Genomic DNA, 71,673 nt, shown 5'->3' on the forward strand with positions numbered 1-71,673 from the left:
TTTGGATTAAAAGCCGATTCAACTTTTTAAAAATGTGTGTGTGTGGGGAGGGGGGCGGGTGGCTAAGTCCAGCCCATGTTTGGTTTTTGGTTGGTGGTTCGGTCCAGATTAGTTGACTCTGTTGGTCTTCTTGTGAAGTCTCTATCCCCTTTGGGTCCTTCAATTCTTCCCCCAACTCTGGCCTCAGTGGGAGAGGATGTGCCTAGTCCTGCAGTGACTTGATGTGCCAGGGTAGGGTGATACCCAGTGGGGCTCCCCCTTCTCCTCTGAGAAGGGAAGGGAGCTAAAGGAAGGGCTGTATGAGGCAGGGACGGGGGGGGGGAGGAGGTTTTAATCATGTAAAATGAATGAACACATTAATGAAGAAAAAAAGTGTGTGTATGTGTGTGCGTGTGCGCGCGTAAGTGCACACACAAGCATGTGAAGGCCATAAGACAACTTATCACGCTATGCTTAGGAATACTATCCACCTGGCTTGAGGCAGGGTCTCTCATTGGCCTGCACTCACCTATTGTCTAAATTGTTTCTGCCTCCCCGGCCCTGGGATAGGAAGCATGTGTCATGGGACGGGAGATTGGGAGGGGTCAGAGTCCCTACACAAGGCAAGTGTGTGGCTGGCCATGCCATCCCTCAAGCCCCACCTCCTTTTGTTTGTTTGTTTGTTTGTTTGAAAACAGTATTTCTTATAGCCCAAGCTCCTGTCCCGCTCCCTGTGTTGCTGCAGAATGCGTCTAACTCCTGATCTCCCCAAGGGCTGGATGGCAGACATGTGCCATTGCATCTAATGTATATGCTACTATGTGTTTGAGTCTTTGGGCTGGAGAGATGCCCAGGAGGTAGGAGTACTTGCTTCTCTTAGGGGACCTGGAGTTGGGGTCCCAGCATCCATATTTGCTTACAGTCTCCTGTTATGTCAGCTCCAGGAGGTCTGACACCCTCTTCTGGCCTCCCCCTCTACAACTAATTAAAAACAAGACAAAACAAAACCCAACTAGGTGGGGTGGCCTATGCCTTTAATCGCAGCACAGAGGCGGCAGAGGCAAGTGGATCTCTGTGAGTTCACGGCCAGCCTGGTCTACAGAGTGAGTTCCAGGTCAGCCAGGACACAAAGAAACCCTGTCTTGAGAAAGAAAGAAAGAAAAAAAGAAAGAAAGAAAGAAAGAAAGGAAGGAAGGAAGGAAGGAAGGAAGGAAGGAACAAACAAACATACAAACACACAAAAGAAAGCAACCAGGGCTTTGTGTGCTACCCAAGCATCCTACCAAGTGGGTTACATACTCAGCTCTCCACAGGTTTTGTATTCTTTGGCTCTGTGCTGTGAATGTCCACTTCCTGTTACTTGGAAGGTGGCAACAGTTGCACCATGTTGTTGCATCCATACCTGTTTGGATAACAGTCCCAATCACCTTTTTACAACTTATGGAGGAACATGTATCTTCACTGTCTACCGGCTTCCCAGAGTGTACAGGAGTACGTGTGTGTCTAGAGGGAGAGGAACATGGTCAGTCTGACAAGAACCACTGCTGAGAAGGTGTGTCCGTTTGTAGGCTGTTGCATCACACTTGGAGTTTAAACATAGGTTCTAGTCTGTCAAAATAGGGTGAAAGCCTGGAGATGGCTCATCACCAACTGCTCTTCCAGAGGACCTGGGTTCAAATCCCAGCACTGACATGGTAGTCCACAAACATCTGTAACTGGTATCTTCTAGTCCCTAGGGGTGCCAAGCACGCACACGGTGTACAGACATACACATAGGCAAAACATTCACACATATAAAGATTAAAAACATCAGTGTAAAGAAGAATGACTCCGTGAAACTCAGGGGTCGGTTCTACTGCTGGGAGTGAGGAAGCTGGAAATCAAAAAGCCATTCGTCTATTGCACAACACTTCCCATCATGTGGGACGCTGGTCGCTCGCTCATGAGACTCTGAGTCAAAAGGCATCAGGAATCAAAAGCCTCTGCTGGTTCATGCCAGGCCCTCAGGCAAGTCATTTGCCCTGGTTTCTAAATTGCTGGCACAGAAAAAAAGGATTTTAAAGCCAGGTGTAGTGACACAAGTCTGTGGTCCCAGCACTTGTGACACAGGATGGGGAAGGTCTGCAAGTTCAGAGCCATTCTCAGCTACCTAGCATTGGAGGCTCACTTGGGATAGGCAAGATGCTGTCTCAAAAAGCCAAAAAAAAAAAAAAAAGAAAAGAAAAAAAGGGTGGGGGTGGGGGATGGGGTTGCTAGAGAGAGGCTCAGTCATTAAGAGCACTGGCTGTCTTCCAGAGGACTTGTTCCATCCCACAGCACCCCCATGGAGAAGCATAGCTATAGGTAACTCCAGCCCCAGGGGATCTGATACCTTCTTCTGGCCTCCTTGGGTACCAGGCATGCAAGAGATCCACAGACATACATGCAGATAAAACACCCACATAAACAAAGTTAAAAAACACAGAGAGATGAATTCTTCCCTCTCTCTCTCAGTCAAGCCAGTTGTATTTGCGTTTAGAGGAATTCTTTCCTTGACCAGCAGGCAGGCAGGTGAAGCTGTTTGAGCCTCACCTGAGAGCCAAGAGGAGGGGCTGGTTTTGTGTATCTATGGTACCGCAAGTCCCCCATCTGGCCCTGAAGTCTCCAGACTTCAAGCTGAAACAAGGCAGCTTTATCTGGAGCATTTGACTTTATTTCCTTTTTAAAAGATTTGTTTATTTGTTTATTTATTTAATGTATGTGAGTACACTGCCACTCTCTTCAGACACACCAGAAGAGGGCATCGGATCCCATTACAGACGGTTGTGAGCCACCATGTGTTTGCTGGGAATTGAACTCAGGACCTCTGGAAGAGCAGTCAGTGCTCTTAACTGCTGAGTCATCTCTCCGGCCCTAACTTTATGATAAAGGTTCTTTTCCTCCTTCCAGCTGGTTCAGTCAGTAAAATAGGTAGGTACAAACCAGGCTATTCCCCAACCTCCTAGCTTAAAAAGCCTTCAGCAACTTCCTGTCATAGTGGGCGGGTTATGCTTTTTTTTTTTAACGCTTTCTCTTTTTATACATTTTTATTTCATTTTGCCCCGATGTATGTCTGTGCGCCACGTGTAATCTTTGTGTCAGCGGAAGCTGGATCCCTGGAAGAGTTACAACTATTGTGAGCTGCCGCCTGGGAACTGCATGGAACCTGGGTCCTCTGGAACAGCGGCCAGTGTGCTTAGCCGCTAAACCAGCTCTCCAATGAGTACTCCCGCAGCGCCCCCAAGGCCCTCCTGGCCCGGTTTTAGTTTTAATTTTTTATTTTGATCTCTCTTTTTTTTTTTAAACACAGGTGTAATGGTTTGTATATCCTTGGCCCAGGGACTAGAACTCTTAGACGAGGTCTTGTTGGAGTGGGTGTGGCTTGTTAGAGTGGGTGTGGCTTGTTAGAGTGGGTGTGGCCTTATTGGAGTATGTGTGTCACTGTGGGCGTGGGCTTTAAGACCCTCACGCTAGCTGCCTGGAAGTCAGTCTTCTCCTAGCTGCCTTCAGATGAAGATGTAGAACTCTCAGCTCCTCCTGCACCATGCCTGCCTGGATGCTGCCATGGTCTCGCCTTGATAATGGACTGAACTTCTGAACCTGTAAACTCGCCTCAATTAAATGTTGTCATTATAACAGTTGCCTTGGTCATGGTGTCTCTTCACACCAGTAAAATCCTAATTAAGACAGAAGTTGGTACCAGGGACTAGGGTATTGCTGTGATAGGCCTGATGCTTTCATTTGGAAGAATGTGGATTTTGGGACTTTGGATTTGGAAAGCCATGGAATGCTTTAAATGGGGCAAGATCCCACCTAGCTAAATGTAGGTCCAGGCATGGTAGTACAAGCCTTTAATCCCAGGAGGCAAAGACAAACAGATCTCTGAGCTCAAGGCTAGCCTAGAACAGAGCAAGTTCTAGGTGAAGAAAAACTTAAGCCGGGCGGTGGTGGTGCACGCCTTTAACCCCAGCACTTGGGAGGCAGAGGCAGGTGGATTTCTGAGTTCGAGGCCAGCCTGGTCTACAGAGTGAGTTCCAGGACAGCCTGGGCTACACAGAGAAACCCTGTCTCGAAAAACCAAAAAAAAAAAAAAAACCAACAACAACAAAAAACTTAAATCCAGGCTTGGTGGAACATACCTTTTTTTGTTTGTTTGTTTGGTTGGTTGGTTGGTTTTTCGAGACCGGGTTTCTCTCTGTAGCCCTGGCTGTCCTGGAACTCACTCTGTAGACCAGGCTAGCCTTGAACTCTCGAACTCAGAAATCTGCCTGCCTCTGCCTCCCAAGTGCTGGGATTAAAGGTGTGTGCCACCACCACCTGGCGGATTGAAATTTTAGTATGTAAGAGTTTGTAAAGACTGTGGGACTTTTAAAGTTAGATTTTGGGGATGAATAAGAAAGTAAGGGTTGAGGCTGAATAGTGACGTGTTTATGTGTCAAGTTGACAAGGAGTCAGTTGTACTGGCTGGTTTTGTGTGTCAACTTGACCCAAGCTGGAGTTATCACAGAGAAAGGAGCCTCCCTTGAGGAAATGCTTCCATGAGATCCAGCTGTAAGGCATTTTCTCGATCAGTGATCAAGGGTGGGTGGGACCATTGTGGGTGGTGCCATCCTGGGCTGGTAGTCTTGGGCTCCATAAGAAAGCAAGCTGAGGAAGCCACTAAGTAACATCTCTCCATGGCTTCTGCATTAGCTCCTGCTTCCTGACCTGCTTGAGTTCCAGTCCTGACTTCCTTTGGTGATGAACAGCAATGTGGAAGTGTAAGCCAAATAAATAAACCCTTTCCTCCCCAACTTGCTTCTTGGTCATGATGTTTTGTGTAGGAACAGAAACCCTGACTGATACACACACACACACACACACACACACACACACTTTTCTCTTTTTTTCTTCTTTTTTCCCCAGTCGGGGTCTCTCCGTGTAGCCCTGGCTGTCCTGGAACTCCCCCTGTAGGCCAGACTGGCCTCAGTCTCAGAGATCTGCCTGCCTCTGCTTCCTGAGGCATGTGCCATCACTGCCTGGCTCACAATCTTTTATTTTAGCTTATCAGGGAAGTAGAGAGAAAATCAGAAAGAGCAGAGAACAGCTGAGCCTGAATCGTCACACCTGACTGACTGGGCATTTCCTTCTATGAGACAACAGACACAGAGCTACTGTTGAAGTCTACGTAACTACCAAACAGAGCGGTGCCATTCACCTGTCTTCTGACCATGCCATCTGTCTCAAATCTGCTGAGTTCCGAGTCAGCAGCTCTCCCAGGCCTCATCTCTAGACCTGAACACCAAGCCCCGGGGCTGGCAGGGTCTCAAACAGGTGCCTTTTTGTGAATGACTTTGTCATCCTACTTTTGGCATGAGCCATGGAGCCTCTGAGAGGAGGAAACTGAGGCAGCACACTCGTGCTCATGAATGTATTCACTGGAGCACAGGTCAGGGGCTGAGCATGTAGCTTAGCTGGTCAGAGTGCTTGTCTATCGTGCACAAAGCCCTGGGTTGGATTCCCCAGTCCCCTCTATAATGGAGTGTGCTGGTACACACCTGTAATTCCAGTACTTGGGGGGTGGGTAGAGGCAGAAGGACATGGTTTAAGGTCATCCTTTGCTACATAGTAGGTTTGAGGTTCTCTTGGCTTCTCTCAGAAACCAAAGTTAAAACTGGAGTGGCACATTTGTGGGCCACGGGGTTGTGGTGAGGAGGGTGTCTGCAGACGTCCCCTTCTCAGAGCTTATGAGTAGAAGGTCAAGAGCAATGTGGCCAGGCCCAGTGGCCTTCAGTCCCAGCACTCGGAAGGCAGAGGCAGGAGGATCTCTGTTAGTTTGAGGTCAACCTGATCTACAAGGCGAGCTCTAGGACAGTCAGGATTACACAGAGAGACCCTGTCTTGAAAAAAAAAAAAAACAACAATAAAACATCCTAAGCAAGATCCAGGAGTGGATTGTAGGATGTGTGACAAGTGGTCAGGCCTGAGGACAGGAAAAGGAAATGGCACAGGAAGAGGAGGCAGCTAGGAATTTGATATAGTCACAGAAGGCTAGGGTTACATTTGTATAAAGATCTGAAGGAAATTACAAAAAGCCAGGAAGGTGAGCTAAGCAGTGGGGGGCGCATGCTGGCCTTTAATCCCAGGATTTAGAGGCAGTGGCAGGGAAATCTTACCCTGGAATGCACACACACCACACAGAATAAATGTAATGAAAGAATTAAAGAGACCGTACCCCATACAAACCAAGCAAACAAGTAGATTATACTTCGTAACCCCTCTTACAGTTTGGTGTGGCCATAGGACCCAGTTCCAGAAGCTTCTAAACATGAGTCTGAAAGAAGTCACCAGCTTCTGGCAAAGCCTGCACTGACCTGGCTAGCCATGCTCACCTTGACTCATTTTCTGTATATGTGTGCATATGAACACGCATGTGTAGGACAGAGATCCACACTTCCTCCATGGATCTCCACCTAATCTTTTACACTGAGACAGGTTCTCATTGGAGGCAGCACTCACTGGTTAGTCTGGTAAGCCAGTGAGCTTTGGGGACTGGCCTGTCTCCCCCCTGCTGCATGCCATGCATCCGAATAGATGGGTCCTGGGGACCTGTTCCAGTCTCATGCTTGTGAGGCTGGCACTTTACCAATGGAGCCATCTCCTCAGCCCTGGGATCTTCCTCACTTTACACAGGAAGAAACTTGACAAGTCTATTCCGTGGCAAAGCTGGGCTGTACCCAGCAGCCTGGCTCCAGAGCAGTGGCTCTCAGCCTCCCTCATGCTGTGTGACCTTTGACTACAGTTCACGTGGTGACCCCAACCTATAGCATTATGTTACTTCATAACTGCTATTTTGCTACTGCTATGAACCGTAATGTAAGTATGTGTTTGCTGGTGACTTTAGGCAACCCCTGTGGAAGGGTGGGTCGTTTGGCCCTAAAGGGGTTGAGACTCACAAGCGTCTATTCAGGAACTCACTTTGTTGACAAGGCTGGCCTTGGATTCAGAGATCTGTTTGGCTCTAGAGGCCAGCTTTAACCACTGTACCCCACTGCCGGGGTCGTCCCTCTTACAGCTGCAGAGACATCTCCAGCAACCTGGAAGTCAAGTTTCACAGCTGTGTTCATCCCTTCTGGGTTCAGGTTCATAGGCGATGCTGCTCTAATACAGGGGCAGAAGTAACTTAAAGGCCAGGGAGTCGGAAACAAAGACTGAAGGAAGTAGCCATCTTAAGTTAGAAGAAGCAGACCAAATGAAAGTCTTATGATAAAAACTTTATTATCTTAAATATCAAAGGTTTTACACATCACGTTTTCTTCAGAAAGTTCCTATTAAAGAAGAAAAATAAAAATAAAATAAAGTGTTTGGATTATTCAGGGCTGACTTACATTTCAAAATATGACAAGGAACAAAACAAAAAATCAAACTCAAAGGCATCTAGTGCGTTCAGCTGCAGACAGTCCTAACCAGCACACAAAGCAATGGACTTTGGGATTCCTGAGTGCAGCTTCTCAGTTCTCAGTTTCCCCAACTCTCAAAGCATCTGGGCATGCCTGGGCGGGCCACTGGCAAGCAGATGTTGCTAACTAGACTGGATACCAAAAGATGAAGTAGTGTCAAAGCTTAAAGAGAAGCCAGAAACCCTCATGACTCGGGCAACTGCAGAGGGAGGGCTTCCTAGTTACGATCTGCCATCTGCGGCTAGAAAGCCAGGGGACCTTTACTTGGGGATGAAGCCATTGGGCCCAGCTTGCCATGAAGAAATCTGGATACAAATGTACTATTCGTTTCCCATGGAAGGTACACATAGAGACTCCCTCCGAAGTCTCGCCAGAACGAATGGACGCCCAGGGGAGCCAGGGGCGAGAACACAAGCCTCGGTACTCGGGTGAGAGAGTGAGGCCACATGTCTTCCGGGCTGTAAGGACTGCGTGAGGAGCCTCTCAACACACATCTGGCTGGCTCCTGTAGGAACACAGGTCTATTCTGCAGGTCACAGACACACTCATTCAGGTTTGCAGGATTCCACCAACCAAACTTGTAAGTACAATCACTGCCCATCACCTTGACAGGGAGAAGGGGGAAACGTCCCTTATCCAAGTTAGCCAATCAAAACCTTCTTCAGTTGCTTACTCAGACACAGCTTTGTAAGAAGCAATCTGATCTCATGTTCCTCGCCTTCTCCTGATTTGGGGTTCAAACTTTGCAGGTAAACAGACTTCCGTGCTGAACCTTTTTTTTTTTTCTTGGTAAATTGGTCCTAGATGGTGTCCTAAAACTTAGCAGCCCTCTCCCCCGTTTCACAAGCCCCTGACCCCGAATCTAATTACTGATCAACTTTTAAGCGTATTTCCTAACTGAAATCACTAAGAACCTATTTTCTTTCTATGCTTCAGGAATGCACACACCTGGCTATCTTAAACGGAGGACTGAAGAAGGTCTTGCGGAGCTGGCAGAGTTCTGCAGAGCAGTCCTGTCTGCCCGCCCCAACATCGATCACTTCTGCTCCGGATTGTCTTGTCCACATACTGCACATCCTGCAGAGGCCTCGGCTGAGTTCTGCTCTCCGGAGGGTGGCGGGGACACACCTATCTTAGCGCTACATGCGGCGATCCTGCATGCTGAAGGGAAACACCCCTCCTCTCCTCACCAGGGTGATTCCATTCTGCCTGTCCCTTTCCGCTCCATAGCTTTACACCTCAACTCACCAGCGTCTTTTCAGTTATTTCTACTAAATCTTTTTATTTAAAATTCTTTTTTTTCTGCGCAGTGTTGGGGGTCAAACCCAGGGCCTTGTACATGTCAGGGAAGTGTTCTGCTACCACTGAGCTATGCCAGTAATCCTCCACCCACTCTTCTGGAGGCAGGGTTGCATATAACCCCAGCTGACCTGAAACTCACTATGTAGTCAAGAATGACCTGAACTTCTGATCCTCTCCCGTCTACAGCGCTGGGCTCACATGCTTGCCACACCTGGCTTACGCAGGGCTGGGGGCTGGACTGAGGGCTTCCGGCAGCTAGTCAAGCCATCGGCCTACCACTGTGCTATTTCCTTACACCCTCAACTGTTTTCATTTTTATTTAAGACAGTTCCTCTCTGTAGCCCTGACTGGCCTTGCACTTATAGTTTAAAAGTGTGTGCCAACACACCAGCCCCCAATTGTTTAAATTAAACTAAACTAAAACTAAACACTTTAAAGTAAAACTCTAGGTTTATGGTGTTGAATTCCATCATGGGCCTGATTTTTCCCCCTAGTCAGTTCTAAACTGCAACAAATGAAAGCATGCCACTCAGACATTATAGAGTGTGCCTATAACTTCATAAACCCAGCACTTAAGGATTGCTAGTTCAAGGCCAGCTTGGGCTGTAAGAGATCTCCTCAAAAACAAAAGCATGCTGGGGTAGGGGTGGAGTAGCATGGTAATAGGTAAAAACAGATCTCAGTTAAAACTTGCCCCATATCTCCCCCGGACTGAAGGCTTCTAAGGCCAGGCTCCTGTCTGGTTTAGCTGCTGCTGACCTCCTGGGCTTCAGGGGTACCCCAAGTCTGATGAACAAACCAACGACTTCTTGCTCCCACTGCATTGCTCTGAAGCTAGCTCCTCCCATCACAGCACAAAAGATGCAACAGGAAACTGAAGAAACTTCTAGAAACCATTTTTGGTATACAGGATGCAGAAAGTCCTATCCCAGGAAACCTAATGTTTGAAGCAGTAAGAGTGAATCAAAGAGGTAAGGAGCCAAGGACCACACCAGGTGGCAGTCCTCTCCAGGAGGGCTGCCCGCTAACCTTTTCCCCAAGATGTGATGCTTCTGCTATTCAAAAAAATTAAGGCACGAAAGAAAAGCAAGTACATCAAAGGCTCACCCCAAAGTCCTTACTGTGACTCTACCAACACTTGGGGAGTCAGGTAATTTATGGGGGCTCAGTGCCAGCCCTGAGGGGATGCAGGAAACACCAAACTCGGTTCTAGTCAGCCACAGATTGGCTTTTACTTTTATTTTTTGGTGGTAAGGATCAAACCTAGGACCTCGAATGCTATGCAGGCGTTCCACCAAACCATGCCCCTCAGCCCCTTGGCACTGCTAGTGACACACCAGCCACGTCAGCCACATTGTCTATTCTCACCAGAGGCAGCAACTGGAACTCGCTGGGTGAACTGGGCATAGGTGTGTGCGCCTGCAATCCTAGGATTCTAAAGGCTGAGGCTGGAAAATTGCCATGAGTTTGAGGCCATCCTGGGCTATGGCGAGATCCTGTCTCAAAAAAAAAAAGTAAACAAAAAACAAAAAAGAAAAGTTGCCTTGACACTCTTGTACTGCTATTTGCAAGGCAGTTTATTATATACACAATAGGAAGAAAAGCCACCGGACGTGCAGGTCTCTGTAGACATAAAAGCTGCTTTTCAACCTATGTAAAATACTTATCAATAACCTTAAACTTGAGATAGCTTAGTATTTATTTATAGACATGAGCTGAAAAGTTGAAACAAATTCTTATGGCTTTTGCTAGAGATAGAAAGCTGTAGAGAGGGACAAACAGGCAGATGCCATACAAGCTAGACATAAAATCCACACCAGGGCCCCTACCTCATTCCTAGGGACCCTCTTGTTAAAGAAATGTTTTGGGTAGACACCTTGGGCTGTGTCCCCCCTCTCCTACATCTAGAGATGATCAGAAGGCGTAGGCTTCAAGGCAGAAGTTCTCACACACCACTGACCACTTACTAAAGCGTCCTTTGCCAAGTACCTACTTTCATCTTCACCTGTCAACATCTGAGGCTCAGCTCGCCAGACAAAGGCTTTTACTGCTGCAAAGGGCTGAACTAACACATCTGGAAACAGCCTTTCACAGAATCAAAGGGCTGTATCTCCAGCCCTTCAGCTTGAGCGTGGGGTTTGTAAGAAAATCCTTCGGTGCATAAATGGAGAGCACTGCTGGAGGTAAGCGGCCACCACAGAATCCCGAAAACAGTCTGGCCAAGGAGCTACCCCTTGCTGTTACCGTTGTGACCTGACAGGCTTACCACTAGGTCTTACAACAATGTGACTAAGTGGAAACTGACTGATGTACCACTGGGTTGTTCCTCAAGGTCCTCTGTTCTAGAATTGTCCAGTTTAAGCCAATCAATTCCTAACATCATCTAAACTTCAGACAAAAGATTTTTCTTTTTAATTTACTGTTTAAAAGACAGGGTCTCACTAATGTAGCTCTGGCAGGCCTTGAACTCAGACATCCACCTGCCTTCTAGAATGAAAGGTATGTCAGCTTGCCTGGCCTTTGATTTTATTTATTTTTGACAGATCTTAAAAATCAAAAGCAACTATTGTTGCAAAGAAAATAACAACCAAAGGAACAAAGTATTTGGCAAGTGAGTCAAGCTCCAAGAGTTCCTAAGAACACCTATCAGGCTGCCTCTAAGAATAAACATAGAAGTACATACATTAAACGCTACTGTAGTGAAATCTTTTCCAGACTGGTATTCCACACTCCAGCTAGGGCCACCTTGCACACACCCACAGCATAGACACTGTGGACATGCCAGAGTTGGCATGCCGAGTTCTGCTCACACAGGCTTTCTGGGAGGAGTCTGTCAGCAGTACTTTCTTCTATCCACCCCACCCTGTGGCCCCAAAGATTTGTGACCCCAAAATTCACCCCCACCTCGCCACCTCTCAAGCCAATACCTGGCTTCCCTGCACTGCCTGCTCGTGCCCCAGGCACTGCTCTAAGCTGGGTGGCAGAGTGCTGTGGAGCAGTCGCCTGGTGAATCACACATACATCTTTGGTGTAGGACAGGCAAAAGATGGACAGGCCATGCTCATCGGAAACAAAGAATTTCTCAAAGACAGCTCAGCTAGTCTGGTGTTCTGAGGACCCGAAGGAGAGCAGGAAACCACACGGCCATCCAGCAACCATTTCCTAACTCCAGAAAGGATCATGACAGCGGTGTGACCTGCCACAACATCACTGAAGTCAGTCTCTGCACACAAACAATGCGGCAAAAAGAACACAAACCCCTGTAAGTGCCCCGAAAGTTTAAAACACTCCTGAGATATGAACCCATCTGTGCTTGATGACTTTAATTTTGATGGATAAAACTAAGCTTTGAGAGACAGACACAGAGAGATAGAGATGGATAGTGATTTTTTTTAAACAAAATCAGTTAATGCTAAGTTCAGAATTCGATTTCAACACTTTCATTTTAATAAACTGCAAACTCTCAACCTGGAACCAGGAATTATCTTCAAAATCCTTTTCAAGAAAAGCAAGATTCCAAATTCCTGCCAGGCACCTAAGACAAGAGTTTATGTTCCAGGAAAGGATGCTTTCAAACCTATCTGGAGTGATTATTGCACAGTGGGGCCCGCAGGACAGCAACTTTCAAGGCGAGAGCTCACACTAAGAAGGCCACAGGAAACACAGCTACAGTCTGCCTGACTCCAGCTCAGCCTGATGAACACAAACATGGATCCTGCTTAGAAAAGAAACTCCTGAGGAAAGAAAGGGATGAAGACTGTACCAAGGCCACTGTTGTCAGAACTTCCATTGTATTCCCTCTGTCACGAGGGACTCTCACAGACCCATCAGTACATGCACTGAGAGGATGGGGACAGAAGCTCTCCGGTGCTGTCTCACTCGGCTCCGACTGAGCATGGGAAGAACTTCCTAACAGATTGGTTTGCAAAGCCAGCAGGCTCCTGGCGGTCAACCCATGATCATGCGAGGGTCGGGTTGTCAGTGAGACACCTCGACCCTGTCTCTAGTACACGCTAGTGTTTGTCTAAGCCATTATCTTGACATTTACAAATGGAATTATGATCGCATTTTTTCCCTTCTCCTTTTAAATACAAGTAGCACCATGTTTCACTCTGATGCGACTTTCCCCACAGCCTACCCATGGTCATGAAGGTATTTGGCAAATAGTCCATGCAGCAGCCTATGATGCACAAGACAGCCCGAGGTTTAAGCCCTCCTGCTCTACTTAAATGTCAACCCTGAGCACACAAATCAAAACATACAACTCTAGACGTTCTTATCTTCTCCAGCTTCCTGTTACAGCCATACCCTGCACACAGCACAGGCAGAGCCACAAAGGGCAGCTCATCTGTCCTAGCTCCACAGAGAGCAGGCTCCTCATGACCCCTGCTTTCAAAGCATTCACTCATTCTAAAATGGTATGCTATACACAAAACCATCCGCTTTATTCCGGAATACATCATCTTAATGAGAATAAAAAGCTTTGTATGCACACACTGCCAATACATTTAAAAGGCCCAAATTTTAACAAGTAGAATAGACAAATTCATCAGACAAAAGAGCATAAATTACTTTGGCTGGAAAAAAAAATCTGGCTCAACATTTTGCTTGCAGATTTTCTACAGACATTTTGTGTGTGTGTGTGTTGAGTATATTTGTGTGAAAAGGGCTTTTCCAAAAGGAATGAAGTGTGGCCAAGCCCACTTTCCCACAATTAGGTAGGGACCACAATGTTCTTTGCTAACAAGACAAGAAGCGCAAGGTCTGCATTCCCACCAACTCGATGCAGAGCCCCGAGGGCTTCCTGCAGAGTGAAGCCAGCACCCAGAATCCTGTCAACATCTGCCGCAGGGAAGATAATCGGTGGAAGAGTGGCGGGGGTGGACAAGGACTGTGTGGTAGGTTGGTCCAATCCACTGCAGGGCAACTCGGCTCCAGGGCAGACATTGCTGGTCTCCAGCCTCTCTGGGACTGGATTCTGCACATGCTCAGAAGGCTTACTGTTGACATCCCCCTCACCTGATGCAAGTTCAGGTGAAATTTCTACACTTGAGGTGCAGGACAACTGCTCAGACAGTTTAGCTGAGGTTATGGTGACAGAACAGCTCTTCCTGACTGATTCTGTTGGTCTGGGGACACCTCGGCCAGGTGACAAGCCATCACTCAGACCTCCAAAGCTAGTGGATGTTTCATTTTCTATTGTAGCACAAGGTGTGATTCCTATGATCTCTGTCTTTTCTGATTCAGAGATGGCCTGGTGACAGGAGACTTGTGGGTACTGGTCACTAGGGGTCAGATGCTCACTCTGGGCCCTCCTTCCTGTAAGGTCTGAATCACTTATTTGGATCTCAGCTCCTAATTCTGACTGACAGGTAATACCCTCAGGTGAATCTTCTGAAGCTGGCTTACAGCTAATGACCAAAAGCTCATGCAGCTCTTTCAAGGCTACTGTGACAGATGAACAAAATTCTTCTGCTGACTCCAGAGAGGGCTGACTATGGCCACTTAGAGGGGAAGAGGAACTGTCATCTTTGTTATCCATTGTAGACATTTCAACATTATCTTCTGGGAGCTGCAAATCCCGAGTCAAGATGGAATGTTCCACACGGTCACAGGAGGGGTTACACCGTGATGTCTCCATTTCCATAGAGGGATTATCTGAAGCAAGATGGGATATGCCAGGGCTTTTGATGATGGCATCCTTCCTGCCTGTTGAGCTGCACATAGCAACCAGAGACTGTTCAGCCGTATCTACTTCCATCAGGGCTTCTGAGCACGAGCAGCTGCAGGGTCCTGAAGCTGGAAGCCCTGTCTCTGCACTAGGAAGATGGGCACTTCTCTGTAGCTCATCGGCTTTCATTACAGCTTCCAAACTGACAACTTCTTCATGAAGCTCAAGGTCTTCTGTGTCACAGAGACACTCCTGGTCATGTGGAACACTCTGTGGTTCAGCCCCATGCTGCACCCTCTCTGTTTCTCTGTGCTGCTGCTGAAGGCCACTCACTTGACTTGGGGTCTGATATTCTGGATGCCAACTCTTTATCTGTGCCTCATGCATCCCAGTAGTTGTGAGGGAGAAACTAGCGTCCTGTCTTGTCTGAAGATGAACTCTGAGGCCCTGGGTTCTTTTTTCAGCAGATTTCTCCAGATTACCTGTAACAAATGCTTCTTCTGATGAATTATGCAAAGGCATAGCTAGACTCTGTTCTGCTGAGGAAACAAGATCAGGAAGAACCTGCAGAGGAGGAGGGTCTTTTTTCTTAGAGTTTGTCTGAAATTCAGCTGAAGCCTTCACAGCCTCCATAGCTAGAGATTCAATGCTATCAGGGTCACTGGGCTTGATGGCGCAGACGGAAGCAGAAACAGAGCGAGCGAGACTCGTAGGGCTACCAACCTCAGGACTTTGCCCTGAAGGAGCAGGATGGTTGAATCCATCAGAAGTCGGCAATGATGACATTCCCAGTGAGGTAGATTCTTTACCGCTTTTCTCTGTAATAAGAGGAAAAGAAAAAGATTAGTTAGCAGACCACTAAATTATCAGAGAGTTGAATTCTCAATAGAATAAAAACAGGCCTTTTAATTTAGGGTCTCTCCTGTAAACATGTTAAAAAAATACAAGGATCTTTCTCATTGTGGTAGACAAGGTAGCACCTGTCACTGAAGCTGAAATTGGTGTGTCCTTAATAAACATTAAAATTCTGTATGTAAAGAAAGTACTATTAACGTGCACTTCACAATGCCTGGGTCAGTGCTCACATTTAAAAGATCCTTATTGACGTATTTATACTCCAGAAAGGCTCTCACTACATAGCCAGAGCTGGCCTTAAAGTCGGGAGGCTCCTGCCTACTTCTGGAGTGCAGAACTGTGAGAGCACACTAGCACTCCCAGCAGCTACTTCAGCTCTGGTGAACGTCTGCATCTTCACTGGATGATTCTCACGACAAGGCTTTTTTTCCTCCCTCTTTAGAACAAAACAAAACAACCCAACAGGTTCTCACTCTGTAGCCTAGGCTGGCCAACCCCCTATAGCAAGGCCAGACAACCCTTTAATTATCAGCAGTCCTTGTACGTCAGCCTTGTAAGCACAAGGGTCACAGCACGGGCCGCCACCACTGGCTCCAGGACGCTTTTCACGTTTCAAGTATGAGCACAGAAGTCTCAGAGCAAGCATGCCGGGGACAGAGTGGGGCAACCAAGAGAGATGGGGTTTACATGCCTGGAGATCTCTAGAAGACAGACAAGTAAACAGTGGATTTTATATCTAGCCAAGCTTTTCAAAAACCACGACAAAACTAAGCACCCAATTCAAAGAACAAAACAAACCAAAAAATGAAGCAGACAGAATTTTATTTATCTGCTCAGCTGCTCTAACTATGTATTCATAACTGGGGCAAATCTCCTGTCCGCAGGCTGGCCTCTGACTTGATGTATAAGGGCAATGGGTGTGTATCACTCACTGTTGTCAGTTCTGTGCTTTGGACCAAACACACCTGGGCTTACCATACGCCAGGAAGCACTCTGCTAATCCAACTATATCGCTAGCTCTGTAAAGTAGTTCTGTTCAGCCTGAAACTTGAGTTTCCTGTTTTAGTCTGAGTGCTGAGATTACAACATGAAGAACCATACCCAGCTTTCCAATGTTGTAACTCTGATATAGTACAACAAACCTAACAAGACTTAAGTACTTCACTGAATACAACAGAGGGAGGGGAGAGGAATAGTGTAGTAGTTTTTTGATAGGCAACAATAACTTAGACTCACTCTAATCTGATTGCCCTTCAAACATGATGGGGGCATCAGTGCAGACGCCACAGTGGTCCAACTCCTCTGGCACTATTAAAACCCAGCCTGTAACCACCCATGTCTTTAATTAAAAGGCATATCAAGGCTGGAAGCATCAGCTCCCGGGTTATTAGATTCAATTCAGATGTTCTGTGCTGAAGACTAACATCAGTGTGAATGCTGGACTTCCATGGGCAAAGTCACTCGAAGTCATTAATCAGACCCTGCTAAGTTGCAGGAGGATGGGCCTGCTGGAAGTCATTGGCTTTTCCTTTTTTGGGTTGAGATGGGATCTCATATAGCCTAGGTTGTTCTTTCTGTTTGTTGTTTATTTGTTGTTTTTTTCAAGACAGGGTTTCTCTCTGTAGCCCTGGCTGTCCTGGAACTCACTCTGTAGATCAGGCTGGCCTTGAACTCAGAGATACGCCTGCCTGGATCAAAGGTCAGGGCCACAACCTCAAGGCAGTGACTGACTTCTTAAGAACTACCGTATGTTATAGTTGGTGGCAACCAGGATTATGCTTTGTCTCTGTTTAAATCTAGAAAATCCTTAGCTTTACCTATCAGCTGACTCTGACTCTGAAATAAGTTCAGTTTTGGACTAATGCTAACATAAAAAAAAACATACTGCAAAAGAATATCCGTGTCAGCACCACAGGGGAAAATGTACCACCTGGGGTTCAGTGTCGTCAAGGACCTGCGTACCCCGAAGAAGCCGGAGAGGTGCAGGTGCCCTGGTGAACTCTGTACTTACTATTAGAGTGCCAGCATGTCATCCTTCTGAAACTGAAATACTAGTACCACAGGGGCTAGGAAAAAAGCTAAGGGACATCGACTATGCCTAATATCCGTAAAATGAGACAGAGAGAGGGAGAGGGAGAGGGAGAGGGAGAGGGAGAGGGAGAGGGAGAGGGAGAGGGAGAGGGAGAGGGAGAGGGAGAGGGAGGAAGGAAGAGAGAGAGAGAGAGAGGGGGGGGGGGGGAAGAGAGAGAGAATATGAAAATGAATATGAATGACATGCTACAAGTTTAATTTTTGTTTTGTTTTGTTTTTCGAGACAGGGTTTCTCTGTGTAGCCCTGGCTGTCCTGGAACTCACTCTGTAGACCAGGCTGGCCTCGAACTCAGAAATCTGCCTGCCACCACTGCCCGGCTACAAGTTTAATTACAACCAGCCTCCAAACCCTTACTAAAGCCCTGTGTCAGATCATCAGATAAAATCAGCAATATTTATTTTAAAAACAGTTTCACTCTCCAGTCCAGCCTGGTCTCAAACCTTGGATCCTCGTATGTCATCATCTGAGTGGGCTGGCAAGAACACATGAGCACATCAGCCCACCTATTACTGATTCTAGGGAAGCCATCTGATTCAACTTTCCATTTCTGCTCAATAAAATGAAAATTTTATCCTTTTATAAACTTCAAACATATGAAGACTTCCAGCTTAAAAAAAACAAAAGCTTAAAAAATTCAGTTATCTACAATAAATTGCTGTGACACCAATGGTCTTGATCCATTCTTTTCTTCTTCAGTATTATTTTCAACTCTCAGAGGTAGTAGGTATAATGAATACTTTTTACTAAGACTTTTTCCTGGACCATTCCCATAACCAGTCAAATTTTTAACAAGAATTTATGCCTATGTGTGTATATGGCAACATACATATAAATGTACATACAGGCTAGTTATAACCAGATTGAACAGGGAGAAAGTCTCGAGTTTCCAGAATGATCGCAGACAGACTTTTCAGAGCACAGATGACAGGGGACGGAAGGTTAGTGTGGTGTCAATAAATACCTGGTCTGGGCCACTCCAGCTGCAGCACACACACACTACATGCATCATGGCTTCTGACGCTCTGTTTGGATTAGGAAACAGACAAGCAAACGTGGGTTAACAATGCCAAACCACACAGCATGCAGGGCTGCGGTCCTCGCTCCTTCCCATCCGTAAAACCACGAGTTTCCACAGCGTGGGCATGGGCATCCCAGAGACTTTCTGGTGCTTCGACTCTCTCCAGATATAACCAGCAAGGCTTCTGTCCTTGGAAAGCCAGTACTCCATAGCTCTGCACAGATACTGAAGGCAAGTGTGCCACAGGCACAGTCAATCCACCAGAGGAGCTGCTCCAGGAGCACTCTACACATGTTCGTTCGTTCTTTCTTTCTTTCTCTCTCTCTCTCTTTCTTTCTTTTTTTTTTTGGTTTTTCGAGACAGGGTTTCTCTGTGTAGCCCTGGCTGTCCTGGAACTCACTCTGTAGACCAGGCTGGCCTCGAACTCAGAAATCCACCTGCCTCTGCCTCCCAAGGGCTGGGATTAAAGGCGTGCGCCACCACTGCCCGGCTCTTTCTTTTTTTGAGACAAGGTCTTGCTATGGCCTAGACGACTTTCTGAGCATGTGGCTTATAGGCAGGCGCCACCACCCCAAGCTCAGGACTCATCGATTTCTTTTTTCTCTTTCTCTCTTTTCTCTTCCTTCCTTCCCTCCCCGCCATCCCCCTCTCTTCTCTTTCTTTCTTTCTGCAAGACAGGGTCTCTCTGTGCAGCCCTGGAACTCATTCTGTAGACCAGGCTGGCCTTGAACTAAGAGAGCTGTCTGCCCATCTCTGTCTCTTGAATGCTGGGATTTAAGGCATGCATCACTATTGACCATCTAAAGATTCACTAAGCTCCATCTGTTGCCTTCTTCACAGTTAGCCAGCCAACAGACATGTAAACAGTGTTATTATTGATTTTAGACAAATACAAAGGATGAAGATACCCTAATTAGCCAAAGGAAGAATTTTTTGAAAATATTTTCATATTATATCCAGAATTGTGTAATTTTCATGATCCTAAGCAGTCAGTTCTCAAATAATAAACACTACTGTTGCAGAATCATCACTGTTGAAACACTGAAAGGTCAGCACGGTCCCACATGTCACTAGCAGAAGCTCCACAGGAAAGCTGGCAGTCCACTTGCGGATCCTCCCATAGCCCCTGTGCACTGTTTACGCTGAGCAACAGGAGGGAAGCTGTTACTGGGTTAGTAACACTGCTGCCATCAGCCACGGCTATGGGAGGGGTGGTGGTGGTGGTGGGAGATATCTCAAAACATCAGCATCACTTCTTTTTTTTTTGTTTTTAGAGACAGGGTTTCTCTGTGTAGCCCTGGCTGTCCTGGAACTCACTCTGTAGACCAGGCTGGCCTGGAACTCAGAAATCCGCCTGCCTCTGCCTCCCAAGTGCTGGAATTAAAGGCGTGCGCCACCACCGCCCGGCTCAGCATCCCTTCTAAGCTGCCAAATCACCATCCACAGGCTAAGGAGGTGAATGAGTTTACTCAAGCTGACTTTTGAGAAGATTAATATGATTGCTAATTCAAAACTCTCCCTCTTTTTAAAAATTACCTCAGTTGCAACCAAAACTCTGGATTACACAAAATGCAACCTGACCAGCTGATGCAAGGATCCCCAAGCTAGGAGCTCACATCCCAGTGTTTCAGGGTACCACTCCTGCAGGTTCTCCAGGAAACGTAACAAAACCTTGTAGTTTGTTATTCAAATATATTATCTTTTGTCTTGAGGAGAAAGCTATCCCAAGAGCTCGTACTCTAAGACACTTTACCAGAAAGAGCAAAGTGTGAGACTGTCTCATTGATGAATAATCCTGGTGCAAAATTTCATGAGAACTCACTTAAAAGTCAGTGTTTTATCAGTTGGTAGAAAACGCACCCCTGAGTTACTGTTCTGTAACAGATGGGGGGGGAGGGTTGTCAGCCAAGCTGTTTTGATTTATTTCTCTCAGAAGACTGTGTTAAGGAGCCTGCTTACAGAGGTCCCTACCTCTGGGAACACAAACACTGTATTCAATTAATGTGAAGCTACCCTCACCACTGACTCTTTTCCGTAGCCCTTTCCCAAAATATTTTTACTATGGAGTCACAGGGGTAATGCCTTTCCTCAAATCAATATCCAGGCTGAGAAAACACATTTCCAGTGAAATACTGCTGGTCTTGAAAGTGTATGCTTACTATAGTTTTCTTTATGGACAATACAGGATGTTTTAGAAGCATCCAAGCAAGTAACAACCTACTCCTGAGTACAGCTCCGGGCTCTTGTTCTTCTTGTTCTGTTTGTTAGAAATAAGGTATCATTGTGTAGCCCCAGTGCCCTGGAATTACTATGCAGACCAGCCTGGCCTCAAGTCACAGAGGTCAACTGTGCCCCTTGAGCACTGGAATTACGATGTGTACGGCCATTCCAGGCTCCTTTTTTTTTTTTTTCCCTTTTTGGACAGGGTGTGTCTACACAGTCCCCACTAGCCTGGACCTTCATATTCAGCCTAGTCTGGGTCTGAGCTTGGGACCCTTCTGCCTTGTTCTCAGATGCTGCTTTACAGGTGTGTGTCGCTACACCTTTTTGCTTGATTTGTTCAAATACAAGTCCTTCAAAGTTTTTATTATGGTGGTATGTATGTGTGGGCACACCTAGGTCAGAAGATGACCGTGGAGTTGGTGCTGTCCTATTTTCACATGGGCTCTGGTTTCTAGGCTTCTGTGGCAAGTGCCTTTACCTGCTGAGCCACAGCAATGCAAAGCCCTGTCCGCTCTTTCTCCTCCTTTTTGAAACAGCGTCTCAAATATTACAAGCTAGCCTTGCAATTCTGATTATTTCCTCCTGAGTGCGGAAATTCCAGGTGTGCAGCACCACATCCAGTCTGTGGTACTGGGGACTGAGCCCAGTGCTTCCTTTGTGTGTGTTAACAAGCACTCTAGTATCAAGTAGCATTTCCTGTCCAGTGGTATTGAGAGATGGAGGAGGTAGGAATACAGCGAGCACACCTGCTGCTGACCAGTGAAGCTGTCTGTCATAAACTAGAAAGGCCTTTGCCTCACTAAGCACACAGCTCTACTCAAACAGTTTAATACCTGCATCCTCGGCTGATTTTTGAATGGCTTCTGCTAATTCTTGGTCTGCAATTTCCTCTGGCCGGATGTCCTCTCGCCCGGTTCCATATGCCAAGCGAGCACACTCTGGTAACTCCCCCTCAGGAAGGAAGGTGGTCTGTGAGCCTGTGGTGCCAATCACCAGAACATTCTTCTTCAAGTCAATAGAACACTTTAGAAGAGAAAAGCAAAGAACAGCAGCAGATGAAGCATCCTACAGAGAAATAAATTCTTGGTTCCACATTCAACCAGTAAAGAACACTACTAGAAAAAGAGATGGTTTAAAAATAAAAAGACATAACCTTAGCACACGCTGAAAGCATCAATTTTATACTTCTGGCTTTGGACACAAAGTTTTGCTATGTAATCCAGGATGGCTACCAACGCACCTCATAACCTAACACAGGCTTCAACTTGCCCTCCTCCCACCTGTCTCCAGGTGTGTGCTACTACATCTCCCTAGGCTTTTCTGATTTTAAACCTCGAACTCGTCTCTCTTGGTCTGCTGTTTCTGTTGTTGCATACTCCGAGTCAGCGGCCCATGACTTTCCAAACAACTTTGGCTCCATGTCCTACCTTTAGTGCTAAGACTACAGATGCCACCACATCCATCGAGGGCCCGGGAATCAAGCCTAGATCATCACACTTGCGCAGCCACTGCAGCTAGCTTCACCTGTCCAGTTACCTCCCAGGCCCTCTTCTGCTATGAGATAGTGTCTAGAGTCCAGTCCATCCCTGACCTCCTGATCCATTTGCCTGAGGCCCCAAAGTGGTGTGACTACAAGTGTGGGCTACAGGGCCACTTCATCTCTAACTCATAGTGCCCTTCCTGTGTGTTATCTCTACTTAAGATGTCACAGCTGCCGGTGCCTCGGACTTGTGTCTGTAAAGTTAGAAATACCAATGCATGCTAAACAACAGCAAGACACTGACAAACTAATAACGCAGGCTTCATTATACAAACATACTCATTCCTTCTAGTTATAACACTAAATCAATAGAACAGACATTGATCACCGACTGCTCTTCTGGAGGTCATGAGTTCAAATCCCAGCAACCACATGGTGGCTCACAACCATCCATAATGAGAACAGATGTCCTCTTATGGGGTGTCTGAAGACAGCTACAGTGTACTTACATATGAATGAAAGGCTAGGCTGGAGGGAGAAGGGAAGGGGAAAAAAGAGGGTGGGGGTGGGGAGAGTAGAATACACATGGCTTTTCAAGGCTTGTTGTTTTTAGGGACCTGCATCCAGCACCTTCCATACACCAGGCAAATGCTCCTCTGACTCACATCTGCAGCACAGTGGCAGGAAGGTCCTGACTTTACATAAACCTCACCCACCATGAGACTCAGGCTGGACTGGGGTATTTCATTACCCTGCAGACACTACCTAATGTTCTGCCACGAGCACGGCGGACTTAGAAGAGGAATACAAGTATCATCAGAAATTAATGCCCTGTCAGAAAATCCTCCCTGTGTGAACAAAGCATTTTTATTTTTCAGCCTTTTAACCTCAAGGATCCTTCTAACTACAGTCTAATCAACATCTAAGAAAAGAATGTAGTATAAAAACCTACAAAAAAAAAAAACAACCCCTCTGGATTTTAAATCAGAATCTTAAACTTGTACAGCTTGATACAAGTGCCGGGGGCTGAGAGCTGGCTGAGGGTTAGGCACTCGTGCTTAGCTCTGTAACAGGACCTTTCCATTCTTCCCTCAGGTCAGGGAACCCTGAGAAAGAGGAGACAAAAAGAGTGGAAGAGCCCGAGGGGATGAAGACACCAGGGAAACAAGGGCCCTTTGTCACCATGGTCACAGCTCATATGAACGCACAGACAAGCACAGGTCTGCACAGGTCTGTACCAGGGCCTTTGCATATATAGTATGGCTTTGAGTTTAGTGGTTTTATAGGATTCCTGAGTGTGCAAACCAGTGAGCTCTGTTCCTTGTGCCTCGTCTGTTTTTCCATTCTTGTTTTCTCTCATCATATCTTAATCCCCTGGAAGCCTGTCTGTTTTCTAAGGAGACACAAAGGTGGGTCTGTATGGGAGGGGTAGTGGGGAGGGACAGAGAGGAGTAGAGAAAGGGGAACCATAATCAGGTTATATATTATGCAAGAAAAAAAATTCATTTTCAGTAAAAGGAAAAAACAAATAGGAGCGCCTGTCCTTGCAGAGGACCTTCTATCTCCACCCGGTAGCTCCTATCCATCTGAACCTAAGGTCCAGGGCATTCAACGCTCTCTTGTTACCTTGAAGGGAACCAGGCATGCATGTGGTACTCAGACATTCTTACAAAGAAAATACATATAAAAATAAATCCAATTCTTTAAAGGTTAAAACAAATAATAAAATTGCTAATAATAATAATGTTAAACCAGACAAGATTTAACTTATTCCTTAGAGGTTTGTAAAAGAGATTTGTGCTGTTGGTTTTTTGTTTGTTTTCCAGAGAGGGATTCTCTGTGTAGCCCTGGCTGTCCTCAAACTCAAAGATCTGTCTGCCTCTCCCTCCCAACTGCTGGATTAACAAAGACCACCTGGTGTTGTTTTGAGGCTGAGTCTCACTATGTGACTCTGGCTGGCCTCAGAGATGCCTGACACCTCTCTGTCCAAGTGCTTGGATTAATAAATGCACCACCATACCCAACCAGCAGACTCTATTTGTAGTGACAAATTGTTTCAACTCTATGACAACAGAATCTACCAAGGACATTTCCATGGTTCTTGGTTTGTCAATACATGTAACCGACAAAACTGAGGTGAATCCTAGAGACACAGCAACAGTGGAGTGCTCAGGGATGGCGGTACATGCTTGTTAACCCAGGTGCAAGAGGCAGAGGGAAGAGTATCACTGCAAGTTCCAGGGACTCTGCTTTACACAGTGAGCTCTAGGCCAGCCAGGGCTACATAACTTAACAACAACCACTACAGGAAAACACAAAGCAAAAGCACAGACTGGGGAGTGCTCGGTACGGTCTTACTTGGTAGTCTTTGTTGTGCAGGCATGAGGACCTAAGTTTGGATTTCCCAACACTCATGTGGGAAGCCTGGTACAAGAGTGCCCATGTATAACCTCAGCACTGGGGGAATGGACATAGGAGGTTCCCTGGAGATGCTGCCCAGCCAGTGTAGCATAATTGGTAATTCAGGGTTCAGTGAAAGACACTCTCTCTGAAACAAGTAAGTGGAGACTGAGGAGGTCACCTGTTGTCAACCTCTAGCCTCCACACACGTGTGTCCATGTATGTACACACACACACACAAAAGCTCTTAATTACCTGATGCCGTTTAAGCATGTCCAGACCCAGAAGCATGTCCATAGGCTGTTCTTCCAGAATTGAGAAGGAACATGCCAGAAAATCGCCTTCAATCTGAACCTGAGCTAAAGCACAAAGAAAAGATATTACTGGTGTTGGCTTCACAAGCCCAGGGCAAGCTGTGCCTGGCCTTCTGGGAAGGCATAACAATTAGATAGGCGGAAAAGCAAATGAAGTGGACAGGACAAAGCTACTGCTACAAACAGGATCAGGACCCACGCTCAGCAGGTGAAAAGAGCAAACATTATGAGGATTAAGAAAATGGCCGCTCTGGGCGGTGGTGGTGGTGGTGGTGGTGGTGGTGGTGGCGCACGCCTTTAATCCCAGCCCTTGGGAGGCAGAGGCAGGTGGATTTCTGAGTTTGAGGCCAGCCTGGTCTACAGAGTGAGTTCCAGGACAGCCACGGCTATACAGAGAAATCCTGTCTCAAAAAACCAAAAAAAAAGAAAAAAGAAAAAAAAGAAAATGGTCATAGTGAAGTTAATTCTCTAATAGTTACCATTGGATTTTATATACTTCTAAGAGGTCTACAGGCTGGATAATGTGAAATACGTGCCCAATATAAAACATACTAAACAACCACGTGCTTAGTTTCCAAATGAAGAAATAGAAGAGTGATGAGGGACAGCTCAGTGGTTAAGAGCACTGACTGCTCTTCCAGAGGTCCTGAGTTCAGTTCCCAGCACCCACATGGTGGCTCACAGCCATCTGTGATTTGATGTCCTTCTGATGTACATAAAGACAAGATCATTCATAAATATAAAATAGATAAATAAATAAACCTTGGGGAAAAAAGAGCCCTTGCTTATTGCTCTTCCAAGGACCTGAGCTCAGTTCTCAGGACCCACGTCAGGTCGTTCACAACTGCCGGTTAGCCTCTAAGGGCGTGTTCATACACACGGTACAGACTTATAGACTTATACACATAAGGAACAACAAAATAAATCTATAAAAAGAAACCCACACTGTTAGGTTTCCCACAGTCATCTCATCTGTCTCTTCTCTCCCCAGTGATCCTAGGTTCTGCTTTCATCATTTTAGTATTATACATATTTCTAGCAAACATTACCGTCTATTTTGTTCTTTAAAGTACTATTTGTCTTTTCAAGCACTGGAACTATAGATGAACACAACCTCATGTGCTCAAGGCAAACATCTTTTTTCCAAAGACAGGGTTTCTCTGTGTAGCCCTGGCTGGCCTGAAACTTGCTCTGTAGGCTGGCCTCTAACACTGGGATTCCCCTGCCTCTGTTTCCCAACTGCTGAGATTAAAGGCGTGAGTCACCAGGCTCAGCTCTCTTAGGTATCATGTAGCTGAGTCCAAGGTTAGCCTGATTTATGTAAAAAGGTCCAGGGCTACTTTAAAAAATAAAAAAATCCTGTCTTGAAAAAAGAAAAAACAAGCCAGGCGGTGATGGCACACACCTTTAATCCCAGCACTTGGGAGGCAGAGGCAGGCGGATTTCTGAGTTCGAGGCCAGACTGGTCTACAGAGTGAGTTCCAGGACAGCCAGGGCTACACAGAGAAACCCTGTTTCAAAAAAACAAAACAAAACAAAACAACAACAACAACAAAACCAAAGAAGAAAAAAGAAAACAGAAGCAAGTTTCAATCTTTCCTTTTCTGGTCTTGATCGTCACCTCTTTGTTGGAATGATTTTTGAATAGATCTCACATAGTCCATTTAGGCTGGCTTTGTACTCCTAAGTGTCTAGCTTCCACCTGCCAAATGCCTGGCTTACAGGTGTTTGTGACACCACGTCCAGCTGAGAAGTTCTGCCTGAAGAGCAGTGCAGGTGCTGTGTGCATGTGCACGTGTAGACACGCCTGTGGAGGCCGGAGGTTGATGCTAAGTGTCCTTTCCTTTCTTGCTCTCTACTGTAGAGACAGGGTCTCACAGAACTGGGCTGGATGGCTGACTAGCCTCCCAGATCTCCCAGTCTAGTCTCACACTTGTACAGCAGCATTCTGCCAATTCAACTGCCCTCCGACCTACATGTGGGCTGTAACCTGGACAATTTACATATGTGTGCTGTGAAGCTGGTCTGACTTCCAATTCCTCTATGTACGTCTCTTGTTCTAAGATTTCCAAGAACACTAAGCATCCACACAGCTACAATGACAACAGGAAAATCAAAATGCAGTCCTAACACTTTGAGGGAAATGACCTTTGACCAAGCCAAGCCAGAGAGAAAGAAGCCACACTCTAGAGTCAGCAAGATGTCTCAGGAAGGAAAATTCTTGCCACAAAACCCTGGCAACTTGAAATCAAGTCCAGGGACTTGTGGAAGGGTGAGCACCAGTTGCCAACGTTGTCCTCTGTCTGACCTGCACAGGAGCAGGCGTACCCAAAGACACACTCACTTGCTCTCAGGTACGTGTCATGTCATGTCAATCAGAGGTACTGTGAAAAACCTTAAAAACTTATTACCCTATTAAATCCCTATTTAAAAAAGCAGTGACCTGCCCGCCTTCACTCACCTAGATGCACCCTTCCAATAATTTTCTGTGTGCCTACTCCTTTGGCAATGCCAGCCCAGCGACGATCCACCAGTCTCATTATGTTACACCTTTCTGCACAGGCCTGGCTCATAATCGTCATCTGGGCACCTGGAGGAAGAGAGAAATATCAGACTGTAAAGCATAAGGCACGTAACACCATCCTGCGCAGCTTCTCCTTTGTTTGTTTTGTAAAGCTCCAACTGTTCCTCCTGCATCCATCCTCATATTCGGGGACTACAGATGTGGATCGACACCCCTGATATTTAAATTCACCTTTCGTTTCCAAAACAGAATCTAACCAAGTACAGAAATATGACTGAAAGAAAAGAATATGTTGTTTATAGAGTAACTGAAGTATACTTAAAAACTTAACCAACAGAAAAGGAGCTTATCTGGAGGCAACCTTCTAAAATCCCAATGTTGCTACTGTGTCCACAGACAGAAATGTTATGTTACACAGCACCTTACACTCTGAAGATCTCATCTGTTTGTTTGTTGAGTGAGGAACTTACTGTACTGTCTGTGTAGTCCATAGTAATCTTGATCATGTGATCCTCTTGCTCCAGCCTTCTGGGATTGCAGGTGTGTATGTGTTGGACACTATAGCTCAGTGGGAGACCACTTACCTAACCTAACACAGACAGGGACCAGAACCACTTTAGAAAAAAAGCCAGGCGCGATGGCATATGCCGTTAATCCCAGCTCTCAGGAGACAGAGCCAGGAAGCCTTCTATGAGTTTGAGGCCAGCATATTCTATACAGCTAGCTAGCTCAAGACAATCTACATATGAGACCCTATCTCAAATAAACAAATAGCACACCCCACCCCTAAAAAAGAACATAAAACAATTCAATGTCCTTTATTTTTTCCCCCAAAAAGAAATGAACCTACAAATAAGTCCTCTTCCCTTGAAAGCTGAGAATGTAGAATAGCTTGTTTGTTTGGCACAAGGTTTCAGTGCAGCTCAAGCCTAAAATTTACCGTACAGCTCAGGATTCTCTTGTTTCTACTTCCTTAGGTGCTGGATTACAAACATGGTCCACTAGTAAGTTTTATGCAGTGCTGGGTATCAGACTCAGGGCTTTGTGCATGCTAGACAAGCATGCTACTATCTAGGCCACTCCTAGCCTCGAGAACACTTCTGTCTGGGGGGGATCCATCCTCAGCTGCATGCGGCTGACACTGTAATCTCTGTGGAGGCCCAGCCTCACTTCTCTCCACTCTAACTGTGGTGGGCACAGTTCAGTGTTGACTCCTGCTATCTTCACTCTTCCCTCACTGTCTCTGTAATGTCTGACCATCATTCTCACCACAACTGTGGGTCTGGCTTGCAACCCTCTCCCCTCCTAAGTGGATTCTTCTCTGGCTCGGAATCTGTGCCATGCGTGTGTAATTTAAAGCACTCGGAGTTACTGAATTCTTCCAGCTCTGCCTCTGCCTGAAGCAATCCCAAACTATCACCTTCAGATCATTCCCTGACCTGCTCTAGAACCCTCCAAGGCTCCCACTTTGTATAAGACTGTCAAGCCCCAGTGCCCCAGCGTCAGGCCCACTGCACCCTGTTCATCTTTAACCTTACATCCACATCTCTTTTTCAGACAGGGTCAGAGCCCAGGCTAGCTTCAAACTCACTGAAAGATGTGGATGACCTTAAATTTCTAATTCTCCTGCCTCTACCTCCGAAGTGCTGGGATTAAGGTCTGTGCCATCTCTTAATTTACAGAGTACTAAATCAAACTCAGCCCTCTCTACCAATACATCTACCCACACCCCATTCGACTCTTACAGTGTCATCACATCTACACAGCACTCCAGGCAGGAGGAAGCTCTACCTATTCCCTCTAGCCTCCTAGACAGCATCCCTTCCCTGCTCTCATTTTCTGAGTTTCAGCTGTGCTTAGGCCCGGCTGGAGACTAACCAACCAATCCTGCTGTCGGATTTCACTGCATGAAGCCCGCACCTTGTGGGCACTGGCAGATCTTAGACACTTGAAAGGAGTGACTAAGGTATCACACAATGGTGTGGTGTCAGCTTAGCAGGCAAGGCCCTGGGTTCTACCCTGACCAACATGCACACACACGCAGTGCACAGTCAAACCTTCTCCGAGGAAACTAAGATTCAAAAGTCCCGGAAAGAGTCTAGGAAATCTGGAAGGCAATTCTGTTCTCCTAGTCTTCACAAATTAACCTGGGAAAAGCTGCCATAGCTCACTGTCCCACACAGTCTGCCTATGGAGCAGTCTTGTGGTCACTTCTGGAAATGGTCCTGTGTAGCTCAGCCCTGAGAAAGTGATCTCTACAGCTACCACACCTACCCAAGTGCACTGCCTTTTGCTCAGTGATTAAGGATCCTTTGGCATCAAGCATAGCTGAGGCTGAATCCAAAATCCTCTGTTCACCAACGCTATGCCTGCACCCAAGACTTGATTTTGCTAGGCCTTCATGTCTTTACCCACAAAACAGGAACACACCATGGCACAAAGGGATGGTCTGAGATTAAACACAACGCAATAAGATGCACTAACCATCTAGCATAGTGCTTGGTGTACAGCAAGAACCGTTTGTCTGTCTCTCACATTTACATCCTGAAGTTCTCAACAGGAACATTCACCATTAAGCACTCAGCCCAAGGCTACACAACACTAGATAAATAACTTTTAAAAAAGAAGACATATTATCTGTCTGTCTGTCTGTATGCATGCTAAATACATTCAGGTGTCTGAAGAAGCCAGAGGACACTGGAGCTCTCTGGAGCTAGAGTTACAGGCTGTTGTGAGTGGCTTAGAATGGGTGCTGGGAACCTAACTCTGGTTCTCTAGAACAGCAGCAAGTGTTCACCACTGAGTCAGCCATCTCCAGCCACTTGGTAGACATTGTTTAAACAGACTCATGAACACATTTACTTCTGAGAATGTCGTAGTCTCGAGACACAAACTAAATATGTGCACAAGTGTGGCCTCTCCCTATAGTACATCCACAAACACGTGAACACATGTTCAGTTTGTTCCTTGAGACTGTGATGTTAGGTTCTCAACACCCGGCAACTCAGGTTGCTCACAGCCTCAGAGAGATGGCCAGACTCACGAGCATGACACCGAAGGATTTAAAAAGCAGAGATGGGAGCTGGAGAGATGGCTCAGTGGTTAAGAGCACAGGCTGCTCTCCCAGAGGACCTGGGTTCAATTCCCAGCACCTACATGATGGCTCACAACCATCTGCAATGGGGTCTGATGCCCCCTTCTGCCATGCAGGCATATATGCAAATAGAGCACTCAGTTACATACATAAGTAAATCTTAAAAAAAAAAAAAAAAAAGCAGACTGGAGTGAGGGCTCTCAGCAGGACAGAACACAACACCCAGCACGCACACTGTAGCACACTGCTGCTGTAACTCTGGCTCCAGGATTCTGATGCCCTCTTCTGGCCTCGGTGGGCATACATAGACTTGTAGGCAAAACATAACAAATACATAAATTGTTTAAAAAAGATCTGAACAAAAGTAATTATTGAAAACAGGTGCCAGTTAGCACATGGGCCACCTGAAGCTCAAGCAGCAAACCGTCTCTTTCTGCTCCTTCCTTCTTTTCAATGTTATGTGTTTTGCTTGCATGTACGTCTGTGCAGCACATGTAAGCCTGGTGCCCACCAAAGCCAGAAGAGAGCATCAAATCCCGAGATCAGACAATTGTGAGCCACAAATAACATCATTTATCAATGACAACAGAGGCCCGCTCAGCCCATCCCCTTAGCACACAGCCCGTCCTTCTCTGGAGCCTCACAGAAGCAGCCTCCAGCAGTAACTGGGGCCAATTCTGACTTCCACCTTTGGCTTGCTGTCAACCTTTTTACTTTATTATCTTAAAAGATTTGACTTTGGGGGGTGAAATATGAGTACAGGTGTACTCAGAGGCCAGAAGAAGATGTCGCATTCCCTGGAGTTGGCATTAAGAGGTATGAGCTGTATGACATGGGTGCTGGGAACTGAACCCAAACTTCTGTAAGAGCAGTACTCACTCTATATTTTTTTTTTGTTGTTTTTGTTTTTCGAGACAGGATTTCTCTGTGTAGCTCTGGCTGTCCTGGAACTCACTCTGTAGACCAGGCTGGCCTCAAACTCAGAAATCCGCCTGCCTGTGCCTCCCAAGTGCTGGGATTAAAGGTGTGCACCACCACCACCCGGCCAGTTCTCACTCTAAATCACCACTCTCCCACCCAACCCAATTGCAACAAGTTTAAGCCTCTATTTTCAGTTCTTTGGTTAAGTGGCCAAGAACCTGGAAATACCAACCACCAGTAACAGCACAGGCCAGAGATACTCAAATACAAACCCGGCTAAAAAATGACTGGGAAAAGGACTCTGTTACCAACACATAGACTGAAAAATGAGAATAACCTGCAGCCCCTGCAAGCACAGCACAGGGCTGCAGTGTCTAAGTCACTGGTCTCCCCTCCCCCGGTGTCACCTGAGTCAACGAAGGCTTTCACAGGATGCCCATTCACTCTGCAGTTGATGTAGAGCATGGCGACTTGACCGAAGCTCTCCGGAGCCTCCTCCATAGCTATCGTCATGTTCTCCTCGATGTTCTGCTGCCTGTGACAAGCCAGAACAGGACACTGAAAGCTCCGTTTCCAGGAAAGAACACCAAGAACATTTGTAAATGGGTTTTGCACTAGCTGCAACAGCAGAGTCACAGAATGAAAATTAGTTCTATGTTCCCCAATAGGTGAACAGGTGACTCAGCAGCAGACAATGAGACATTGTCCTGAAGAAGACCTAAGACAGCATAAAAATCATCCTTGTGTAAAAGAATTATGGTCCTTTAAAAAGCTCAGAAATGGAAAAACTCCTAGAAAGCAAGGCCACAGCCCTGTGTATCTTACCAAACATTGAAATTTCATGAATACTACTTGAGATAGGTTCTTATTATACAACTCAGGCTGTACTTGAACTTGTGACCCTCTCATCTCAGTCTCTCCAGTGCTGGGATTATATAATACATGCCACTATAGTCTGCAAGAATGCTCCTTTATTTCTGGATTTTTGTTGTTGTTGTTTTAGATTTTGTTTTTGAACCAGGGTTTCTCTGTGTAGCTCTGGCTGTCCTGGAACTTGCACTGCATACCATGCTAGCTTCAAACTCATGAGATATGCCTGCCTCTACCTTCTGAGTTCTGAAATTAAAGGAATGTGTCAGAACTCACAGCTAATATTTTCTTTTAAACAATGCATTCCTGGATGGTGCCTTTCGTAATCCGACCTTAGCAGAGGCAGCTGGATAGAGTTAAAGAGAGTGGCTTCAACCTTCTCAACCATAAAACTGTTTTGTTGATACTTCATAAGTGCAATTTTGCTACTGCTATGAACCATAGTGTAAGTACGCGACCCCTGTGAAAGGGTCGTCCAGTGTCCCTTCCTCGAAAGGGGTCTTGACTCCATGATGAGAACCAACTGTTTGCGGTAATGGGGTAATGGGCCTATGAGACAGCTCAGTGTGTAAAGGCCTCTAAGCCTAAACACCTGAGCTCCGTCCCCAGATTCCACAAGGAAGAAAGAGAGATCTAACTTAAACAAGCTGTCTTCTGATTGTCACATATCTGTCACTGCACGCACACACACACACCAACAAATAAATGTAGTAAAAATGTGTTTTAACTCTAGATAGATTTGATTACATTCCTTGGGTTGGAAAGATGACTTCGTGGTCTTGGTGGTTCCTGTTTCCCAGATGACCTGAGTTTGGTGCCCAGCATCTACATCAGGAAGTTCACAGCTGCCTGTGATTCCAGCTCCCGGTAATAATACAACAGGCCACCAACTCTCATCACACACACACACACACACACACACACACACACACACACACCACACACACCAATAAAATTAAACATTTACCATGCATGGTGGCACACACAGAGGTAAGTGGATCTCTGAGTTCAAGGCTAACCAGGGCTACACAGTGAGACCCTGTCTCAAAAGAACAATAAATCCAACGAGCAAACCAAGCAAACCAACGAGCTTCAGGGCAGCCCCAGGTTCACAGCAGTGTCCAGGCAGCTTGGGGTATGGAGTAACCTGGTGATCTGCTTTTCTCACAGTCCCAGGTTCCTTTAGGGCACCGCTGTAGGAAGGACCTTGCTCAGCTATGCTACACTCCACTTCCAGAGTCTGTCTGTGGCGACTTCCCACCTCTTTTCCCAGGATGAATGCAACTGTGCTTCAAATCAATGGCAGGCTCCTTTACAGGTGCAATGTGGCACAGTGAGAACAAACTGGGCAGACCCAGCTAGTTATGGCCACAGACAGTCAAAAGTGTCTGATTAGGGCCTGCATTCCCAGCTAGTTTGGAGGCCAAAGTAGGAAACTTGAGTTCAAGGCCAGCTTGACAACTTAGTGAGATCCAGTCTCAAAACACAGTGTAAAAGAAGAGCAGAGCTGTGACTCAGTACAGAACTCTTGCCTAACTATGTGAGAAAGGGGAGGGAGGGAGGGAGACACCAACAGCTGATGCATGTGAGGAGAGCACTTAACCAACAGGCATAAGCAAACAGCTTAGGGCTTTCAACTAATTCTAGAATATAATTCACATTTCTTCAATTTTGAGTACAGTCAGAGGGTCAGAGATGCAGCCTGGTAATAAGGACTAGTCTAGCAAGCATTAATGATAAGGTTCGCAGTGGAAGCAAAAGGGTGGGGAGAGCCAGTGAGTATAATAAAGCAAGCAAATTAGGTAACTACAGATAAAGCTCCTGCCCTACTCTGCATAATGGAAGAACTGCTCCTTATAGTTACAGGGTTTTTACAATCAGCAACTAAACGTGACTTGGGGTTGGGGAGCAGATGACATTTTACTCAGACAGCATCTTGCTCATGACTAGTGATGTAGCCAGTCCTGCCGTCAGCACCACCTGGCTTGCCTGGGAGATCCTGACTCACAGACTAGAGAGAAGACGACTCAAGCATCTGCAGTTTTAAAAGAGTACTGCATGCTTTTAATACAGCCCCAGCAGAGAACTACTGCATCAGAGGCTCGGAGGTGGAGATGGGCCATGCAAAGAGCTTATCCACCAACTGAGACAGCAAAGGAGAGCAGAAAGACATCAGACTCTGGACTACCAGACGCCACGTGTGCAGAGCTCTCTAATCCAATCACCTTCAAGCTCTAGTTTAATCAGGATTGAAATCAGCTGTCATAGCCAGTCTACTGATTTCAGCAGATGGGCTTTCTCCTCCATCCGGCTTAGAACAAGCTGTTTTGTCTGCTAACCAGAAGAGTTCACAAAACTTGAGAGCAGGAAGCCATTAAGTATTTTTGAAATACTGGATCAAAATGAGGGGACAAGGAAGCAGAGAGCTGAGCTACCTGAAAAGACTGAGGTTATTATCTCAACTTGGAGACAGGGAACCTACTTCAAGCAGACGCCCAGCTAAAGCCTGATGACCTGACCTGGATGCTGCGAGCTTGCTCATTGGATCGACAATCTTACCGTATATCTTCTTCTATCTTTGCCTGAGCTTCGAGGTCAAAGGGGTCAGCAGAAAACAGACGAATCCGTTCTTGCTCTCTCCGGGCTCGGTCCTGCTGCTGCTCCACCAGGACCCTAGAGAATTTCTCTAAAAAGTGGGAGTGGGGTGGGGTGGGACACACACCATATTAAGCTTTCCACTTTCTCTTTTTTAACCCATAATTTTAAAAAAGCTTTTTTACAGCTGAGCACTGGTGACACCTGACTTTAATCCCAGCACTTGGAATTCAGAAGCTGGAAAATTTGAGTTCATGGCCAACCTGGTTTATAAAGCAAGTTCCAGGACAACTAGGGCTACACTGTCTCAAAAACAACCAAAACAAAGACCTTTTATTTTAGATGTATACATGAACAAAATCTTCACAGCCACAACCTTGTACTCCTTAGCTTAAAAGTCAGAAGACAAGAATGTGTCTCCATTTCTTTTTTTTTTTTTTTTTAATATTTATTTATTTTATTGATGAGTACACTGTAGCTGGCTTCAGACACACCAGAAGAGGGCATCAGATCTCATTACGGATGGTTGTGAGCCACCATGTGGTTGCTGGGAATTGAACTCAGGACCTCTGGGAGAGCAGTCAGTGCTCTTAACCGCTGAGCCATCTCTCCAGCCCCCGTGTCTCCATTTCTTAACCTTCTGACCTCAAACTTCCGCCCCAGCTTCCTTAGTGCTAGGATTAAGTGGTGTGTACCACAACAGTGAGCTTGACGGTCTTCTTCTCATACACTAGTCTGCGTGTAGCAATGGGTATGTTTGTGCCGCACATCCAGCAAGTGGTGGTAAGAAGAGGTAATCTGTGAGTTAGCTCCCTGCTTCTACTCTATGGGTTCCAAGGGCTGAACCTGGGTCGTCAGGCTTGGTTCAAATCTGCCCCCTCGTCCTCAGCAGGGCGGCCACCTCAGCGGCCCTTACTGTCCCCCTTTACCATTATTACAAGTCCCCGTCACGTTGTCTCTAGTCAGTCAACAGCTCCCCTCTATGGCCAAGTGTGGCCGGGCCATGGACAGCAGACAGGCCTCCCTCCCCTTCTCTACTCCCCTGTGACATTATTACCCACCAGGAACAAAGCGGAGCACTGTGTCATCCCTCCCCCCACCCCCCGGGCTCACTCCCTTTGTTCTACAGTCTGCCTTAAGCCAGATAAATTAAGTATAAATGACAGTCTGCCAAAATTTCATGGTCTTGATGGAAAACATGTAGGAAAGGTAACAGAGAGCATTGGTTGCTATTACTATAGGATGCAATTACTACAAAACCAGTAAGTAGGGCTGGAGGGATGGCTTAGTGGTTAAGAGCACTGGCTGCTCTTCCAGAGGTCCCGAGTTCAATTCCCAGCACCCACATGGTGGCTCACAACATCTGTAATGGGGTCTGATGCCCTCTTCTGGTGTGTCTGAAGACAGCTGCAATGTACTTACATAAATAAAATGAAATAAATAAATCTTAAGTGTATGTAGATATGTCCAAACTACTGGCTGTGCACACCTTTAAAAGTTAGGAGGTGGTGGCAGGAAGATCTCTGTAGGTTTGAGGCTGTCAGGGGCTTTAATATTGACCATCTTAAAAGAAAAGAGGGAAAGTAAAGCAATGTCACGTGGACTACCTTCTCAACACCATGAGCCTAAAAGGTGAATTGAAAGAAATCCTGACAAGAGTGTGCTCTGTGATTGTCAGGACAGCACTAGTCTATCACAGGACACTGAGGGCAAGGAGCACAGAGAACTTCCTGCTGAGATGGCTTCAATGGCCAACATGCTTAACTTCCAAGCATGAGGACCAACGTTTGAAACCCAGAACCCACATAGACCTGCTGGAAATGACAATGTACACTTGGATTACAGTGCCTAGGAGACAGACAGAGGCTCTCGGGAGCCTGCTGGCCAGCTAGCCTACCCTAACTGCTAAACAACCAGGGAGAGACAGCACCTAACAGGAGGTGGATGCCATTCTTCATGGTGATGCCTGAGGTTGCCATATTGTCTTGGTGGCACTTGCCTTTTATGCCAGCACTGAGGAGGTAGAGGGACTTGTGAACATCTGAACTCAATCTCTTGCTCCAAGAAGGGGACAGGAGAGAAGCAGCTCTTGAAGAACTGTCCTCACTATGGCTGCGGTGTGTGCTGTGCAGACCCCCAGAGCCCATGTAGAAGCTGGGATGGTCACACACTATGCCAGTGCTTCTACGGTAAGAGAGTCCCCAGATGCTCACACAGCAGCTAGCCTGGTGTATGGAGGACACTGACAAACGCAGAGATGTTGCTCTAAAAAACAAGGTGAAAGATGAGGACCAAGCCCCAAGGCTCTCCTCTGACCTCTATATGTAAGCTGTGGCCACATGTTCAGACACACGGAAAATTAAGAAATTTAAATAAGAAGCTGGGCTCATGCCCTTAATGACAGTACTCGGGAGGCCAGAAGTGCTGGTGATCTAAAAGATCCCTCTCCCAGAATCAATATGATCTCAATTAAATACAAACACTATTGCCCATCAACCCAGTCTTTGAGATTATGTTAATTCAGCCTCTCATCAACAAGTAGACCATCCAAGAATCACCACAGAGAGCCAATGGCCTGAGATAGTTGCCTAGGTCTTATACATTTGCTCTGAAACAACTACGTCCCCTCAGGTCAGCCTGACACGCCTGCACATGGGTGAGCTTACCAAGATCTCCACTGAGCAGAGCTTCTGCCAAGGGTGGGTTACGCTCCTTCAGCAAGGACAGCTCATGCGGGTTGGCCAGCAGCATGTCTCGGAGCAGGGCTGGGTTGTCTAAGCCTTGAGGAGATGATGCTATTTCCCCAGCAGATGAGTGCTGAGCCTGTGTTCTGGGCAGCTGGCGCTGTTGGGGGTTTGACGTGCCAGGCACAGCTATGCTACTGAAGTCAATCCGGGGTAAGTCTGTTGAGATCAATCAAGTTTGCCCAAATGATGCATGCCACAAAAACCAGCATGGAAAGAAACAAAGCACAGACTCATCCATCACAGATAAGCAGCAAACAAGAACTACAGACGCTATGCTGCTCCGCTTCCTCTTCCTCCAAGATGGTATCCCAAGAGGAAACTGACAGAAGAGAGTGTGAGGGGGAGGGGTACACTGGAGACACTGGCTGCTCTTGCAGAGGACCAGGATTCAGTTCCCCAGCACCCACATGGCGGCTCACAGCGACCTGTAACTCCAGTTCTAGAGCATCCATACCCTCTTCTGACCTCCATGAGCATCAGGCACACACATGGCACATACACAAATCACTAAAACAGACAAAACACTCACACACAGTAATTGTTTCTCTAAATCTTTAAAAAAAAAAAAAATTAAACGAGGCAGCTGGAGAGAGGGCTCAGCAGTTAGGAGCACCGAGTGCTCTCCCAGAGGTCCTGAGTTCAGTTCCCAGCAACCACATGGTGGCTCACAACCATCTGTAATGGGGTCTGATGCCCTCTTCTGGTGTGTCTGGGGGCAGCTACAGAGTACTCCTTCATATATATTAAATAAGTAATACTTTTAAAAACATTGACAAAGAATTCAGTTTCAGGCAATGGTAATTCCAAGTCTGAATGTACAAAGTGTTTCAGAACAAATGAAAGGTTTCTGAGAAACATTTAGTGGGATGTGGATGTATGTCTCTTTAACCCCAGTACTTGGGAGGGTAAAAAGTCGATTTCCATGAATTCCAGGCCAACCTGATCTACATACTGAATTCGAGGCTAACAAGGGGGAAGGGGGGAGGAGGAAGGGAAAGGAAGGGAAGGAAAGGGAGTCAGGAAAACTGTAAATTGTGTGTATTTGATTCGTGTTGGGAAGGGGCTGTGAAGTAAGAGGGCAACTGTAAGAGTCAGTTCCCTACCCCACATCATGCTAGTTTCTGGGTCTAACTCAGGTGGTCAGGCTGCCCAGAATGTCAAGGCCCTGGGTTCACTCCCCAGCTGTTAATGTAACTTCTATTCACCTGAATAATTGTCATCTCTGAGGCTTACTGCCTCAGTCTGCTAGCCCAGGCCTAATCCTGGAAGCTTCTAGCCGCCATACAATCTAATCTAGTCCTAGAATACAGCCTCTGAGACTTACTGCTGCGTAAACACCCTTTCTAGCTCTAGTTCTAAGCTCTTGCTGGCTGGTTCAACACAGTCATTCTGCCTCCGACTCCTCTCCAAGCTTCTCTTGGCTCAATCTAGATTCTCTACGTTTCTGATTGAATCCCTCTGCTCAGCCTCATACTAACTTTAACAATCTGTTCTAATCTGGCTCCTTCTCATCCTCTGGTCCATTCTACCTTCATCTGTGTCTAGCTTGTTCTCTCCAGCCCGTCTCCATACAACTGTCTCAGTAAAAATCCTCTTTGCTCTTTCTCTACACTGCCCCTCAAGTAGTTCCTCTTCCCTCTCTCTTCTCGTGAGAGTTAGGCAGATCTTGCTTTGTCAAGTCTTTCTCTGATTCGACACTTTGTCTGCCACTCAATTATCCATCACTTTCAAACATGGGTCTTTTTCTACAAACTAACTTTCCCTTCATTGTTTGGGATTAAAGGTGTGCTCTAAAAGCTGAGCCACAAAACAGTAAATGACACAATTTCAGGGTTCACAGTGTGATCATACACCCTGTGATACGAAGCACCACATGAACTGTGTGATGGTGGACATCTGTAATCCTGGTTCTCAGGAGATGGAGACAAGAGGATTAGAAGTTCAAAGTAACTGGCTACAATTTTCGGCCACCTTGGGGATACATGAGACTGTCCCAAACAAACAAAGAATTGTCTCAGTAACTGCAACTGCATAATTCTAGATATGGTTCCTCAAAAAAAAATGTTTGTTTATTGAGCTAGGCATGGTGGTGCAGGCTTTCAATCCTATCTTCCAGGAAGCAGACAGAGACAGGATGGATCTCTGTAAGTCTGAGGCCAGTCTATTCTACATATTGAATTCTAGGACGGCTAGGGGCTACATAAAGAAACTGTGTCTCAAAATGAATGAATGAAATTTTTTTGAGAAATGTATTCACTGTTTCTGTGTGGATGTGTCTGATATAAGTGTAGGCATGTCTTAGTCACTGTTCTATTCCTGTGAAAAGACACTATGACCAAGTCAACTCAGAAATCCGTCTGCCTCTGCCTCCCAAGTGCTGGGATTAAAGGTGTGTACCACTGCCCAGCCCCAGTCAACTCTAATAAAGGAAAGCATTTCATCTGAGGTTTGCTTTCAGTGTTAGAAGTCCATCATCATCATGGCAGGGAGCACACTGGGATGCAGGCAGGTGCTGGAGCAGCAGCTGAGAGGTTGCTCAGGAAGCACCTTTACCCTCTGAGGCATCTTACAGCCCCTGGTTCTTAAGGGATATCCTAGGACTGGAGAGACGCCTCAGTTGTTGTTAAGAGCACTTGCTCTTGGACCTAGGTGCTATTACCAGCACCAGCGTGGTGCTCACAACCATTCCTAATTCTAGTTCCAATGGTTATGACACGATACTCTGAACGCCACTGGTACCAGGCACACATGTGGTGGACATACATTCTCTATATCCCGTAGATCTGGGATTATTAGCTCCTGATAGGCTCTCTTGAAAAGTCCTGACCTCACACTTGGGATAAAGAATACTGTATCTATCAGTGAATATAATAAACACGTCATGTCAAATTCTGCATGACTAAGCACTGTGTGAGGAAGTCTGAGGAGGGTCTTCGTGCCTCTTTGAATTTACAGCTCATCTGTGCGTCCGAGACACCCGTGGTCCTGGGAAGTAAGTAGACACCATTGTTTTACAGGACTGAAGGACTGAAAAGTAGGAATTTTTTTTTCCTCCAGGTTCTAGACTATTCTAGAACTTCAGTCTTCACACAGGAACCCATACAACACACGAGTTCACGGCCATGAATGCCCAGAACAGATACACATAAAGTCAGAGAGCAAAGCTGCTGGGTGTAAGGAAGCCAGTGGATGACTATTGGGGTAGGTACACATGATGAGGGAATGGGATAGACGACAGCTGTGCCACAGCCACTGAATCTTATCCTTTACATGGGTGCATCCTGTGGCATGTGGCTTCAACAACAGATCTCAGTAAGTATGCTACATACAAGAAAGACACTAAGTATGGTGGCTTATGCCCGCAACAATAGGACTAGGAGTTTGAGACAAGCCCGTCTCCGAAAAAGACAAGCCAAAATAAACCAGAGCCAGAATGAGACAATGACCCCCCCCCACCCCCCCCAAAATAATCCACATTATGTTCAACACTAAAACTCCTTTAACAACCACCCTTGTCCTGAGTCTGGGACAACCTCATGCTGAAGTCCTCTCTCTCAACTACAGACAGATGGTTCTGAAATCCATGTCTGAGGTTTCCGCCTCATGTGTAGGTTGAACTAGTAACTATCTTAAGTCAGATACCAGTTGGCAGTCAGCATGCTTGTGCTGAGAATGGCCATACAGGACAAAACATTCAAACAACGGAAAGGTGAGTGGACAGCAAGCTCCCTGGGGAGCTGCTCCTCTGCCAACTGCCAAAAGCACATGGGTGGGGTGGTCTCTGCAGGTGGAGAGACTTACCTCTACCCAACATCCATCTTGACAGTCCATTTACTTCAGAGTAATTCTGGAAAACTTGTTTACTTAATAAACCAGATCTCCACATAAACCCTTCCCCTCACAGCAACTACTGGCTATATTTTCCATACAGAAACAACAAAACAAAAACTAAAACCAACATACAAACAAAACAAAGCTAACACAGAGACTCTCAAGCACCACCTCACAAGATACACAGGGAATATTTGGTTTTACTGACTGGAAGCTAAAATGGCTACTCTTTCTAAAGCAGGAGCCCAAGGGACAGATCAAAATCCAGAATGAATACACTGAGTGCCTGAAGAAGGTCGTGTGGTCTGAATGGAAGCACTGTGCTCCAGGACACAGTATGGATCACCTAACACACCTGTTAGCCGATTACCATAAACTTTAAAAGGCAGGAGACCTAAATACTATTTGAAAATTTTCACAAAAAGATGTCCGGGGAAGCTCCAAGGCCACACTGGTTTATGGAAATCTGTCTTTAAACCAAACCAAACCAAACCAAACCAGGGGTCTGCGGTGATAGCTCCGTGGTGAAGAGTGATTCCTGATGCTCCCCAGTCCACATAAGCCCATAACCCCCATGACTCCAATTCTATGGGCTCTGATCTCTGTGGGCACCTCCAAAAAGACACACACATAATTAAAATTAATAAACCCTAATTCTAGAAGATCTGACACCCCTTCTGGCCTCCACAGGAACTGAATGCACATAGTACACATAACAAGAAGCAAAACACCCATGCAAAAATAAATCATTAAAAAAAAAATCTCGCCAGGCGGTGGTGGCGCACACCTTTAATCCCAGCACTTGTGAGGCAAAGGCAGGCCAATTTCTGAGTTCGAGGCCAGCCTGGTCTACAGAGTGAGTTCCAGGACAGCCAGGGCTACACGGAGAAACCCTGTCTCGAAAAACTTAATAATAATAAAAAAAATTCTAAGTGAATAAAAAACAAAACAAACTACCGTACACACAGATGAGAGATGTGCAGGTGGGGCCCCAGGGACCCCAACAGCAGGTACAAGGTCTGTCTCTCATTCTGCTGTCTATCTACAAACTCCCTTTCCCCTAACTGGGCTGCCTTTTCCAGCCTTGATAAAAGGTGCACCTAGTCCTACTACAACTCAACATGCTGAAGCGGGTTGATATCCATGGGAGGCCTCCTCTTCTCTTAGGAGAATGGATGGAGGAATGGGGGAGGGGGAGGGGGAGGAAAGGAGGGGAAGCCTTGATAGGGATATAGAATAAATAAATTGATGAAAAAAATTGCAAAAATATATGATTAAAAAAATCTTGCTGGGCAGTGGTGGCGCACGCCTTTAATCCCAGCACTTGGGAGGCAGAGGCAGGCGGATTTCTGAGTTCAAGGCCAACCTGGTCTACAGAGTGAGTTCCAGGACAGCCAGGGCTACACAGAGAAACCCTGCCTCGAAAAACCAAAAAAAAAAAAAAAATCTTTACAAAGGGAAGGAAATTCCCCAATATGAATGGTACACCCAAGATTAGTAGTATCAGGGAGGGGCCCAAACATGGTGCTCCAACCACTTAAATCTGCCAAGTCTGAAATAACAGAAAGAGAGCCGGAGAGATGGCTCAGCAGTTAAAATTAAAAGCACCTAACCATTTGTGATGGGATCTGATGACTTCTGGTGTGTCTGAAGACAGACACGATGGATGGATGGATGGATGGATGGATGGATGGGTGGGTGGGTAGATGGGTGGATGGATAAAGCTTAAAAAAAAGAAAAGAGGAGTAACAGACAGCAACATTTCAATCAGTGTTCTTACTAGTTGTGTAACTGATGGCATCACTTACACTTCATGAGGTAAAGAGGAATGAATTACATCCCCACAACCAAGTAAGGAGACCAGTGAAATATGGGCCCAAATGGCTGATGACTAGATACACTGTAGTAAGTCAGTCAGGAAGCACAGGCTAACAACCCAAGCCTCCGAGATCTTCCTGGGGACAAATGTTACCACGGAACCATCACTGAGGACAGCATAGGCTAATCTTGACTAAGGGCTTACAATGTGCCAGCTCTAAGCTAATCCCGACACCTACTTTACTACAGAAGGGATTGATTCAGAAGTCTAATGACTTGCCCAAGGTTACACAACAGGGAGTCAGGTCTACACTGTCAGTCTGATTCTAACACACCGAACCTCTCTGCTCTACCTACTGATGTTTGTATTAGAAAGAACATGGTGAGTATCGCTCTTACTTGAGAATTGCACTGCAGGTCGAGGGTCTGCACTCTCCTTCTGTCGTAGAATTACTACATCTCCATCTTTTAAACCGTAAGAAGCCAGTGACCTGTGGTTGTCGGTGAGAGGTCTTTCTGCGTAGACAATCTGCAAGGGAAGATCCAGCAGTATCAAGTACAGAGAAGTAACACGGCAACATTTTGCTTTTCATCATGTTTTCTGTGCAAGACCCTCTCCTGGGTTCTGATCATGCCTAGAAGGAAATTCAAAGTCCTGCCTGTCTCCTACTATGAAAGGACAACACAAACCCCATTTGTCTCCATTTAAGGAAAGGCTGTAAGGCACCAGCTCCAGGAACAGACCATAAGTCCCAGAAACTAGGCCATAAGACATCAGCTCCGGGAACAGACCATAAAATCCAGAACGAGATCATAAAACCTCCTCCCAATGAACAGCCTGGGGATAATCACAAAAAACGGGGAAATATCTTACCCCAGAAGGGCCCATCTGTGGTGGGCAGCCCTATCTCATCCTATGGTTAAATGTTCATAACACAGGAATGCTGACCACTGACCACCTCTGACCCCCTAGCACCTACCAATTAAATTTTAGATCACCTAATCCCTCTAGAGAGTTCCTCCTGCAGGCCCCATGCCCACCCCCAACCCCTGTTCCCTATAAGAAAGCCTTCAGGCCTTTGTCTGGGGTTGCTACTTCCAAGAATGGTTGACTGCCCCCAACCGCCCCCCCACCGCCTCCCTGCTGGTTGTTTCTGCAGAATAAACCCTCTTTGTCTTTCTTTTGCATGCTGTCTGAATCTGAGGTCTTCCTTCCACTAGGCCCAAAGGACCTGGCTGATGGCTGCTTCTGACCTCACCCTACTGTTGTCCCAATGAGACACACATTCTCTCAGGTGGTTTGTTTCTTTCTCCTGTCACTTTGTTTAGGTCTCTAGTCAAGTATTACCCTTCAGTGCTCTTCCCTCAAGTCACATACATGTAAAGTGTGCCCCGGACATGGGCTGTGGGTGTTGCTCAATGACACAGCATTTCTCTTACACCCAAGCCCTGGGTTCCAATCCCTAACAACACAACGTACTTTGAAGCAAACGATACTTTTTCATCTAATATGCTACACACTGATCTGCTCCTTAGTCACTCTGCTCAACGGAAATGTAGGCTGTATGGAACCAGTTTCTTCCGTCCAGCCTCCCATCACAGAGGGCTATATAAGGAATGCCCAGAAGTCTTCTCAGGTAATCTTACTTAGCTTTCATTCTGAGCAACCAGGAAAACAGGAATGACATATTCTGGGTATGTTCACTACAAGGTGAACTAGCCAGGAAGGAACATGCAATACTAAGAGGCTAAGGCAGAAAAACATACCAGGCCAGGCACAGCTACTAAAATGCAGTACACATGCAATAACAGTAATTATAGAACAGGTCATGAATGGTGGAGGGAAAGAAATGATGAAGCACAGTACTTACGGAGCAAGTTCTCAATAAATAAGAAAATAAGTAAATAAATAACTTAAAAAACAAAGCATCTGACAAATGATTATAAATTCAGAATTAACAGATAATCGTGTTTTTCAACTGAAAACCAACCAACCCAGACTGGAGAGATGGCTCAGCAGTTAAGAGCTCTTCCAGAGGTCCTGATTTCAATTCCCAGAAACCACATGGTGGCTCACAACCATCTGTAATGGGGATCTGATGCCCTCTTCCAGTCTGTCTGAATAGAGCGACAGTGCACTCACATACATGAAATAAATAAATTAATAAATCTAAAAAAAACAAAAACAAAAAACCAACCACGCAACCGTGGTAGCACTTAGGTGAGTTGCACACTTGCAGGCCTTTCTCTCCATCCCCAAAGACGCTCTGCTCTCGTGCTTGTGAAAGAAGTATAAACAGGAAAGAAAACATGTGAGCTAAGTACTATTAACAGAAATACTCTATGTCCAACACAGCAGCAGAGAGCAGTGTGGGGGGAGAAGGGAGAGAACACAGAGCAGCACACTGGCTGAGCCACACAAGGCTGGGAGGTGGTCCCGATGCCATCATGTAGTCCACAGAACAGACTGGGGCCTGAGCCACAGTCTGCTCCCTGAGCCTATTCTGCACTGGGTCACAAGCTAACTGAGCAACCTGAGCTGGGTATTAACTCAGCCAGGAACTCTGGGAGGGGCCCTGTCACTAGGTGGGGCAAGAGTCAAATTTCTTGTGTCCAGCAGGCCACCAGGACTGATCAAAACAGATGTCCCTTCTAGTTCTTTTTCCGCGCTAAGCCCAGGGCCTTGGACCTGGTAGGCAGCTTGTCTACCACTGAGCTCTACCACCAGGCCTCCTTCATCCATCCACATGCTCTTAGGAAAGCTCCTGGGCACAGAGCGACCGTACAGACAGCATTTACACGGGCCACTCTGACCACTCACTGTCATTCTGCTCCCAAGTCTGTGGTGATGGAGAAAAAAGTCCCTCTTCAAAACTAACTCCTTCCAGAAACAAGAGAACAGAGCTTGTCTGTTCAATTTCACAAGTTTTATACATGACTAGAAATGACTGCAACCAGGTGGATCTATGTGACTTTGAAGCTAACCTGGTCTACAGTTTGAGACCAGGACAGCCAGGGCTATTACACAGAAAAGCTCTGCTCTAAAACTCAAAATGCGTGTCCTAACACATATATTCAGTGCAGATCTCATACTTAAGGCAGAAAACCACGGACTCTTTTTCTCCATGGTAACAAGAAGAGAAAGTGGTGCTACACGTAACTTGTCGGGGTAAGTAGAAAACAACCATAAGTCAGAGCAGAGGTTGTGTACCTGGGTGGCATCAACACCACTAAGCCACTGTTAGGAGGTCACCGATAGCCTGTGGCCTACTATATAGCTTCTCAGGCTCAGAGTCAGATGTCAGTGTATTTAAAGACACATGACTAGTCTCCCAAGGCAGACAGACACACTAGACACTTACTAGAAAATGTACTCATTTATAAAGAAGCAAACTCAGGAAGACAAGAACACTTTCGGGTCTGAGTCTGTGGCTCAGTGGGAAGGCATCTGCCTAGCCCATGGATCCTCTTCCACTGGGACACAATATGAACGTCCAAACTAAACAAGAGCATCCTGCTACCACTGAGTGAGGCTCTACCGGGCTAACATGCCAAGTCCCCATCCACTTAACTCCCATGCTGTCTCACCCGATGTCAATCATTTCAACAGGGATCATTTGTCCAATTTTATGGACCAAAAAACAGAGGTCACACAACCATAAAGAGAAGTGAAACTGGAGTTCTATATGCTTGACATTAAAAATGACATTCTTTTATAGCCCCCAAAGCAGCCTCAGAGACTGGCCTCTAAGTCATCCTCTACCATAAGAATTTACGCCTCCACTGGCAATGCCTGCCTGCCATGTCACGGCCCTGGTTCAACTCTGAGTATGGGGGTATGGGACACGCACAGCTGCTACTCTAAGCACCAATCGATCCTGGGCCTGGGGAAATGTAGCTCAATGGCACAACCTGCAAAGGACATGACAAGGCAGCCTCGAGGGGGAAAGAAATATTGCAATGCCCAGTGTCTTCTTGGTTGGCTCATTTTTTCTTTTACTTATTTTTAGATTTGTTTAAATGCATATGAACCTTTTACCTGCATTTATACGTGTATCTCACCTGCATGCATGTATACACCAGCTGCAAAGTATTTATGTACTTTACCTGCATGTATATATGTCTATCACTTGCATGCCTGGTGCCTGTGGAGACCAGAAGAGTGTCAGATTCTCTGAAACTGGAATTACAAATGTTTGTGAGCCACCATTTGGATTCTGGGAACCGAACCCAGCCTTCGGCAGGAGCAGCCAGTGTGCTCCTAACTGCTGAGCTATCTCCCTAGCCCCAGTTTCTTCTTTTTAAAAGCATGGCAACAGAAGCCAAGAATAATAGCGTTCACCTTTAATCCTAGCACTCAGGAGGCAGAGGCAGGCAGATCTCTGGACCTCTCTGACTTTGAGGCCAACCTGGTCTACATAGAATTCCAGGACAGCCTGGCCTGGACTACACAGAAAACCCTGTCTTGGAAAAGTTTCAGTAGAGGAGAGGAAGGGAGGGGAGAGAGATATCAGGTTATGGAATACCTCACCCAATCTCCTCAAAATGGGTGGATTAGTTACTTGGCATTGACATTTTCCTCTTCTTCCTCCTCCTCTTGTTTTTTAAAGATTTATTTATTATGTATACAACGTTCTGCCTGCATGTATGCCTGCGTGCCAGAAGAGGGCATCAGATCCCATTACAGATGATTGTGAGCCACCATGTGGTTGCTGGGAATTGAACTCAGGACCTCTAAAAGAGCAGCCAGTGCTCTTAACCTCTGAGCCATCTCTCCAGCCCTGGGCACTGACATTTGTTTAGCCCTGATTTTCAAGGATTTGGCTCATGGTCAGAAGGGCAGAGCAAAGGACTGTTCGCATCACGGCACATCATAAAACAGAGAAAAGGACACAGGAAGACACATCCCAAGGACAGACTTTCAATGACCCTCTTCCTCCAACCAGGCCCCACCTTCACCACCTCCAGGAATTAATTCCTTTTTATTATGAATTCATCAAAGGATTGGTTAATCCATGAGTTAGGTCAGAGCCCCATGATGCAACTGTCTCTGAAAATGCTGTAATAGGCATGTGTGAAGGTGTGCTTCACTGATCCCTGGGAAGGCTAATTCAGTTGTGTTAACAACAAAATTAGCCATCACACTAGGCAGAAAAAATACAAGAACCAAAATCAGCAAATAACCAGGACATGGAGACATACACTGTAATTCCAACACTTAGGATGGGGTTAAGGCCAGGCTGGGCTACTGAGACCCTAGGTCAAAATAGTTCAAGAATGGCAGTAACTTTTCATCTTAAGTCCTTAAATAAATCACCCTTACCTTAGGTCAGCCTGCAATCCCAGCACTTGGGAAGCAGAGGCAGGAGGATAAGTGGCTCAAGGCTAGCCTGGGCTATATGACACCTGTCATCTTAACATGACTTTGCCTAGATCAATGACATCACATCTCTATAAGCCAAACAAAAGGCAAGTTAGCAATGGCTCTGGCACAACTCTTCCCACATCTGTTACCCGTCAAAAGCGAGTATGAGAAACCAAGCCCTGCAATCCAGAACAGCATGTTAGATAAGTCTGTTATTCAGGTGCAAACCTGCAGAACTGGTACCAAAGGAACATTCTCATTCATTCCTCCACCCCCTTTTTGGTTTTTCGAGACAGGGTTTCTCTGTGTAGCCCAGGCTGTCCTGGAACTCACTCTGTAGTCCAGGCTGGCTTCAAACTCAGAAATCCGCCTGCCTCTGCCTCCCAAGTGCTGGGATTAAAGGCGTGCGCCACCACTGCTCCGCTCCCAAAGGAACATTCTTGAGAAACAATTTCAACCTTAGTCAACACCTAGCAACATACTAATTAATATCATTAATACAACTCCAAAACTTTTAAGCACGACATCAAATGTCTTCTGGTACTGCCAAAGGTGGTGGCTCACGCTTTTAATCCCAGCACTTGGGAGACAGATCCCTGTGAGTTTAAGGCCAGCCTGGTCTACAGAGAGTTCCAGGACACCTAGGGTTACAGAGAGAAATTCCGTCTGGAAAAGCAAACCAAACCAAAAGTTCCCTGGTATCTGAAAGAGTTTCCATTTATTGGGGGTTGGGGAGCTAACCCTGTTTTTTCTTTTGACAAGTGCTGGGGATCTAATGCATAGCAGGCAAGCACTCCCAGAGCTATCCCCAACCCAGTACATACTGAAACAAGGTTTCCTATGCACATCAGGCTAGCCTAGATCTCAGAGCTCCACAAGTCTGCCTACCAAGTACTGGGATTAACAGTGTGAGCCACAATGCTCAGCACCCCAACAAAAACTTTTGTTTTGTTTTGTTTTTGAGACAGGTTTTTACTACAAAGCCTTGGCTGACCTGAAACCTGAAATGGAGTCCAGGCTGGCCTTGAACTGTCTGTCTCAAATATCAAACAAAAAACTAACCAAAATCAAACTAACACTCAATGTGCAGTTATCCCTAGGTTATGAGGAATAAGTGAGTGTAGCAATCCTTATTCTTTTCTGTTACGACCTTTCTATTATGACTACTCAGCGTTTACCAGAAAGGAGGAAAAAAAAAAAAAAGAAAGAAAGAAAGAAAGAAAGAAAGAAAGAAAGAAAGAAAGAAAGAAATTACTTAAGGAAATAAACACATCAAAACTAGCCAGCACAGAAACTTTCAGTTTCCATGGTTTAAAATAGCATTTCTGTAAACCACACAGGCTGTGTGCAAAGTAGCATTTCTAGGGTTTCAGCTACTGCTGCTAGCTGCTACTTAAACATGCCTTCATTGAGGGCCCTTCCATTCTGTACAGGCTTTTACTCCACACCACCTACAGAAGTAAACTATGTTTCAAAAGTACTGAGACATTAATTTAATGTGAAGCTAAGTCCTAATAACTGTTTGAGGTCAGCCCAGCCCAGGCCAGCCCCCATCAAAGCATGGCCCTGAGCCTGCCTGGCTGCCACCGCACACTTGCTCTGCTTTCACGGCAACACAAGGGAAGATGGCCTCTAGTCTAACGTGAGTCATTGGATTACAACTGCTATAAGCAGACTAGACCTGTTAAAACCTAACACCTTTCCCAAGTGACTTGCGCACTAATGACGCTGATGAAAGATGGAGCTCCACGCCAGCGCTCCCTGTGTGGGACACACGCGGGACAATCCTTCCAGAGTGTAGGAAGGAAGCCGCATGACCATTTTTATTTCAATCCATTTTTTAGTGTTTTAAAAAATCTACACTTATTCTTGTGTACTTTGCCTACATGTCTATACATGTACCATGTGCATGCCTGGTGGCCAGAGAGGCCAGAAGAGGGCGTTAAATCCTGCTGAACTAGAGTTACTGATGGTTCAGCCAGTGTGGCTGCTGAGAATCAAATGTCTGTAAGAGTCCTCTGTAAAAGCAACAAGTGCTCTTACCGGTTACCTGTCTCTTGAACCCCACTTCCATTCATTCCAGTTCACCCTTCTCCCAAGCCCCACAGGGTTTCTCTGTGTAGCCCTGGCTGTCCAGGAACTTGACCTGTAGACCAAGCTCACCTTGAACTCAGAGATCTACCTGCCTCTGCCTCCTGAGTTCTAGGATTAAAAACAAGCACCGCCACTCGGCTTAGCTTACCTTTTCTTGATGTAATTTTGCATCTATTTATAATGTACACTATTAATGTATATAATGTAACCGATGAATAGTATATGCACATACATAATACCTACTAGCTGTGCACCATACTATGCTGTGTACCATGCTACATGTAACATACAACTGAATATACACACACATGTACAATACATAACACAGGCATTTAGGTATAAGGTACTGTGAGCAGGATCAGAAACACTTCACTTGTGGGGCTATAGTACACATAACATGAGAATAATAAATTTAGAACAGAAACCATCTCCACCTGCACATGTGATTAAAGTGGGACTCCAAGCCAAGAAACAGGATAGAAGAAACTAAAGTAAACAGACTGAAGGAAAGCTGAGAGGAAGGGACAAAAAGAAAAACTGGTTGTGGAGCTCAAACAAGACACCACTGGGACTTAAAAAAAAAAAAAAGACGATAATGTTTATTTTCATGATCCAATGAAAGGAAGTGACTCAAGTGTCTGGGGCGGATCCTGTTCCTGTCTGAGGGGTTCAGCCAGTGAACTAGACAAGCGACCCCCACTTAAAAATCAGCTCTTAAAATAGACACTAGGTTGTCAGGTTACATAGAGCCAACAGCACTAACCTGAAAAACAGGGTGCTGTTTACAGCTATTTAATACAGGCTTAACACTGTTGGAGTCTGGGTTTCTGTATGCTAATTTGGGTTGGGAAGAAAGTAAATACCAAATTTACTTAGAGAAGAACTTAGAGCTAGCCTAATTGTTCAAATGGTACCCTTCAAACCCCAGACTGGAGGAAGACAGAACACTCCCTAACCATACAATTATGATTCAGTCTGATAGCCCCTTTAATTCACTTAACATTTTTACAGACATCTGATGCCATGGGCTGGGCAGGGAGTGTGTGTAACCCAGTGGTAGCACTTTCCTGGCTGCCGTGAAGACAGGATGCAGGAAGAGAAACAGCTTCAAGCTCTGTCCACCTTAAGTCCTACTAACAAACTCAAAACTATTCCCCATCAGCTGGCAACTATAACTTGGGTAATCAAAATACACACACACACTTAAAAAAAACTTCAAAAGTGAAAAGTGGCAGGGCGGTGGTGGCGCACACCTTTAATCCCAGCACTTGGGAGGCAGAGACAGGCAAATTTCTGAGTTTGAGGCCAGCCTGATCTACAGAGTGAGTTCCAGGACAGCCAGGGCTATACAGAAAAACCCTGTCTCGAAAAAAAAAAAACAAAAAAAAAAAAAGAAAGAAAGAAAAAAGAAAAGAAAAGTGAAGTTGGGCATAATGCATTCTTGTAATCCCAGCAGTACTGGAGCCTGAAGCAGGAGGGCTTCTGTCTGAGGCTAGCCTTGGCCCCAATAGTTGAGACCTTGTCTTTAAAAAAAAAAAAAGCAGCTGGTCATGATGGCTCAGTGCCTTAAATGCAAACATTTGGAAGGCAGAGTCAATAGGGATCTCTGTGAGTTTAGATGGGTGCCAATGTGTTCTATATAGTGAGACCTGCCTTAGAAACCAACCAACCAACAAAAAACCCCAATCAATTCCAAGTCAAAGTCCCCATCCCCCACCACACACTAAACTCCTTGGTCCTAGCTTGCCCCTGCCACCAGTATGAGGTTGACCAACAAGAACCGGATCCTAGGTTTTTGTGGGTTAATTTTTCTATGGAAATTGGGGGGACTGTTTATTTCCAACTTTTTGCCAGACTGCATATGTGAGGGACACCTCCTTCCCTAAAATAGATCCTTCCAGAAAGAGCTGCATGCCAAGGTTCTAAAGTTCACATTGTGTAAAGGAATCATACTTCTGAACAAAATATTGCCACATGTTTACCATAAGTCAGGACAGAACAAGCAGTCGTTGGGAAATAGTTTTTGGAATTATTTCATAATTGCAGAAGGAAATAAAAATTTACATTCTGGGGCCTTGGGAGATGTCTATAATTTTCTGATGTTTACACTACACCCAGAGGGGTCCTCTTTGGTTAGAATCTTAAGAGATTTAGTGTAAAGGTTACAGAATAGCCCACCTATTGTTTGATGAAGTCTACTAAGGGCTCCAAAGCATTTTGAGGATATATTTTCTTTTTAAAACATAAGAAGGTTTGAACTCGCCACCGAGTCCCTCGGGGGTCTTCAGACAGTAGGCCATTTTCAACCTAAAATCCTTCGAAAGCACTGAGCTTTGAACTGACCCAACTGAACTGGGCCTAGAAAGGAGGAGGGCTTTGGCCTGAGAGAAGCAGACAGAGTTGACCTAACCATTACTTTAATATATATAATAAATTAACCAGAAACACAAGCCGTAGGGATTTCCAGAGACGTCAATGGCAGAGCGAGTCTCAAACTTTTCCCCCCTCACTTCCAACTGCAAATCTGCCTTCTCCCAGGTAAACTGCGCATATTGAAGCGGTCCTAATAAGCGAACCCAGGCCAGCGTCTTTCTCCCAGTGATCCAAACTGGTATTTCTGGTTGGAAAGGCAGGAGGTACGGGATGAGGACCCAGGGCTCCTGAAAGCCAGAAGGTGGGGAGGGCTGCCCGCCCGTGCACGTGCCCCTCTAGCTGCAGTGGGTGCATCTACCGGCGGCTGCAGGACTCGGCGCCCGCCGCCCCCCAGCTCCCCGGCCGCAGCGGCTGGAGGCCCCGCTCGCTGCCCCGGCGTACCTGGCTCTCGGCGGCGGGGATGCCGGACTCGAGCTCGCACAGCGCGCGGAAGTTGTGCAGCTCGAAGTCGGCGTCGACCTGGAGGGAAAAGGTCACCTCGGAGAGGTCCCTCCGCACACAGTACACGGTGAGCAGCATGGCCCGGGCCCGACCCGGCTCGGCTCGGCCCGGCCTGGGCACTGGACGGAGGGCAGCCGGCGACAGGAGGCCTGGCGGTAGCTGCGGGAGGGCGGCGGGCGCGGGCTGCTCGCTCGCTCGCTCCTTCCCTCCCTCACACGCGCGCAGTGACTCACTCGCTCCCGCCCTCAGCAGCCAGCGCGGCCGCCGCCACCCGCCTGCGAGGCCGTCTGCCTGCCGGCCTGCCTCCCACCGCTGCCGTCAAGCGCGCGGGCCGCCCGGCGCCCCGCCCCGTCGCAACGCGACGGCCGTAAAGCGCACCAGGCTGCGGCCGCCTTCGCGACGCTCGGGTGTGGGGCGGGGCTGGAGGAACTGGAGGGAGGAATGAGAATGCGGGAGTGGGGAAAAACCACGGTTGGTGGATTTAACACTTTTGAGCTCGGGAGTACAACAAGATCCCTATCCCAGCTATTCGTCCAACAGGCACCTACTGTGTGCGCTTGGCGTGCACATAAAAAAGGATGAGAGGCACGAATCCTCATCCTTGATCCTTCATCTGCTATGATAGACTTTAAACAAAGCTTGCTTTCTTTTTTTTTGTTTTTAAACAAAAACAGGATTTCTCTGTGTAGCCCTGGCTGTCCTGGAACTCACTCTGTAGACCAGGCTGGTTTCGAACTCAGAAATCCGCCTGCCTCTGCCTCCCAAGTGCTGGGATTAAAGGCGTGCGCCACCACTGCCCGGCTAGCATCTTCAACAAGTTTTAATGGACACTGTCAGGGATCGGGAGATGAAGATGTTATTAGGTAAAGCATGCACGATGCTTTCTAAAGCAGAGCAGGTCTGAGATGACCAGAGCAAGTTAGGCAGATACAGGAGGGTTTTCAAGAATCAGCTGAGGTGGAGTTTTGAATGATTGGAGATATATATATATATAATTTTAAGTGTATAGTGTTCTGCCTCTATGTCTGTACACCATGTGTCTGCTGATACCCTGGAGCCAGAAAAAGGTGTCTGATCCCCAGAAATTAAGAATTGTAGAAGGTTGTGAGTCACCATGGGAACCTGGATCTCCCGTGAGGACAAGCACTTTTAGTGGCTGAGCTTCTCTGGGATGTGTTTTCTACTGTGGCTCAGGTTCTTGGTTCCTGAGGAACTTATTTTTTCCAAACATGGCTATAACAATCGCCTCCACCCTGTGAGTTTTTCCTCCCACTGAGAAGTGCCATGTGGGGCTGGAGAGATCGTGCAGGAGTTGAGTGTTCTTCTTGTTCATTCAGAAGGTCTTGACTCAGTCCTTAGCGTTAATGTTGGGTGGTTTGCAACAGCCCAGAGATCCAGTGCCCTCCTCTTGCATCTTTGGGTACTGCATGAACTTGGTGCATGCACACACACAAAATAAATAAGTCTTAAATGAAAAGTGATATGCAAGGTAGGCATGATGGCCCATGCTTGTAATCCCAACACTCGGGAGCTAGACTCGAGAGGGCCGCCAGTTTTAGGCACCTGACCCTGTTATTGACACTGTATCTCAAGACGGGGCAGGAGCTGGGCTGTGTGGCTCAGTTCATAGAGTGCTTACCCAGCATGCATGAAGCCCTGGCTTCAACCTCCGGCATTACATACACTTAACCATGTACATGCCTATGATCCCAGCACTCTGGCAGGAGGATCAGAAGCTCCAGACCATTCTCAGCTAAAAAGAGAGTTTGAGACCAGTTTGACTCAGAAAAAAAAAAAAGTCCCTAAGTTTGAATTGTGACATAGGCTGACTCTGTGTAAGGAGCACTGTCTGATGGATTCTAAGTGCAGGTCTAAAGGACAACTCGGATTTAACTTGGTTCTCTTAGACAGTTCACTCTTGGGATCCAGTGAGGAAGCCCACATTCTCTCTCGAAGCAAGAAAACTATGGAGAAGAAAGACACATAGCTACTCCAGGCAACACCTTAGCTGAGGGCAAAGCTGCACACCAGGAAAACCTAGCAAGTGTCTGAGCTTAGAGCCTCCAGATGAACTCAGCCCTAGCCACTGAGCCATGGAAAGCCTTTGAGACTTTCCAGATGAGACTCCAGAGAACCATCTCCTCCATATGCTGTACTCTCTCTCTCTCTCTCTCTCTCTGAATTTCTGGCTTGCAGAATTTGTGACCATAATAAAAGGTCATTGAGAATTAAAACCACAAACAGGGACCACTCGCTTTGGTAGCTGTGGTGACTGTAAGTGCAGAAGTGGGCAGGGGGCCTCTGTAAATGAAGAGTCCTCACAAACTGTTAAAGGCTCATGTTCACTGGTGGCCTTTGGGGGACGTGACTGGAATATGAGAGTGTCAACCCCATCCTGGATTCACCCGCTGCGGGACTCACAGTTGGATGGATTTCCGGGAGATGGTGGGTGGGTGGTAGAAAGAAGGTGGGACTGATTGGATGACGTGGATCGGTGATGTCATGCCTATGAAGTGGATCGGTGATGTCATGCCTCTGAAGGGAATAGCTTGTCCCAGGTTTGTCTCACCCCCTTCCCTTCCTCCCCCCAGTTGCTTCCATCCCTTCCTTCTTCCCAGCTTTCTTTCAAGAAGGGAAAGCTGTCTCTGTCACATGCTACCACTGCCTCTGTGGTTTTCCACTTTACCGTATTCCCCATGCTAGTGGAGCAAATGGATCCAAACCCTTCTGACCATGAGCCAAAAGGAACTGTTCCTCCTTTAAGTTGGCATCTCCAGGTAATTGGTCACAAAAATCAAAAGTTCACTTCTTAAAGCCAGGTGTGGTGGCACCTACCATTAGCTCCAGCACTTGGGAGTCAGTGGCAGGTGGATCTCTGTGAGTTCCAGGACAGCCTAGGCTACATACTGAGACTCGGAGTTTTTTGTTTATATTGTATTTACATATGAGTGTTTTGCCTGAAGCTATGTATGTGCACTGCATTTAGGCCTTGTGCCCTTAGAGGTCAGATGAGGAAGTCAGAGGCCCTGGAACTGGAGTAACAGATTGTCATCATGTGGGTGCTGGAAATTGAATCCAGGTCCTCTGTAAAAACGAGAATTGTTGGTTGGTTGGTTGGTTGGGTTTTTTTTGTTTTTGTTTTTTTTGTTTTGTTTTTCGAGACAGGGTTTCTCTGTGTAGCCCTGGCTGTCCTGGAACTCACTATGTAGACCAGGCTGGCCTCGAACTCAGAAATCCACCTGCCTCTGCCTCCCAAGTGCTGGGATTAAAGGCGTGCGCCACCACTGCCAGGCTGTTTGTTTGTTTTGAAACAGGGTCTACCTACAGAGCCCTGGATATATTAGGAGAACAAGTATTCTTTAACTGCTGAGCCCACAAAATAAATCTTAAAAATAAAAAAGTCAGTCAGTCACCAAAAAGATATATGGTTTGATTCTAAGTATATAAAATATCTGAGAATGAAAATCAGCAGAGATAGAAAACATACCTGTGGCTGCTAGGGGCTGAAAGGAAGAGACACTACTTGTGTCGTGACTGCTGGTAGGTACAGAGCTGCTTTGTGTGTGTGTGGGGGGGGTGATGATCAGATTCATTGTGGTGAAGATCAGTTAACTCTACTGAGCTGAGCTGGCTTGAGGGTGTGCTCCTGTAATCTCAGCACTAAAGAGGCTAAAGGGGGGGGGGAGTGGCAAGTTCAAGGCCAGCCTGCTTCCATAGGAAAACCCTATCTCAACCCGGCATCATGGCACAGGCCTTTAGCCCTAGCACTTGTGAGGCAGAGGCATGGGATCTCTGAGTTTGAGACCAGTCTGATCTTGGAGTTTCAAGACAGCCTGTGTTGAAAAACAAAAACAAAACAAAAAAGTCGAATCCAGGAGCACAGAGTTCTCCCAGCTCCTCCCAGTCAACTCAGTTCCTCTCATACCTCGCCCCATTTGGACTCTAGACTCTAGTCAGTTCCCTCTTGGGATCTGATACAGAGTGTGGACTTTGTCCCCTCACCTAAAAGGCAGATTTTGCACTTTCATCACCTGCCATCCAAAACGCCTGGAGACATTTCAGTCCTCCATTGTAACTTAGGCTGGAGTGAGGTGAAAGGTTAGAAGAGGGAGTCCCAGAACCTGACTCCAGCATAACAGGGCTTACCACAAAAAAAACGACCCATTAATTGATCAGGGCTGTCGAGCACCTTTCAAATGGTCGCTACATTTACTGAAAGCTCCCTGTGTGCCAAGAAGCCTTCTGGGTAATTTGTGTCAAGTTACTGAAATCCTATGACATATTTATTACCTTCATTTTACAGATGAGGAAGAGGCGAGGGAGGGAGGGAGGGGTCAATCACTCACCTAAGGATACAAAAGCATCGACAGGCAGCTCTAGGAGGCAAAACAGGTAATCTGACTTGAGCCTACATACATTTTTTGAGACAAGACCTATGTAGTCTAGGTTTACCTGAAACTCTCACTCCTCCTGCCTCAGCTTCCAAAGTGCTGGTATTAGAGGCATGAGCTCCATGCCTGTCTGAGCCTATAGTCTGTTTCAGGAGCATTTGTGCCACCCGGCCCAGGAAGCCTACAGTCTTTTGTTTTGTTTTGTTTTGTTTTGTTTTTCGAGACAGGGTTTCTTTGTGTAGTTCTGGCTGTCCTGGAACTCAATTCTGTAGACCAGGCTGGCCTCAAACTCAGAAATCCGCCTGCCTCTGCCTCCCAAGTGCTGGGATTAAAGGCGTGAGCCACCACCACCCTGTGGAAGCCTACAGTTTTAAGCACTCTGTTAAGGTGCCTCCTATGGATCTTTATTCTTCAAAATGTTCCCAGAAAGCTTCATTTACATTTCGTGAGAGGAAACGGAGGCCGGGGGACTTTACTTCCCTAAATACACACAGTTAGTGACTGGGAGACTTTTCAGATTGGAAGAAGCTAAGAATCTAAAGTCTGGAGAGATGACTCAGGGGTTAGGGTCCTGCTGAGGGCCAAGTTCAGCTCCCAGAACCCATGAGGGGGCCAGAGAATAACAGCCTGCAACTGGCTGGAATAGCTCACCACAGCCTGTAACTCCAGCTCTGGGGAATCTGAAATCTTCTTCTGGACTTCATGGGCACCTACTCACATTCCCACACACAACTATGAAGTTAATAATAAAAAGTAATGACCTACATTTCTCTTTCTTCCCTTAGCTGGGGCACAGGCACTCTGCCTACACCTGCCAGAGTGCTGGGCTCCACACCCCCTCGGTTACTTCATGGTCCCTGCCAACAAGGTTCCTACCTCCTCCTCAGTTCCCCGCTGATTCCTCTCTGCCTGAAACGGCCAACCAGCTAAAAGGTATCGACTCCGATTTTATTGTTTTGATTTCAGAGATACACTTATGTATGCGTGCGTTGTAATATGTTGGTGGATGTGCTCAGTACAAGCAATGCCTGTGGAGGTGAGAGGGTAACTAGGGGACTCAGTTTCCTCTCCCATCATGTGGGTCCAGGGTTGACAAACTCAGGTCCTCAGGGTTAGTAGGAAGCACCTTTACCTGCTGAGCTTTTTTTTTCTTTTTTTTTCTTTTTCTCCTGAGACAGGGTTTCTCTGTGTAGCCCTGGCTGTCCTGGAACTCACTATGTAGACCAGGTTGGCCTCGAACTCAGAAATCCACCTGCCTCTGCCTCCCAAATGCTGGGATTAAAGGCATGTGCCACTACTGCCCAGCCCTGCTGAGCTATCTTACCAGCCTGTTTTATTTTTTTCCTGTTGGATTGTTTTTGTTTTGTTTTTCAAGACATGGTATCTCTGTGTAGCCCTGGCTGCCTTGGAACTCACTATGTAGACTAGGCTGGCCTCGAACTCACAGGGATCCACCTGTCTCTGCTGTCTCTACCTCCCCAGTGCTGGGATTAAAAGTGAGTATCGCCAGCCTGATGCATCCAGATTTTAATGTGGGCTCTGGGCATCCAACTTCTTCAGTCGGCTTGCACATCTAGGGACTTTATCCATTGGACCATCATCCTGGCATATGTTGATTGATTTTGAAATGCCTATATTGTAAATACTTTTTCTTTTGAGGCCGGGTCTCTCACTATATAGCCCTGGCTATCTAGACCAGGCTAGCCTCCTACTCACCAATGTCTGCCTTCCTCTGCTTCTCCAGGGCTGGGATTAAAGTCCCTTGCTATTCTCAAACAAAACAAAATAAAAAACAAATGAAGTCTCTTGCTATCATGCCCAGCCTTGTAAATACTTTTTTTTTTTTTTGATACTTTTGAACTCTTACTTTTCCTCTAGGGAATTATACATAGCATTCTTTAAAATGTCTCCTTAAAGCTGCATCTCCAAGGAGCTTGCCATGAATTCTTATCATTCCCTGCCTAGGTTGCTCAAAGCAGAGCTTTATTCCTCTTAACTTCCAGCTTGTCAAGTGAGAGCAGAGAGGCCTTAATTTGGGAGGGGGGTTGCTGAGGAGGAGGTTGTTTGCTGTTGTCGAGACAGGGTCTCACTGTATAACTCTGGTTGTCCTCAAACTCACTATGTAGACCAGGCTGGCTTTGAACTCAGCCTCTCCAGTGCTTTTACACAAAACCTTCCTGTTTTTTTGGCCATGATCACGTGCACTTGTGTAAGGAGCCAGCAGCTCCCTCACGGACTCCAGTTCCACCACATTCTAAGCGACCTTCTCTCCGGTGCACCTGTACTCTGGAGTGTGGAAAGATTTCAGGTGAACTTTGCTTCTCTCTAATAGCAGGCACATCATCTGCCTAACTCCATTATTTAGAGCTAGAGATCGATAATTTTAAATGTAAGAGTCAGCCCTGGGCAAAACTACAAAATGGGTCAAAGTTCATCTGTGGCAATCTCGACCTCCTTGCTCCTTCCTCTGCTCCTGGACGCTCCTCATTTGCTTCTTCTTGTTCTCTTCTGCTCTTAAGGTCCTTTTCCAAAACCTGTTCTTGCTCGGTGTGGTAGAACATGCCTTTAATCCCAGCACTCGGGAGGGAGAGGCAAACTCCATTAGTTTGAAGCCAGCCTGGTCTACATAGGGAGTTCCAGGCCAGCTAGGGATACACAGAGACCTTGCCTCAAAAACAAATAAAAAATGTGTCTTTAGAAAGGATCAGAACCAACCCTAATATTTTTATGGCTCCTGAAAAATTGTTTTTTTTTTCTTTAGGTTTTTTGAATTTTGATACGGAATAAAAGTATCAGTTCCAGGTTGCAGATCTGTAGGAAGAGGCTCTGGGGAAACTTCTGACTTGCTGCTGACACCTGAACACTTACTTCCAGATCCCCACATCTCAGAAAAAAAAAAAATTCTTTCTCTTCCAGTAACATTTTGCTACGAAGTGTGGTGTGGCACTAGGCCATAATCCCAGAACTCAAGAGACAGAGGAGAGGCAGGAGGATCACAGATTTGAAACCAACCTGGTTTGAAGCTTCAGGCTAAGTTCTAAGACAGCCAGAGCTACAGTTCAACAGTATCTCAGAAAACAAAGAGGAGATAACGCCACCCAAGTCCTTGGAAAATGGATTATAAGTGTGAAGGAATTCCAAAGCCAAGGCTATAAAGAAATGTGAAGGAATTCCAAAGCCAAGGCTATAAATAAGTGTGAAGGAATTCCAAAGCCAAGGCTATAAAGAAGCCAGGCATGCCAGCCAACTCAAACCTCTAATTCCAGTATTCTGGAGGTGGAGCAAGCTTGTTATGAGTCCAAGGCTAGCCTGGGCTCCAAAATGAATTCCAAGCCATCTTGGACCACAGAGATAGGGGAGAGCCTGCTTTTTATAGAGCCAAAGCTCAAAACTGTTGAAGAGTATAAACACACAACTTTGAAGATACAAAGTCATTAAAAAGTCTCCTTGGTGGGCACTACCAATACTTTGGGTACAATAAAAGGTTTTTAGTTACTTGGGATAACTTAACAGAACTGTTTTCTACATTTGTTTTTGAGACAGTCTTATGTGGTCTTGGCTAGCTTCAAAGTCAGCTTAAGGCTCAGGAGGGCCTTGAACTTATCGTTTTCCTTCCCACACACTTGGACCACAGGTTTACCCTCTTCAGCATAGGAACCGAACTTACTACTAATCAAGTTTCGTCTAAAGATGTATTCATTTTGTGTGTATGGATATTTTGCCTACAGGCATTGATAATATGTACAGCCTACGCATGCCTGATGGGTTGGATCCCCTGGAACTGGAGTTATACACAGTTGTGAGCTGTCATGTGGGTGCTACGAATTAAAACCCGAGTTCCCTAGAGGATCAGACAGTTCTCTTAACCGCTGAGCCATCTCTCCAGCCTCCAGAAGATAGGGTTAGGAGACAGTTATTTCTATGTACCCTTGACTGGCCTGCTATTCACGATGTAACCTAGGTTGGCACTGAACTCACTTCCTGCCTCAGCCTCCTGAGATTACAGGCGTGGTCCCTTCCACTCCTGGCTAGAACTTCTTGAGAGTAGTACTTTTATTTCTCCCAAAAGTATTTAACTACGGCACGCCCTCACTTGCTGGAGGGAAGTGGGTCAGCGAGGATGTTATCGGCCTGGGGTTGTGGTACAAGCTTGTAATCCCAGAACTGGGAAGCTGGATACTAGAGAGTTCAGGCCTAACCTGGACTACGTGATCCTTCCAGTCCATGAGTGTTTGGAGCTTGCTCCTTCCCCATTATCTTCAACCCCTTTCACATTAGTCACTATGTATGTTGGTCTGCAAAATATCGGACAGCCAGGTAGGAACAGTTATGAACCAGAGTCACTCCAAAAAATTAATCAGGGATGAGGTGTAATGACATATGGCAGCACTGGGGAGATCTTGACAGGATCTGGGGTTTGAAGGCAGCTTGCGTTACAACCAAAGCCTCGTCTCAAATAATTAAATACATAAAAGCATGATTCAGAAGTAAACTTCTGAAGTGTAGCAACTGCCCTAGCAGGCTGTACGCCTGGTTACAGCCGCTTTTACAGGCAGAAAGAACTTCGCATCCTTAAAGTTCACTCTTCGCTACGAAATTCTTCTGGCGTCAACCCGTTGCTAAGAACTTTCTCTTCCTTGGGAAGACAGGCTTTAATCTGAAATCGGCCACGTTTCCTATAGAATCGCTTCCCACGCAGACTCACGAATAGTCTTTGAAACGCACTTGGGGATCTCCCTGGTCACCTCTGGCCAGAAAGCGCTGGTGCGAAAGGGCCTTCGTCCCCAACGCGCCTGCGTAGCGGCACAGCGTGTGGCGCACCGGCGTAATGGGCGTGTACGTCTAACCACGTGACTCTCTAGCCAATGCCTACGTCTGCGAGTATGAGGCTGGGTTGCTAGGTGACCGTGGCCCGGGCAGATGCTGCGGAAGAAGTAAGGGTCGGCCTCAGCCCTGCAGAGCGAAGCTTCTCGTGCTGCTGCTCTCCCTTCAGGCTTGGAACCCACGCGTCTCCTCCTCATGGTCTGGAAAGCTCTGGATACTGAGAGACGCAGCAGGGGTGTGTCTGGCCTGCACCCACTTAGGCACTTTCTCTCCTGCTTTAGAGAAAGGGTCAGATCCCACGTGATGCAGGGTGTAACCGAGTCCTGGTCATAGCTTCCCAAAGTTTCCCTACGCTTTGGTTAGGGGCTGGTTGTTCACGCTTGTCCGAATCAGGTTTTGTCATGAATGCTTGTTATGAAGGATAACTAGTTCAAGAATAATAATTTCATTTAAAAAGACAAGAGCGAAGCTGCTGAGGGCGTGCCTCAGTGATACAACGCTTGCCTAGAATTCTCTAGGTCCCTTGGTTGGATCTCGAGTAACAACAAAAGACTTCCAGAAGGAAAAAGATGCAATTACTTAAAAAATAAAATTTTGCACCTTTCGAGGCAAGTGCTGGGATTACAGCATGTTCCAGCACGCCAAGTGTTTGCTGCAGATGGAATCCAGGCCTTCAATTCTTGGACATCAATGCTCTTCTTGGAAGTCTGGGGAGATAGAGCGCTTGCCTAGCATGCAAGAAGGTCCTGGGTTCGATCCCTAGAGCAGCATAAACTGGGCATTCATCTGTAAGTGTACTATTCTGTGGGTCTCAGTAGGCATTCAGGCAAACCTCTGCTACAAAGCCAGTTTAGGATTGCCCAGGGTTATATGAGATTCCGTCTCAAAAAACCAACAAGCAGGTCATGATGGCGCAGGCCCTTAATCTGTGTACTCCAAAGGCAGAGGCAAGCTGATCTCTGTAAGTTGGAGGACAGCCATAGAGAGTTGTAGGACAGCCAGACCTACATAGAGAGATCCTGTTTCAAGAACACAAAAGTATGATAACTAAAACCTCAAACTAATGGAGGCTGGAGAGATGGCTTAGCAATTTCTGAATTGCTGAAGAAACAAGCACTAGCTGTTTATACAGAGGACCTAGGTTCAGTTCCCCGTACCTACATCAGGTGACCTTCTGGCCTTCAAGGGTACCTTCATGCCCATGGTACACCTAAACTCAACACATGTATAAATGCAAAATTTTAAAATATAATAATAGTCAGGTGGTGACGACACACACTTTTAATCCTAGTACTTGGGAGGCAGAGGCAGGTGGACTTCTGTGGTTGAGGTCAGTCTGTCTACATAGTGAGTTCCAGGATGTCCAAGACTACACAGAGAAACCCTGTCTTGAGCCCCCCACCCCACACCTCCCAAGCAAGTGTTCAATATCAGGTTTTTTTTCCCAGATAGATGCTTAATACTAAAAGAGTATTTCTAGATCTTGGATGTCTGGTCTGTGTGTCTGTGTAGAGTTCTCTCCTCCCTGGCCTTTTGTCCTTTGAATTGGAGCTGCCCATTTCTGCCTGGCCTCCCAGCTTTCTGTTCCTCTAAAGCAGTGGCTCTCAGCCTTCCTAATGCTGAGCCCCTTTAATACAGTTCCCCATGTTATAGTCACCCCCAGCCATGAAATTGTTTGTTGTTTCTTCATAGCTGTGATTTTGCTACTGTTAAGAATTGTAATGTAAATATCCAAAATGTAGGGTATATGATATGCGATCCCCCAAGGGGATAGCGATCCCACAGCTTGAGAACCACGGATCTAAGGCATTTCATTGAGCTTGGCCTCCGTTTTCTTTCTCTGAATTCTATGCTGGAAACCCTGAAAATGGGGAGCTGGGGAAATAGCCAGGATCCTCTTATTTGTCTTTTTCCCAAATGTTCCTGTCCTCTGTGGCCTGTGGCCTGACTATACTTGGGTTTTGGTTGTTCTAGGCAAAAGGGAACAAAAAGCAAATCAACATTTTCTCTCTCTTTCTCTGTCTGTCTGCCTGTCTGTCTTCCCCCCGCTCTGTGTGTGTGTCTCTCTCTCTGTCTCTCTCTCTTTACACACAGACACACAGACACACACACACACAGAGGGAGGGGGAATCTCACCTTGTCGCTCTGGCTGGCCTAGAACTCAGAGACTCACTGTCCCCTGCCTCCCACTGCTGGGATTAAAGGCATGAACCACCATGCCTGATCCAAACCATTTTCCCTATCTAGATTTCTGGAAGCAAAAGTTCAAATATTATACCAATTTAAGGCCATTTTTAACCACCCCATATGCCTGAGTATTAAAAAGTTTTGGAGCTAGAGAAATGACTCAGGAGTCAAGAACACTAGCTGCTCTTACAGAAGAAGAACCCAAGTTCTCAGTGGCTTACAACTGTCTGTAACTCCAATTCCAGGAGAGCCAATGACCTCTCCTGGGTATCACCAGATGGGCAGTGGTGGCACATGCCTTTGATTCCAACACTCAGGAAACAGAGTCAGGCAAATCTCTGAGTTCAAGACCATCCTGGTCTATAGTTTGAAGTCCAGGACAGCCAGAGCTATACAGAGAAACCTTGTCTCAAAAAACAAACAAACAAGTAGTTCATAGGCAAACACGCAGGCAACATGTCCATACATGTAAATAACTAAATACACATTAAAGCCCCTTTTAAGTTAGACTATGTCTTGCTGAGCTTACAGCCAATTACTCCTGGGGGAGAGAGCAATTACAGGGCTTCTTATCCTCGACAGACTTAACCAACACCTGGCACTCGGCTGACACTTGGGCTCTGTGGATAAACTATTTTGAGCAAACAGCTGTTGAGCAGCTTGGGGTGTTTTCATCCCGAGTTTGTTGACAGGCAACTCCTTCCTGACAGCCGCAGATGTAAGGCAGGCAAAATGGCCGTGTCTGAACCTTGTAACTCACGCCTGTAATTATCTATGAAAACACCCTTTAAAGAACAGTTCAAAGCTAGAGCAATTGCCCTACATGCACAAAGCCCTGGGTTTGATCCCCAGTACCTCAGAACATACAGAATGACGTTATTTCAGCAGATGAGGGACATTGGCTACACAGGAGGATTGCTTGAGCCCAGGAATTTCAGATATATGTGTTCAGTGTAGACAGATTCCATGTCAAAGACTCTTAACGCCAGAATGTAGGTGGTCACCAGTTCGGGTGTCAGGATGAAATCAGATGTCTCAGGTCTTTCTTGGGTGGTTTTGGAGGTTTGCATCTCCCTGCTGTAGGGGCTTTCCAGAAGCTGGCTCAGGAACACTGTTACCTCTGATAAGAGGCTTTGCGTTCTGCTTCATTTTACCTGTCTGGAAATAGAAAAGAGGGCTTGAGCTTGCCCAGTGAATGCTCTCCCACTTGGCTGCTGTTTGAAGGGAGCCTGTATAACCTATGCTAACAGTAGCCTACACCATGAGAGCGATTGAATGCTTGAAGGAGACCCTGTCCACTGCTCTGGGTCCACCCTTCTTTTCTGGTAGATGATGATGCAGAAGATCTTGTATTCCTTCCCAGTCTGATTCCAACAATGTTGAATTCTGATGCTCTTTTCCCATCACTGGTTGGGTGTTCCCTGTATGTAAGTGTATGCTCCCTCACTTTCTCCTGATCTAGGAAGCTCATTGTAGACTAGACAGTGAAGAGGAGGCCAGTTACTTTGGTGTTTGGATCTGGATGTGGTTGGTTGGACTGGCCGGCCCTGTTGCCTTAGGTCTTTAATCCCAGCACTTGGAAATGGAGGCTGGCTGATCTCTGTGAGTTTGAGATAACACTGGTCACTAGTCTACAAGGAGAATTCCAGGTCAGCTTGGACTATGTCTCAAAAAACATCCAAACAAACAAACAAACAAAATACAAACAAAACCACTACTACTACCACCAAAATCAAGTCAAGCCCCTCTCCGCTCTTGTTTATAGGGAGTTCCAGAAAGTCCTGATCCTCCTGCCTGAGCCTGGGATTACAGGTCAGGTCAAGTTGTGGCAAAGGACACTACAGACTTGATATAGCCAGAAGTTCCCACCCTGTCTCTGATCACTCTCTGCCCTGGCCCTCGGGGATTCGACGAGACCCTAGGGAAGGGGTCGAAAGAATGAAGGGACAAGAGACACAAGGAATGAGAGCAAGTTTGGGGTTCTGATCAAGCTCTGAAACTTTAATTTTGGGTGCAGGTTATAAAGACACAGCAAACCGGGAAGTTTGGGTGAGGGTCATTTCTTAGGGCTATCCTACTGTTGAATCCTTATTGCCCTAGGCCATCCCACTGTCACATCCTTATTGCCCTAGACCATCCCATTGTTGTAACCAGCTCCTAGGAAATGCCAGACGTTCTTTAAGTTCCTGGGGCCTGAGACCTGTGAAGGTCCTTTCTTAACCTTGTACTGACTAGGCTTTCTGGAACAGCAGGTAACTTCCTAGGTTCTCTTAGGACAGCAGGTAGTTTCCTGGGTTTGGCTCCCAGCAACTCTCATTGTCTTCTAGTTCCTCCTCCACCTTCCTGCTGTGATGCCATACCAGTCAACCATCAGGAAGAATCCTGTTAGGTCAGTTCATTCTGTTTGATATAGCCTAGACTCACCTGAGGAGAAGGGCGTCTCATCTGAGAAATTCCCTAGATCAGATTGGCTTGTGGGCATGTCAGTTATCTTTATTGATAACTGATGTGGGAGGACCTAGCCTACTTTGGGGGGCACCATCCCCTAAGCAGGTGGTCCTGGGCTCTATAGGAAAGCGTGAGCCTGAGTGAGCCAGCAAGGACTGTATGGGACCCACTGGTGTAGAAAGCCTCCCGAGACTCCGCCCTCTCCTGGGTTGGGCGCCAGCTGTGGGGTAGGGTGGCTGGAAATGCAGAGAAGTGCTCCAAAAGACACGTGGAGTCCAGAGATTTATTTTCATTACAGATGTAGATGGATCTGGATGCACCCCCATGAAACTCAGGGCAGACCTGAGTTAAATAGGGAGAGAGAAGGGTGAAGGATCTAGGGAAGAATGCTTAATTGGCTCCGCCCTCTGGCCTTCAGATATCTCATTAGTATGTAAATCCTTCTAGGGCCTGAGGACTGCAGTCAGGCCCTCTACCTGTGCTCTTTGGGAGGGGCTGCAATGGCCTACGTGACTGAACAGTGCAGGTCAAATGGAGATCTTAGACCAAGTGTTAGGAGCCTGGATTCTGGGAGCACAGCAGAATGGATGCCTGTCCCTTGCAGGATCTCCGGGATACTTCCAGCCAGCGCTCTACAAAAAACCAAGACCCCTTTCAGGCCTGACAGGACTGTCCTCCATGAATCCTGCTGTAACTCCTCAGCTGTGAGTGAGTTCATTGGTCAGAGGTAATGTTGGGTGGAATAGCAAGCAGGCTTGCTTTCAAGTTCCCACCTCGACTTCCCTCAGTGATGGACTATGATCTCTACGTTGACATGAACCCTTTCTTCCCTAAGTTACATGGCAGTTTCTCTTGGTAATTCTCCTCTACTGACCATCCTCAAACTCCACTTTTGGGTATAAACCTACGTGCTATGCTGTATTGATTTGACCCATTCTCTCTCTCCTGCTGCTGGACCAACTGTAAAAGGAGTCCCTAGCTCCACCACAGTTGTCTGCCTTTTCATTCAAATATGATTGGGGGTTTGTTTTTATATAATAATAAAATGTATTCATGATGCTCTGGTTTGATGCTCTTTGTCCTTGGAAGGATCTCGTGTTCTGTGACTTTACGAGGCACAGGTCTAATGGGAAAAAAATTAACTCATGTATTGGGGTGTAATCCGTGAAGAGCTTAGACTACTTCTAAGGGCATGTAGGTTCTTTCCCAAGAGAATACAGTGTTAGGAAAAGAGCATGCCCACCCTTCCTCACCCTTTCACTTCCTACTTTCTGTTTGGTCACTCCCATGTGCTGCCCGCCATGGGATACCTTCCATCATGAAGCCTTCTTTAAGGGTCTGACCTGATAGTGTTTTTCAATTTTGGACCTTCAGACTCCAAAACTGGATTCCTCTTCCTGACTGGATTCCTCCTTCTCCTCTCTCTTGGGGTCTCATGTATCCCAGGCTACCCCCTCAAACTCATTCTGTAGCCCAGGAGAACCTCGAACTTCAGATTCCCATGCTGGGAACCAACCCCAGGGCTCCATTTGTGTTAAGACCAGTACTCTGCTAACCGATTTGCATCTCAAAGCGACTAACTAGCTTCAGGTATTTTGTTATAGCAGCAGAAAGAGGACTAATACTCTTAAGCATGGCTTTACAAAAGTTATGGAGGCTGGAGAGACCTCTCAGAGGTAAGAGCACTTCCAGAGGACCCAGGTTCCATTCTCAGGACCCATATGATGCTTACAACCATCTGGAACTTCAGCTCCAGGACATCTGACACCCTCTTCTGGTCTCCATGAACCTCAGATACACACATAGCTGGGTGTGGAGGTGCATGCCTTTAATCCCAGCATTTGTGAGGCAGGAGCAGGTCCCAACCTGGTCTAAAGAACTAGTTCCAGGACAGCCAGGACTACAAAGGGAAACCTTGTCTCAGAAAACAAAACAAGCAAGCAAAAAAGGTGCTACCCCAGCTTGGTGCTGTGTGCCTGTAGTTGTAGCACTGAGAAAATGGATGCAGGAGGATTAATAGTTGGAGGCCAGCCTGGGCTAAGCAGAAAAAAACAAAGCTTAAAGGAAACAAGAGGGCCAAAGCCACAGAGGTGTTGTTGATAACAATGAGGTATCCTGAGCCGTACACTGAGCTGGCCTTGCCACTCGGTCATGCCTGCACTTCTGCAGGCAGAGACAAGTTCAAAGTGCGACGCCTACAGAAGCCCTGCCTCATGGAACAGGTCAGAGATATCCACACAGGCATTTCCTCACTCTGGCGCCCACTGGCACTGGTATGTGTTTGTTTTTCTAAAGCCGTCATCACCCGTAGAACGGGTCTGCACAGCCTCAGATCCTGTCAATCATTTACTCACTCACAAAGCATTTACCTGATTTGTACAAGGTTCAAAGCAGCCCTTGGGCTAGCCAAGAGAACGAAGTCTGTATTGGAGCCCAGAGTTTGCAAGGTCAAGGCCTTCCCCTGTCCTGTTGCGTAAAGGAAACAGAGTAGTTCATTGGAAGACCTCTGGCTTTCCATCCCCAGCACTGGGGGATGGGAAACTCAGTTTCTTCTATTGAACATTCCACTGAAGTAAACTTGAGGGACAGTGGAGGAGAAAAGTCATAGATTTGAAGAAAAAGTATTTCCAAGCTCTGATTGGAACACACTTTCCTTCCAGGCAGCTGTGTGCTTGGTCATTGTCCCGGCCAGTGTCTCTGTACCTCAGACATTAGGTATGTGTGACATCACCCTGCCCTTGTGTTTCTGAGACATTCGCCCACAGTTAGCTTGAACTCTGTTCAAAATGGCTGTCCAGCTGGACATGGCCAGACACAGGGAACACAGACGATGATTGGCTGCCTGGGCTGCTCTGCCCAGACACCCCAGCCAGCATGGGTGCCTGTTCCTCACCAGCTACCTTCCAACTACAGGCTCATTCTTCTGTGTCCTCTGGACCCACTGTTCCAGTTGGGCCCTGGGCTGGGTATTTTGTTTTTTATAAGATATATATATATATTTAAATGTTGACCAGAAGCATTTTGAGGTAGGCTTTTTAAGGTTTATTTTTATGTATATGGTTTTGCCTGCATGCATGTGTGTGCACTTCTCACATTCTTGGTGCTGGTGGAGGCCAGAAGAGGGTCTCAGATACCTGGAGCTAAAGTTACAGATGGTTGTGAGCTACCCTGCTAGGAAGTGAACCTGGATCTTATGAAAGAATAGCCAGTGCTTTTAACTACTGAGCCATCTCGCTAGACCCTTTATCTACCTAACCTACTAGACCCTTTATCTACCTAACCTAATCTACCTCTCTCTCTCTCTCTCTCTCTCTCTCTCTCTCTCTCTCTCTCTCTCTCTCTTTCTTTCTTTCTTCAAGCCCTGGCTGCCTTGGAACTCTCTTTGTAGACCAGACTGGCCTCAAAGTCAGAGATCTACTAGCTCTGCCTCCTGAGTGCTGGAGTTACAGATGTGCACCACCACACCCGGGGTTACAGGTGTGCACCACTACACCCAGCTCTGCTTTTCACTTTCACTTGGGCTCTGAGGTGATGTTAGCAGATGTTTCAGAGCTGAGCTGGTGCCTCCTTGTGGGGATGACAGGGCGGGACATCAGACTGTAGAAGCTTCCCTGAATGAGGAGTCCTCTGACTGCAGAAGAAAACCATCACTTCAATATGAAAAAAAGATGGTCTTGAGGAAAGCAGGGAGGTGGGGAAACACCAGAACGTCCATCTGGAAGGCCACGCTTTGGGCATGAGGAGGGAAGGTTTCCCCAGTCACAGGCACGGAGTGCAGGATGCACAGTGGGTGCCATGAATATTTATGAGAGGAGAGAAAAGAAAACCGGCCTTGAGAAAACAAGTGTTCAAGGACAAGTGAGGGGAAAGAAACCACATTAGAACCGGCATTGAGCTGGGCCTTTAATCCCAGCACTTGGGAGGTAGAGGCAGGTGGATTTCTGAGTTTGAGGCCAGCCTGGTCTACAGGGTGAGCTCCAGGACAGCCAGGACTACACAAAGAAACCCTGTCTCGAAAAAAACAAAACAAAACAAAAACGGCATTGAGAGGAACAGGTTATTTCATTTGTTCTGGAAAATAGACAACCGTGTCCTGACGCCTCCTCTAACACTCAACACCCATTACTGGCTTCAGAGAACTCTGTCCTGTTTTCCCTTGTCCATCCTAGAATGAGGGCTGTGGAGCTTCATGTGTGACATCAAGGCAAGTCAGGGGTTCTCTTTCTAGCCTTGGCTGTCCAGGAACTCACTCTGTAAACCAGGCTGTCTTCGAACTCACAGAGCTCCACCTGCCTCTGC

At 46.5% G+C, this 71,673-nt stretch overlaps 1 protein-coding gene and 1 long non-coding RNA gene across 2 annotated transcripts; one reads left to right on the forward strand and one right to left on the reverse strand.

Annotated features, from left to right (window-relative positions):
• Nucleotides 1-7,231: 7,231 nt before the first annotated feature.
• On the reverse strand, nt 7,232-53,811 carry Ddi2 (DNA damage inducible 1 homolog 2). The gene is made up of 10 exons (XM_028754044.1): nt 53,465-53,811; nt 43,591-43,720; nt 37,462-37,698; nt 34,760-34,886; nt 31,738-31,865; nt 27,253-27,381; nt 24,733-24,836; nt 21,431-21,620; nt 18,318-18,378; nt 7,232-15,227 (listed from the first exon to the last, which is right to left on the reverse strand). Exons 1-9 carry the CDS (start codon nt 53,600-53,602, stop codon nt 18,362-18,364), a joined length of 1,200 nt encoding a protein of 399 aa, XP_028609877.1. The 5' UTR covers nt 53,603-53,811; the 3' UTR covers nt 7,232-15,227; nt 18,318-18,361.
• Nucleotides 53,812-58,706: 4,895 nt separating this feature from the next.
• On the forward strand, nt 58,707-61,425 carry LOC114609656. Its single transcript, XR_003709563.1, has 2 exons — nt 58,707-58,848; nt 60,677-61,425. It is a non-coding gene; the product is annotated as an uncharacterized LOC114609656 (long non-coding RNA).
• Nucleotides 61,426-71,673: the final 10,248 nt, after the last annotated feature.

The sequence above is a fragment of the Grammomys surdaster genome, unplaced genomic scaffold, assembly GCF_004785775.1.
Source record: "Grammomys surdaster isolate TR1022 unplaced genomic scaffold, NIH_TR_1.0 125977, whole genome shotgun sequence".
NCBI classification, from domain to species: Eukaryota; Metazoa; Chordata; class Mammalia; order Rodentia; family Muridae; genus Grammomys; species Grammomys surdaster.

Bases quoted from the DNA above. Each gene is read 5' to 3' on its own strand.
- Ddi2 (XM_028754044.1), bottom strand. From the start codon at position 53,602: ATGCTGCTCACCGTGTACTGTGTGCGGAGGGACCTCTCCGAGGTGACC. The intron at 37,699-43,590 runs GTAAGAGCGATA...TGATCTCAACAG, and splicing joins ACCTGCAGTGCAATTCTCAA to ACTTACCCCGGATTGACTTC. The intron at 21,621-24,732 runs GTAATTAAGAGC...TCTCTTCTAAAG, and splicing joins ACATGCTTAAACGGCATCAG to TGTTCTATTGACTTGAAGAA.